Raw genomic sequence first — 60,948 nt, forward strand, 5'->3', positions numbered from 1 at the left:
TTTCAAGTGAAGGTAATACCAAACCTTAAACTCCTCAAGAGATGACAGGTTACCACGTAGCTCCTCAGGCAGACCACTCAGGTTGCAAGAGTGTACGATGCCAAGTAGCTTAAAAGTCTGAAGAGTAATCTGCGAAATTGGGTTGTTGACATCATCAATTTCTAGTGTCCGAAGAGTCGAGAAGTAATCAGGAGCAGTTTCTAATCTGGGACAGCTGAGAATTTGCAACTCTTCAAGGCAAGGAAAAACCACAACTTCTGGTGGAACTGCTGCTTCATCCCAACGTCCAAGATTCTCCATGTCAAAAAGATGAAATATTTTGAGTTTTGGAAACAAACTTTTCTCTATATATTCATTCCCATAGAATTCAGTCCCTATACTTTTCAGGTTGTGTAATCCAGAAATCTCGAGAACCTTGAGATTGGGCAAATGTCCGAACATTGGGATTCTTCTACATCTGCTACAATTTCTCAGAGAAACCCTCACCAAGTTTTCAACAAAAGTAAGATCTGGAAAACGTTCTCCCATAAAGCTTTCTACTGTCAAGTATTGGAGGTTCCTGTGTGGTTGAAGTCCTTCTAAAACAGCAATGTCATGGTTATCATTAACTTCTCTTTCATCACTCCACACTAGTTTCAATTTGTACACCTTTTCCCTTTTCCCCAACTCTGCCTTCATGGCCTCCTCCTTATTTCTTACTAATTCAAGATTGTAAAGCTTTAACTTACCTCTGAGATTTCTCAAGTATCCAAGCTCTTCTATATGAGAACCGCTCTCTGTGCCCACAACAAAAAAAGGCAAGGATTGAAGATCAACCAACCTGCCTAAATAGGAAGGCATGTGCCTAATTGTTGGTCTTTTAACATCCACATAGAAATGTCTCAAGCTAATCAGTTTTCTGAATTTCTTGGGGGCTTCTCCATGAAAAAAACCAAGTCTCAGTGTCTGTAATTTGTAAAGCTTAACAATAGAATTTGGAAGCTCCTTTGTCATATTATTTGAAACATCTAGATACCTTAGATGCTTTAATCTTCCGATTGAATTTGGCAGGTTATGAATTTCACATCGGGACATATCCAGAATTTGCAAGCGTTTGAAATTTATGATCTTGTGGCGAAAAACATCTCTATCCAAAAATAAAGAACGCAGCTTCTGCATGCTCTTTCTAGGAGGCAAATTTACGCTTTGCTCACAGCCAATCAAGGATAATTGACGAATTTGAGGAACATCATCAACTAAACCAATATGATCCGAACTCAATGCTTCACATTTTGAAACAGAACATGCAAGATCATGTAGAAGATGATGCATCTTACAGTGCGTAATTTTACCATTCTCATCTTTAACAATATCTTGAAATAAGGAACGAGCAAGCAAGATGTTGAAGTACTTTTCTCCTATATCTTCCATGGTTTCAGTGCGTACTTGATCAGATGGTTGAATGAACCCTTCTGCCATCCAAAATTGGATTAACTGTTCCTTTTCAAAGTTAAATCCCCTCGGAAAATTTGAAAAATAGGCAAAGCATTGTTTCAACGACGCGTTTGGCAGATGATCCACACTTAACCTCAAAATAGAGAGAACGTCATTTTCAGTTTGCAGAGGATTCATAATAAGAGTTTCCAATGTTGACATCAACCAAGTCTCTCTTCTTGTCTTAAATTGTACAGCCCCTCCCAAGACGTTTGCAACTAATGGAATGCCTCCAAACTGCTCTGCAAGCACATTCTTAATAATTTCCAATTCTGGAGTCAATGGTAGTCCATTCGCAGATGCTCTTTCCTTGAATATTGACCAGCATTCATCATCCGATAACTTCTCTAAATGATATATGGGAAATGTCTTCATGATTTTTCCAGCTTCCTCGCTCCTAGTCGTCATAAGAACTTTGTTCCCAACACTATTAGTAATTTTCAGCAAATGACTCTTCAAATTATTCCATAGCTTAACATCTTCATTCCACACATCATCCAGCACAAGAAAATACTTTTTCCCTTCCAACTCTTTTTGTAGCCTTCTAAGTATAGCATCCATACTATCCAACCCACTTGGAAAATTTGTCAGAGATTCCAAAATTGCTCTTAAAATCTTCTTGTCATCAAAAGTTGCAGTCACAGACACCCATATAGTTTCATCAAACTGTGCCTTCACAAGCTCATGGTTGAAGACTGCCTTTGCCACAGTTGTCTTTCCTAGACCACCCATGCCCAGAATAGGAATTACAGAGATCGTCTCGTGATTGGTACCGTCAACTAAAATGTTCACTATTTTTGCTATATCCCCCCCTCTCCCTATAACTTCAAACTCATCAAGAAACGAGTCTGTCTCTGGAATTTGGCCATTATCAAGAGGATCCCCCCATTTTCCACCCCCAAACTTGACAATCCCCACAGCACTCGCATCCGCTTTAATTTCATTCAAAATTTGGGTGATAGTTCTAATTTTGCGGGCCATTTTCAAACGAAAAATCACAGGGTTGGAGATTGAAAAGAAATCGCGTACCCTATTCTTGGAATGTCCAATGACGTCCAATTGGCGTCTGAGATTCTCGTAGGAGAGCTCGTCGAGTACAATTTCGGCTTCGAGGGCTAAATCCTGAAGCCTAGCAACCCAAATCTTGACCGATTCTCGATCGGATTTCGTTCGATCGACATCGCGAAGAATGGCTTCGGCGAGGAGCAGAGAGCTGCGGAACTTGGAGAGCTCGGGCTTGAAACCCCACGCCAGACTAAGTTGCTCGGCGGCGAGCTGCAATGTCTTCTTGATGATCTCCTGCACTGCAAATGTCCATAGGAAATCGGCCATTTTCGTCCTTCTTCGGCGCTCGGTAGAGGAAAAACTCTACTGGATTTTGCTGTTGGAGATGGGATCTTTCTGCGAAGCTGAGTTTTCTCCATCGTGCATGGATGATTGAAGACGACGCGGAAAATTTGAAGTTCTCAGTCAACTTCTTGAAGGTCAACCATCAATGGAGGTTGACGAGAAGAAACCAACATAACGAAGTCTTTACATAAGACACATATTTTAGTGAGGAATCTAAAAATTTTTTAAAAATTAATCCTAGCATAATTTAGAAGACAAGATTCTTTAGTTGGGATAAATTATCTTATAAATAATCTTTTTTTACGTAAAATTGATTTATACAACCATGAAGAATTAGATAATAAGTGATAAGTAGATTCGAACTTACCTCTATAAAAAATAAGTAATGTCTTCACCAGTTTAACTATATTCAAATCGACTCATTTTCTTAATTATTCGTCGTAGTTTTATGAGAAATTTTATTCAAAGTTTGTTTAAAAATTATGATGTTATTTATTCAAAAAAAATGGACTCAAAAATTAAAAGAGATATTTTATTAAAAGGGAAAAAGCTTCTTTATCTTAGTAAAGTAGATGGGGTTTTTTTTAATGATGCTAAATTAGAAATTTATTTACTAAATATTTCTTTTCTGAAATTTATTTCAATAATAATGCTTGAAAAATTGTCCGTCGTTTCTTCTCTATGTCACTTCACTGTTTCCAACTTGCATGTCAAAGAGACAGACGTGTACCAAATTTAAAAAATATTGCAACTTTTGTGGAGCGGCTATATTGGTCTTATGTGGGAATGGAGGATCGAACTCACATATGTCAATTACCGCTGAGCTATGCTCGCTTTAGCAAGCATTATGATTAGTATGAGTTTCAAAATAGGTATATTTTGCAAATAGGTTTCTAATTTAATATTATTAAAAAAAAGAAATAAAATGTCCTAGATAGGTGTTCATCCAATTTATTGATAGTTTATATCCTAAAAAGTGGAACTCTTCGTTAATTCATAAAATGAACGTCTTTTTAGATTATGATTATCATTCGTCGTAAGGAATTTTTCTTTTAAATAATAAATCTTGGGTGCCACGCATGAGTTAAGGAGATTTTGGAAAAAGAAATTAGTTACAAGTGTCTCTTGAACAAACGACCTGCAATACGTGGCCAACATGTAAGGATAGTTATGCATCTCGTTTCTTCCAGAGACAACCTGCGCTGCCATATGATCAAATTATTTTCAATCATTATTCTTGAAAATAGGTGGGTAGAAAATATATTTTTAGGGAAAATTTTAAAGAAATATTATTAAAAAAAACGTCCTCCATCAGAGAATTAATAATAAATTATAGAAGTAAAACAATGCTTTTGTAGTATTATAACTGTACATTGCTCGATAAAGTAGTAAAGATTCATAATGATTACATTTATAAATATTGTACTTAGTAGCGTGTGAAAAAGTCAAATAACATTTTTTTAAAGAGAAGTCAGCCAAGGATTAAAAGACATCTATTACCCTTTCTTAAAATTGAATATTTAATCATCTAAGTCCTACCCTCATTTTTTAATTGAAAATAAAATCTTTTAAGTGTAGAAAGCTAATGATTAAAAAATTTAGTTAACTAATATTAAAATTTGGAGCATAAAATCTAAAAGGCCAATTATTTCTTTTAAATAACTTAATACTTCGTAAAAGATATTTCATCATATTCTTCTGATTTATTGTCTGTCATGTCGATACTTAGTACGACTACGTTGCATTACGAGATTCTATGTTGTATATTTGAAAGAGGTTGACCTCCTTACTATTTTCATATTACAATCATCTTCTCATTCAGTCCTTTTTCTGCTTCAGTATCATACTAAAAATAATGTAGAGTCTACCATTAAATAATTATTCATAAAATTAAAATCATAATAGGAATAAAAGAAGCAGGTACTCTGGTAGTACTTAAAATTTTCCCACGTCTTAGGCCCAATATTATGTCATTTACTAGTCCAAGACCTAAGCCTAAAATACGAACATTGAAGGGGGCATTTGGGACTCGGGTTCGGCCTTACAAGCTTGAATTTAGGTCACCTAAAAGGTTTAATTACAGAGGATTTAGATAATATAAGTTTAGAAAAACTATATTCGGGGTGTAAGTTTAGGTAGCATGGGTTCGTGAAATATTTAATTATAATAAACGAATTGTTGTGTTTTATATGTATAAAAAAATATTTTAATTACTTACTTTTTATTTGAATATAATTAATTTTTTATTATTTAATTAAAACTAAAATTATTTTTGAAATATCTTTTTGTTATTTTAATATAATTAATTTAAAATAAAACAACTGAATTAAAAATAAGATATATACCATAGATTTATGTTATTTTAATGACATTTTATTAATTCCAATCTAGCGTTTCCACTAATAACTTGGAATAAATTAAATACATGCATTAAACTACGAAAATTTCTTAGTTTACGAGAATGAAAACACTTTTCACTAAATATACAATGAGATTTCATTTGAAAAAAAAATGTTTCATACTAATCGATTCAGGATTCGCAGCTATTCAGAGGCACAAGGCTCTTGAACCTAAAATACTTTATTTAATAGGACTAATTTAAATTAAATATGAGAATAAAATAAATCATCTATTTTTGTTACTTTGAATTGGACTAATATAAAAATATGAAATATAATTTTCACTTTAATATGCTAATTTAAAATTTAATAATTTTCAACTATTTGGGTTTTGATTCATACTTAAACTCATGCCGAGTGGGCTTTAGCAAGTCAAACTAGTCCATTCCTTACTTCAAAGTTCAAATACCTTAAAAAATAATTGGGCCTAGGCCCAACAAGCTTCAAGCCTAGATAGTGTGGCCCAAACCAAACCCCACCTAAGTTAGACTTAAATTAGCATAAGGGGTTTAGTGTAACAGAGGCTTCCATGATTAGGATTAGAAACTAAGACAATTGGAAAAAACATTTCCTCCCTCTTTTATTTCTTGTCGATTTCTTTCAACGACACATGTATACTCAATAGAAATTGTTGATTTCAGAGTTTTTTCTTAACTACAAGTAGAGTTCTTTTTCTCTGTCTCGTTACAGAAAATTGTAACTGGACAAAATTTTTTGTCATGTTGTTAAAGAGTTAAACTATGATTTTTTCATGTTGTCTAGAGCTCAAACACACAATGGGTTAGTCCAATAACGAGTGGGTTGAATTTCAGTTAATTCAATTTTCCTCCTAATATTATTTTGAGACGTTCTTTCTCCATCAAAACACACTCGTTCTTCTCATTACATCTTTTTAAGATATGACATTTGTCGAGAAGCATGTGTTTGTTTGAAGCATGATGGGTATATCCCTAGATTATTAAAGCAACTTGTATGAAGGAGACGACGAACCAAAACTTTATTCATGAGTTAATAAATAATTTATCGATCATATCATAAATGAAACCCTCGTTTGTGTAAAGTAAATGACTGGTCATACTATTTATCGTTAATTTCGATCTCAAGTAATGGAACTCTACTCTCAAGATAGATGAGATGATGGACTTTGATTTTAATAAAACTATGGATAATTGTTCATTAAAAAAAATCAATAGGATTTGAGGGGCAATAAGTAATTATAGAGGGAAAAAAAAAACCATTATTGGAAGAGAGGACATAACTCTTAAGGATTCAAGTGTGTGGTCTTTTCAAAGGATAGCTATGTCATCAAGCCCAATAGGTGCTTGAAAAATACCTATTGAGCTTTCTAGTAGGTTGAAAAATACACAATTAAGCCACCAAAATTCTTATTTCACCAATTACCACTCTAAAGTTTTAAAAATAAAATTTAAATTCTATAATATTAATCATGAGCCCCAAGGGCCGGTAGGCTGATCGGTAAGAACATGAGGTTCTGTGGTATCTCTACCATAAGAGTTTGTGTTCGAATTTTTGTGAGTTGAATACCAAAAATCTTTTATGTCTCTTGAATTCGAGTCTTGGAGCGAGTGCAAGTGCCCTGGTTACATGGGTAAAAATCATCTTGAGACTATGATAGTTGTTATACGTCAAACTTATAATTGATAGCAATTATGCTCCAAAACTCATACCATCATTATTGCAAATTAACTCTATCAATAATTCTTTTAAATCTCGTCCTATCATCAGTAGAGTTTAGTTGCAATAACTTCGTAAATTTAAAAGAGAACTACTCAAAATAAAAGCTCAATTAAGTTATTATAACAACCTTAATTCACAATATTTTTTTTACAATTTTTTTCCAAAATAAAAACATTAGCATTGATAGAAAAAAAATTATATGGAACCCCACATAAAGAGTACCCAATATGCATACATTGAAAATCCCAAAAAGATTGACACACCTTTATTAACACTAAAATATTATTAAAAAAACACTAAAATAATAATAAATAACAAATAATAACCCCCACATTTCTATACTTTAAAAAGACATTGCTTTGCTTTCAAAAAAAGGACTTTTTTTTCCTTCTTTTCTCTTTTTCATTTTAAAATTCCATTCATAGGACTTTTGGTACAATTAATAAAGAAAAGTTGTTATTATTTTTTTTTTTTTAAGTTTAAAGAAAAGAGAGAGAGAAGTTCACATCCAAAAACATCTCTGTCAGGTGGTGTCTTGTTTGGTGAGATTTGTCAAAGTTTTCATGGTTAAAAAATTATAATTATTATATAAAAAAATAGGACTTTATATAATAAAGGAAATAAATAAATAAATAGCAATGTTTTTGTCCCCTGGTGGGGGACCTTCCACGCCTCACAGCCACATGTGATTCGACAGAACCATAAGGTTTAACTAAATCAATAAATCATGCTAGTCTATATATATATATATAAATGTGATCCATTATGCTATTTATTTATATATATTGCAATTATTGTTCGAAGTTTTCACATGCATTTTACCCTTTTTCATTTATTTATTGTCTTTGTTTTTGCATGGTGTAGATACGGATTATATGAAGTTGATTTTAATTGAACAAAATTTAACGATATCAATAGCTACAAGCTGAAAAATATGCATTTTATATGAATCAAATTTGTACGTCGCATGACTTGTTGTTTGGCAAGTCAAACTACACCAAACCTGAAATGTTAATCCGATCCTTTTTTGAATCTATTTGATTTTTTTTAGTACAACATGTGAGGGTGGGAATCGAATTTACGACCTCTTGATTGAAGATATAGGTCAATTATTGTTGAGATATGCTCGTTTTGGCTGAATCTATTTAATTAGATGTTAATGTAAATTAACCATAGCTATGTAGCCCAACGTTTCCCTCGTGGGCACGTTCTTCTCATAGTCGATCTGGCTCAATCGAAGTCAATGACTCATATAGAATACGGGGTGGGCCTAGCGTAGTAGAATGAAGGCTACGCACCGATGCTCTTTTATTTCAATTTTGAATTTTGTATATCTAGCAAAAAGATATACAATAGTATCTTTGTATTATATTCGGCAAGGAGCTCACTCGATTCGCAAAAAAGTCTTGACTCGTAATTCACTTCTGACTACATATTTTTTATAGTCCAACTGTAGTGACGTTAATTGTGGTTATATCCATATATAAGTAGCTTTACATTTAATGTGGATAGCTATCACTCATATATAGAAAGGTCAAACTTTGAGAAGGGTACTTCTCTTGGTTATATTTTGATCCAAAAAACCTTGACTCTGATGAAAACACTTCCCTTTCTACTTTGATCCAAAAAAACCTTGACTCTAATGAAAACACTTCCCTTTCTGATCTCAAGGTAGTTAGTAGTTGACACATGCATGCAACGACCAAACAACTTAGCCAAGAGTCATGCACCTAAACACCTTCATTGCCACGAGAATTAGTGATTTTGAAAAAGAAATTTACGTATTTTCAAAATCATCATCCAAGTGATTCTTTAAAAATCAATTTAAAGTGATTTTAAATTTTCCAAAAAATCGAATTTTTAACTTTAAAATATAATCAATGAAAAAGGAAGTACTTTTGACAATGACAAAAATGATTATGACCCTACTAAAATCACTCTCAAACGCATTCAAGTTTATAGTCTTTATCTCATGAATAAGATCCAGAGAAAGTTTTCTCATAAAAAAAAAATGGTTATTATTGTTATTGTATTTTTTTTAAATAAAAAACAAATAGTTTTTTTTTAAGGAATAAAAAACAAATAGTCATTTATGGTAGACCATTCAAATCCACTAAAGTCCATGGATTCCTATTTTTAACTTAAACATCGAAGTTTATTAGACTAAATACCACGCTAGTTAGGGATGGCAACGGGGCAGGACGGGGTCGGGGGCCATCCTCATCCCCTTCCTGTTGGGGATTTTTTCCCCTCCCCGCCTCTATCCTTGAAATTTTGGGGGCGGGGACAGGGCGGGGAACCCGTCTCGGTTATAAATATGTTTTTTTAATTTTTTAATTTAATTTTTAATTTTTTTAATTAATTGTGTTATTATTAGTATAAAAAGTCGTTAAATGGGGTATTAGTTTGAGTTTTTTTTAAATTAAAAAGTATTTATAAAATTAATATATATTAATATTATTATATAAAAAATAGAAAAAGTAATAAAAAATTAAACGGGTCGGGGACGGGGACGGGGCGGGGGACCGATCCCCATCCCCGTCGGGAACCCGATTGGGATCTCCGGTTTGACCCCGTCCCCGGTCAAACCGGAGAATCTCCAACCCGATCGGGTCAAGTACGTACCCGCTGGTATTTTTTCCATCCCTAATGCTAGTATAGTATTCAAAACTTTTAATCATATTTTATGGTCGAAAAATCATCACTAGATCTAAATCATTTACATTTACATCTATAGACAATTAAAATTGTTAATACTAATAGTTGATTAAAATTTAAATTATATTTTAAGGACTTTAATGACTAAAATACATATTTAAAAGTTCAGACACAAAAAATATAACAAATTTGAAGGACAATAAACCATATTTAAATCTAAATTATAAATACTATTTTGATGGATGTTGGACTTTGATTAATTTATTTTAATTCCTGAACTTTTAAAATATTCATTTTGTTACCTATGTTTTCAATTTTTTTTTTTGTTTATTTTAGTTCTTATTCTTTCAAAACAATATTTTTAAGAGGTGGTCAATTTGTACCCTATTTGCACAATTTCACCATAAACTTTATACATAATAAAAACCATTTTTATACAATATTATAGCTACATCATGTTAAAATTAGAATGGAAAGAAATTAGATAAAAATGAAAATAAAATGATTAAAATAATCACTTTTTAAAAATACAGTGATTAAAATAGACATTTGGAGAGTACATAAATTAAAATGAATTAAATTAAAGTTAAAAATAAAAACATTTAAAAATATAGAGACCAAAATAAACGTTGGACCAAAATAATATTTAAACTCAAATTATTTTATTTATTTTAGTACAACCCAAATTATTATATCATAATTATGTCTAATATAACTCTAAACTTCAATGAATCATTATATTTTTTTTTGCCAAAACAAATATAAGATAATTGATATATATTTCCAATAAAGAGAGTGTGAGCCACTCGACATGCTGTACTAAAAAAACAAGTACCACCCGGTAAAGTTGACAAATTTATTCATTCTTTGCATTTCCATACCAAACTTATAATTCAAACAAATAAACAAATATAAACATTTTTGTACAGTGAGAGTAGTTGGATCATCGTACGGACCGAGAAACAGACACGTACGGCCGTACATTTCCAGAGACAAGTGTTGCTCCTTCGAGAAGACGATCCCACGGGCGTTGTCTAGACTCGGATGTAGAGGATCAATCCCAGCAGCAATGGGGTTCGTAAAGTACAGTGGCCATGGTTTATGAAGAAGGGTTTCTGCCCACATGGGGATACAGCGTAAGCCGTTGCAGGCGCAGGTCTCTCTCACTGTTTTGCACGGACCGCAACTCCCTTTTTTCAAAACCCCACCACAAAAGTTGGACTTTTTTCCCCTTTATTCCCCATTTTTCATTTCCCCTTTTCGAAAAATATGATTTCGTTTCGGTTTTTCTCTCCTCTCCTTGCTCCATAGCTAACTAACTGCCTCCTATTTTCACACCTCCATTCGGTTCTTTCTTGGCTCTCCCACTCTTTTGGAAAAATGGAGCATCGGGATCAGAGTAAGCAAGCAGCCCCTCCCCTGTTTTGTTGGGTTCTTGATGGTTTTTTCTCCCTCTTTGTGTTTCTTGTTTCCTGGGTCTCTTGATTTGGTGGTTCTTGGTTGTTTTCTCTTCTGGGTTTTGGAATTGGGCATTTGGGGTTTTGTGGGTTTTTGGGGAAATTTTTGTTGGGGTTGGTTGGTTTGTGATTGAGTGGTGTTTTTGTTGTTGGGTTTTGTAGGGCAAGAGAGCCATGGAGTCCATATTTGCAGTAAATGTGGATGGGCCTTCCCAAACCCTCATCCAAGTGCCAAACACAGGCGTGCTCACAAGAGGGTTTGTGGAAAAATTGAAGGATTTAAGCCGGTTGAAGCTGAGGCTAACGACGCCCATTTGCCCCTTTCAGATGATGATGGTGATCACAAAAATTCCTGTAAGAAGTCTCTTCTTTATACTGTTTTCTTTCCTTGTCCTCTGTCTGTTTGTATAGGTTTGTACAAGTTAGGTTTCAGTTCTTTTTTGGTCCTAAACTTTCTGTTTATTGTAGTTTGGTGCCTAAACTTTGGCTGAATAACAGTTCTAGTTCTTACTGTCAACTTTTTGACAAATTATTTACGAGAAACCTGATCTTGACTCGATATCCGACAAATATCTGAAGCCATATGTAAGTAGGTTAAGTGTTGGGTTTTCAAACAGAGTAAGTTTCCGTTAATTTCGTTGTAGCACTGTAAGAGAACCTTTGAAAGTTTAGGGACCAAAGTTTTGATTGAAATCTAAAAGTTATGCTGCATTTTGGTTTCTCTTTGGAGTCGTGATTTTCTCTCTTTCTGTGTCTTTTTGGTTTGCTTTTGTCTCTTCTTTCTTTTTCTGTTGGAAATGAGGGGCCTGTGATAATGAATACTTCTGTGCCTTAAGATGTTTTTAATTATGTCAGTAAATGCTGCATAGGTCCTAAAGTCTTGGAAGGGAGTTGCAATGATAAGGGTGTTGATGGAATGAGGAAAAAACCAAAGGAATCCGAAGACGAAGTGTTTTCAGATGCTGTTGCAGAGTTTTCTGAGGGTGTAGGGCCGAACAAATCCGTGGGAGATGCTTCAAATTTGGTAAGCACCTCGAAGATGGTAGCGGAGGATGAAATGAATAGCTCCCAAACTTTGAAAGACAGAGAAATCCTTGGTAAGTTTAATGTTGGGGAAGACCTGTCTTTTGTTCTTTTTCCGTTGTCTGATCAAATAATTAGTTATTTATACTCAGTGAGTTTGACAATTTTGATTGCTTGATAATCTTTTTTAGGTTCCTGTTATCTCAATTATGGAAAAATTTGGAAAACGGCATTATATTTTGAGGACTGCCATTCCCATTATAGGATTGAAAATCTCAGCTCTTGTGAAATATTTAAAGAGGGAAATAGCCTAAATTAGGAAGGAATAATTCAAAACAAAAAAAATGAATCACTTAAAGAGGGCTAATAAGTTTCTTATAGTGTAACCGGAGCAAAATGAGACCTCTTTCTTTGACATAAAATTTAATGTCATTTTACTGATTTGTGTTTAAGAAATCTGGGCTGTCTTCGTTTTCTTTTAATTTAACAATTTATGTTTGTATAATACTCAGATCGTGTTCCATTGTCAAGTTCTTTGACTGAAAACCGAATAGCGGAAAGTTCCATTGCTGCAGAAACTATCGATCAGTCAGGAAGTGAGCAGGAAAGCAAAAATAGTCAAGAATTTGTGAATCTTGAGACTGATTTTGGAACTCCTTCGTCAAGCTCTTCAACTGGAAACCGAAAAGTGGAAAATTCGTTTGTTGCGGAAACTGCTATAGATCAGTCAGGAAATGAGCAGGACAGCAAAATTAATCCAGAATATGGGAATCTTGAGACTGATTTTGGAACTCCAACATCAAGCTCTTCGGCTGGAAACCGAAAAGTGGAAAGCTCAGTTGTTGCAGAAAATACTGTAAATCAGTCTGGAACTGAACAGGAAACCAAAATTAATCGAGAATTTGTGAATTTTGAGACCAACTTTAGAAATGGGGATTCAATGATTCTGCTCCATGATCATATGAATGCTACTGCTACAGGTGACTTGTACCCGATTGAACCTGAAATGGTAATAGCCGCTCCTGTTGAAAATGTACCTCAGTGCTCCTTGCCATCTCCTGATAGAAGTTATGATGAAAAGAAAAATGAGGGCTTCGGCTTATGTAATAACTTAGCAGAAATCGCAGCATCATCTGGAAAAGTTGATAATAACAAATTCGAGCCACTGCCAAAGACCGAAGAAACTGTTGACATACCTACAGAGCCTACTGCACATAATGAAATTCTTCCATCAATGGCTGATGTTGACAGTTCCATCCATACTGCAACACCCCCAAGTGTTGTTTCTGATGTTAAACCCTTTGCCTCAACTCAAGTCACATCATCTAATACTGGAAAAGAAACAGAGTCTTGTAGTTCTTTCAATTTACTAGAGACCAATAAAATAAAAGAAGGGAATGACAATGTGCATCCACCTTCTGTGTTGAGTGAGGTAAATGTTGTAGACCGTCCCAAGGCTTTAGTTAAAGATTCAGAGGACCCTAAAGAAGTTAAATTAACCAATTGTGTTATACAGGAGGACCCTCGTGAAGGAGTCAGTAGTCTGGGAGACAATTTTAAGTATCCTAATACCAAGGAGAGTTATCCTACTTTGCAGGCAGAGCCATTTGACCAAGCCTCTGAAGGAGCTTCTTTTGACATGAAAAGAGTGGAAAATAGGCAAAAACAAGAAAGTGGAGGCTCCGAAGTGTTGGTTGATGTGGAAGGTGCTCGTTCTAAGAACAGCGGTTGGGAAGTCGAAGAAGTTCTCATTCAAGAAGTGGATCCAACTCAGATTAAAGAAGGTATATTGAGCGAAAATGAAAAGCAAGATAAGAGTCAAACCTTAAGTGATGCTGCAATATTGCGGATAGACAGTATTCCTATTCCTTTAGCCTCCCTTTCTCCAGAAGTTGAAACGGTGGCGCCTTCCAAGAATTCCCTCAATAGTTTTTCAGAAAATGTTGCTGAAATTTTGTTTGATGAAAACTCCGTGGCTGCACCAACAGGTAATCAGAAGAGTCTGGATCAGAATGAAGTCGGTACTGGAGCCGTTATTTTAGCCGATGATGACAACAAGGCAGGAGCATGTGGAAGACATTTGGAGGAGTCGGTGCAAGTTCGTCTTTCAGCCAATGTGCATGAAAACGACGATAGCGGTGTTGGTAATAAGGATAAATTTGATAATCCAGATGTAGCTGGAGTTGAGAACAACGAAGACCCTCCAGAGGAGAAGTTTTCAATGGGGGTTGATTACGCACCTGAATCAATTACTAACAGCAGGGAGAAAAAATGCATTGCTGTTGAAGAAGATACAGCTGATGGATCTCCTAGGAAGTTATCTGGGACTGGAAGTGCTGTGCTTGTGCCGTGCATTAGTGAAGCGAATGCTGATGATCGGTCATGTTGTGTCGGGGATTTCGACTCAGTTCAAAACACTTCTGACATCCAAGCCAAAGAAAAAGCAAATTTGCTTTTGGTAAGTAAGGAATCTGTTATGGGAAGATCTGACGCTTCTCAGGATGGAGATGCAGTCAGAATTACTTCTGAACCTTGGCAAGATGATGGTGTGAAAACCGACGTAAAACCGCAGCTTACATCATCCCTTCTCGATGCTTCAGTCGATGCAAGTAGCCGAACTGACAGTCTTGAAGGCCACTGGGGATCTGTCTCAGGTATTCGTTCTTATACTATGTATAACTGGCCCTTGAGTTTTTCATTAATAAATGTGTTTCCGCTTTAAATTCTGTTGGTTCAATGGTGAGCTTATGCTATCCCATAACATGTATTTATGAGTTATAGAACTTATAACTGATACTTTTTTTTTTCTACATCAGAAACTTTCTTGATAATTAATGTATTTTCTTGATCATGAGGAACAGTGCTCTCAACTCAGTCAGATTTACCAGCTGTTGTTGATTCTGAAGTAACGCCTCGTGCACGAGCTGAAGCAGAGGAAACTGACTTGAAGAAGGCAGATGCTATGACCGAGAGACAACATTCTGACAGATCTGATTTGTTTGAGCCACCATCGTTTATGACATTGGTTGAACCTAATGGTGGAGGAATGCAAAACTCAGCCTCATCCGAAATCCAGACTGCCCAAAACCGACAGCAGCCGAATTCTGCATCTCTGCAACCTGGCTGGTTTCCATCTTATACTCATGTTGCAAACGACTCACCGGGAAGGAAGAAGAACGAAGCGATTATTGCCAAGGTGACAAACTGGAGCGCTGGGAAGCCGCACACTGCCCTGAAGAACCTTCTGGATGACGCTGCACTCGAAAACAAGCAGAAATCATCACCAACCAGAAAAGAAAATCTAGCTTCAATGATTCAGAAGGATGAAAAAGCGACGAAAAATGGCCCTGTCGACACAATGGTCGACTCCGTTACACGCCCAAGATCGCCTTCCGCACAATTGGGAAACAAAGAGATTGCAAATGAGTGGAACTCCCCTGCAAGATATCCATCAGACATCAGGAGAGAAAGGAGGAAAGGGAAGCCATATTGGGCTCAATTTGTATGCTGTTCCTCAGTTCATTAGAGTAGACTGTTTGAGATGAGATGTTGTACAACTTACTTGAATGTTATCTGTATGATTAGATTACACTACATTACTTGCACTGTCTCTGCCTGCCATTGTTGTCTGCTCAGTTTTTAGGATGCTTTGCTTTTTGGTGGAAAATGTTGGCTTTTCCCAAGAATCATGTTTATTTTGTATGTTTGGTTAATAAAAATTTGATGGAATGGACGTTCTTTGGGGATGTGATTTTTTTTTTCCTAATAAAGGCAGTTTCTTAGAACCTAAATATATATAAGCTGGATTCTTGTCATGCACGTCGCTTAACTCGATGAAAAAAGTGTTTCGGAGTGGCTCGCATTAGGATAATAATCCAATCTTAGATAAGTATGCCAAGTAGATAATATAACTCAGTGGATAAAACACACCTTACTATTTCAAAATTGAAATAACATTATCCCAATGATTTATTCATTACCTTACTATTTCAAAATTGAAATAACATTATCCCAATGATTTATTCATTTCCTAGAGTAAATGACTTACGACTCCAAACAATCCCCCTACCCAATAAACACAATAAACATAAACATGACAAAATTGGATAAAAACATCTATAAACTAATAATATACAAACAATACTTCTATGGCGACGGGATAACAAACTTGTTATCCATCATTAAATTTTTATTAGTAGAAGAGAGAAACGCAGAGAGAGTGAAAAATTTTGTGGTGGGCAGAATTTGCAAGAAGAAAAACTAAACATCTCATGATCAAACTTACTAAATACCCTAAAGAATAAGTCATCTTTAGCCCTTGAGATGGTGGGAGTTTGGAGAGAAGAGGGAGAGAGAGAGGGAGGGTGAAAATCATACATAATGGAGTTGAACAAATCTTCAAGACCTGATAAATAGAAAGTTCACAACCTATTAATTAAATTAAATAATATCAACAAGAGAGCCTTATAAAGAAAATTGCAATTTCGGACTGACTTTGAAAACACAAACACAAATGCCTAAACTCCCTTCCATATAATTTACTAGGAGAATCATCAAAAATACTTGTGGTCTAAGCTCAATACAAAAAAACAAATTGAAGAACCAAAAATCCTAACAGAATGACTTTCCCAAATGTCTATAGGCTGTCAAAGGATTCCTCTAAATTACATTGCCATCAAACCTCTCTTTTCCCCCCTTGTGTGACTTGAAGCTCAAATGACCTGGTTGACCCTTACCAAGCTGCGATGCCGACCGAGAATGTCCCCGAAAAAAAGAATTTTATCAGTGTTCCCTTATTCTTCAAATGTAGAGAATGTGGGATATTGGCTTCTCAACTTGGAAAACTAACGGAAAGACCAGAAAAGAAGTCAATAAGACCAGAGATACATAACCCTCAGTGAGTTATCCCACAGCAAGACGGATGAGTTTTTTAACTATAAGCCTCAAGAAAGCCCTGTCTATTCTCAGGATTGCACAGCCAACCTCTGGAGATGCTCAAAGAAAACTTGAAGGCTAACGTCGTCGGTGAATATGACATCTGACCCGGCTGCCATTTCTTGAGTATTGTTGTATGTGGCTGATGGATTCAACTTTGCCAATAAGAATCTAGCCTGCTCAGAAAAGACAAATAAAATAATTATGTCAACATACGACTTCGGATGGATGATTGGTGAGAATAATTTGGTTCATTCAACTCCACAATCATATATGTTGATCAAATAAACCAAACATCTACCTTCAGAACAGATTGGAAAACCCATTGCAGACATTGACTGATCAACATTACTTTATTTTTGGTTTTTCATTTTCTACAGAATAAGTGATATTGGTAACATTGAGTTTCTTTCTTTTATGCTTCATACATCTCATTGATATCTTAGCGAGTTCATGATTATAAGATAAAGGAGGTTAGACCTCTTACTTTTAAGATTGTGGCCAAGATTCCAGGAAAAAATTTACATGTTAAAACATTAAGAAGGAAAGGGTAGCCAAGTTTATTTAAAAAAATAAAGACAAAATGAAAGACGGAAAACCTGGCCTTGAATTTTTCATACGTTTCCAAGTATGAAACATTCAAAGCATAATTAATTGGTCTAACCATCTAAAATTAAGTGAGGACTGCACACGCTATAAGGAAGAGACAAAACATACAAATAGATCCTGTGTGATACTAGAAAAATGAGCTAGGAGCCAGCCTATAATAGTAATGACAGCGGAAGCACAAATAACTTTTATAGCATTTGAATACTTTTTGTGTAACGATCTTTGCGTGAATATAAACCAAAGCTGTAGATTATAAAAATAACCTGGGAACCATGCTGATCACAGACAACCAAACGAGGTACTGGAAAACGCTCATTAATAACAATTTGGGCATCATCGTGAGGACCTTGCAACAACTGTGCAAATGCCTGTAGAAAGAATGTTAGATTGATTAAATGGAAGACATAGTTGATATATTCATTCTAAATTGTCAAATGACCAAAGTTCAAGAAACACAATCTTCATTTTCAAACTTATTCTAAAAAGAAAAAACATTCGCAAGTAAATATAAAATGGTCATGAATAATGGAAGGCTTCTAAAATGTGTATAATAACATCAATTTTTTGTTATATCCATAAGTTTCCAACCCACTTGCACATATCTCAACTAATCTCACATGACATTTAGTTGTCAAGAAAATTTGTAAGATTTTAAATTTAGGTGGGTGGCGTGTTTAAACCTATTATCTCTATGCCGTCTACTTTTTCATTATAAAATCAAAATTTCCAAAAGTTAAACTTGTAAGATTTCAACTTTCAACAGTAGTAGTAGAGGCACTGAATTCAAGCAAGCACAAACTTGGTGTTCTGGCTGATTCTGGTATCCCATATTACGCCACTGAGCTATTGTCATCCCATGAAATATGACAACACTGAAATAAGAATCTAGCAGGAGAATGCGATCAGCTGCAATGGAAGCAACATCCAACAAGGCTGGTGCAGGTAGTGAATTGAATGAATATGATATTAGTGATGGTTGAATCATCACTGCAGCATTTGTAATGTTCTCCCTATTTAACAACATACGAAAATATGCAGTTTCATCTGGACTGTTGTTGAAAACCTGCACATCAGATCAGATCGCAAGGATCCAACCAAAATAACGAAAATAATTTTTACATCGTATCGTATTGACACGTATAACCTCAAGAATGAGATCATAAAAGATATAAATACCTGTACAAACTGTGAACGCCGCAAATTAAACATAAACTGAGGATACAAAGAAAAGCAAGGATTTAGGGTAAAGGAAGATGGATCATCTTTCCGATAATCACCAAACTTAGAACAGAGGCGAATCAAGGATCGATCCAACCACCGAATAGCATCAAATCCTTCCTGATAAGAGCAAAGTTCAACATCGGGTAAGTTATAGGGTTATAACTTTGGAGATACAAGTGGAACATTTTAAATGACCAATTGAACTAGCAAGCCACAAAACGTTGACTATCTTGGACTAACTGCAATAGAAGTGAATAGAAACAAATTTTCAGAAATTCCTTCCAAGGGTTGGTCCACCTCTCTGGTAATATTTTATCTTCCTAATCTCTTTTTATTATTTTTTTTTTAAGAAACAATTTCATTGATGGATGAAATTACAAAGAGAGGCGCAAACCCACCAAAAAAACCAAAGAAGTTACAGAAAACATCTCCAATTGGTTAATAAAGAGTTCATACTGTGTAAGAATGAAAATAGAGGAACCATCATGGGATGACCCATGTGGTCAATGAGAGCTAATGAAAATAGCGAAGGACTTAGAGGAAATGAGTTCAAACCATGGTGGCACCTACCTAGGATTTAATATCCTATGAGTTTCTTTGTCAACCAAATGTAGTAGGGTCAGACGGTTGGTCCGTGAATAGTCGAGGAGCGCGCAAGCTGACCCAAACACACGGATATAAAAAAAATAATATAAAATAGAGGGATGATTTACACCAAGACATAGCATGAAAAGTGATATTATCAAAAAGAGTGATGAAAGGCAGATCTTTGTCTAGGAATAGTCGATGGTTCCTTTCGTTCCAAAAAATCCAAAGAAAAGCTCGAATGAAGTGCTTCCACATAGTCCCTTTAGCTTTCTTGAATGAGAAGTACTTAAAAATGTTTTGAACAAGAGCTCCAAATAGAGGCAACAAAAGAAATATTTTCCCAAAGGTAATAAGGCCCCTTGTATTCTTCTTGAAAATTTTCTTCTATTCTTCTCTAACGAAACCTTTCACAAAATAGCTCTTGTGGCATAAGTGATAACACTCCAGCTTTCCTTTTAAAAATAGGCCCAGAAAGTAAGGTGTTCAAGTCGTCTATAACCAAGGAATACATAGTCCAACTAATGCCGAAAAAAGTTTAAAAGCCTCCAGAACAATCATCCCCGAAAGGAACAAGAAAAGAATAAATGCTGGCTCCAACGGATTTTGCAAACAACACAGCACTGGGGAAAGGGCGTTATGAGGATTCCTTGCCTGAAATATTATCTATGAGGTCAAACATCAAAGTAGAGCAGTCCATACTCCATAGGAAGACTTTGACCTTCTCTGGATATTTATCCTTCCAAAAGGCCTCAGTCATCTCTTTAGGGAGAGTAAGTAGTACAACTTTCTTGAAAAGGAATTAGTAAGTAAAAACCCCGAGGAACTAAGTTTATTCTTGTGATCTTTTTCATTAAAATGAAAATAATTCTTACAAAAAAAATCCCTCCATAAGGACCTAGTTACCTTAGATTTTACATGCGTGCAAATTCAAACGAGAAGCAATTTCATGGTCCAAGACAGATTTTCAGTTCCTTCTATTCATAACTAGCACCTGAACGCATGCAAAGATCACAAGTTCTGAAACCAGAAATGCAATCTTCTCGAGTTCAATATCTCTAATGATCTCTCAACACAGTAAATTCAATATTGTTTTCTTTGTGTGCCATAGATTAAACAAATTAAGCAGGTTGATTACTGAAAAGAAGGGCAGAAGTTTGCTTGAAGAAATGTTCAACTATATAATGAACATTACCTCCATCTCCATTTTCAAGGAAGTTAATCTTGCAACAACAACTGCAGCAGCCTCTTGATCAAACCCTTGCACCAATTCCTGAAATCAATGCCTCGAAGATTAAATTCTAATCGTTCATCCAGATAGAGAAAGAGAACCAACACAGAGAATTCATGTGTATTGACTTTCCATCGTTCATCAAGATGTAGAAAGAGAACCACGAGTGTGAGTGTGTGCAAATGCCAAGTGAGTTAAACAATTGCAAACTATAAACAAGAGCATACCAACCATAATACAACCACTACAACCAACTTTATTTTGTAACCATTTTCCATAAATTGAAATAATGATTTTCATTTGTACACAACAATGCCAATTTTTTTTAATAAGATACGAACTTTTCATTGATGAAAGATACGAACTTTTCATTAATGAACTTCCCACAATAATGCCAATTAAGGGTAACCATTTAATATTATAAGTAGAACCACACCAATCATAACACCCAGACTCTCTTTTTTTTTTTTTGTGAAAGAAACAATTTTATGAAATTACAAAAGTCCAAAAAGAGTTGCATGAAGCACTTCCAATTGGCTATTAGGGAAGTGTGGCTATAGTTGCTAAACAGGGGGGAGCAATATCATTTCCGCCAATATTTATCTATACTCTTAAAAAAGGAATTTGATAACCAAAATCTTTCCACCAATATTTATCTATGAACTTCCAACAAATTGAACTGGTACATTTAAAATATACAATAATTAGGGTTTAACAAACAAAAATAGTAACATTCTACAAGTCCACCAACTACCTATCACACTTTCTGACTATCCATAAATTATAAACTTCACTGCTTATCTTCAGGATATAATCTCGCCCAATTTTTCAATTTAATATCACTGATATAATTGAGTGCATACAAAGCCAAAATTGAAGATCAAATCAATTACTTCTGTTTTTCCAGGTAATTTCCATAAACCATTTTTCCTAGTAATTTAGTTTGAGCTTCATTCAGAAATGTATATTCACTTAAACAAGTACTGATGAAAATCCCTCATGAAATCTAGCATGAAAATGAAAGGAGTTCTCTGTTTCTTGTATGGAAACACTCAAAATAAAATACAGTAACTACTCCCTATTTTTTTTTGTTGACTTTTAGTTTTCTCCAATGTAATGTTAGTTGTTATTGATAAACAAGTCGTTAATCCCCATTCAAAATACTAGAAATAGAGTAACATTTAAAAGCATAAAAGCTTTGGAAAAATGTACAATAAGAAACCTCAGAGCTAACAGCAGTGTCTATCCATCTTCTAGTAACAGTTGTAACCCGAAGCATTGACTGACCTTCAGGATCTTGATAACTGCAATCATAACAATAAATCATCGCAACTATATGATACATGATATGGCATCTGCTGCAATACCAGATGATAATAAATCATCACAATTGATAGCTTACCTAGTAAGAAACTGCAGATACAACTGTGGATTTGCAGTTCCTTGAGTACTTGATCTATCACTTGATGCAAGATCAAAAAACACTGTCAAACAAGTGCTTTTGTCAAGGCCACACATTTTCCACAAGGTTGTATTGCCCTCCCCAATAATGGTATCAGAAACAGCAGGACCTTTCTGAAAATATACACCACAAACAATCAGTTCCACGAGGCAATCATGTAAACGAAAAATTTAAGATCCATGAGCAAAAGCCAACAACAGTGCATGAGAGCATGCAACCTTCTCCAAAGATGTGCAAGGTCCAATTATCCCCTGAATTTTGATATCCTTTGAACAATTGATCTCGAGGGTGCCACTGAAATGTAAAAGTAGGTATCAAGTTACATGAAATGTTATACTTTCTAGGCTCCAATGGAAACAGAAACTAATTTATACCAAAATTAGATGCATGGTCTCCTAACGCATTTCATACTTGTCCAAAGTAGGTACAGAAAGATGTAGACATACTAGAAGCAACGGCCAAAAAGAAAAAGAGAAAAGAAAAAGAAAAAAAAAGGAATTGTAATAGGTAGCAAATAGTTTTACCATATTTGCAAATATAGCCTAAGAAATAAGATTTTGCAAATATGGCAATTTTCTAAAGCGGGAGTCTATCATTGATAGACTAGCGTCTACGAGTGATACTAACATCTACCGGTGATATCTGATATCACCAATAAACGTCTATTAATGATAGACTGAAGACATCTATCATGTGCAGAAAAATTGTGGCATATTTACAAATTATTTTAGCTTGTGCTAGATTTGCTATTAATTAAGGCCAAATTGCTATATGTGCAGCTGCTTTAAAAAAATTATACTACTAACATGGCTTTTTATATTATCCCATCTTACCCATGTCCATAAGTCCTTCACCACTGCTATGGGAGTATACATTATTTCCATAGTCATCTAAATTTGGATCATACCATGTAGTTCTTCAATGGCCCACTTTTAATAACTTAAAGTATTCAAGCCTTCAATATACCCCACCAATCTTTTTTATCCTTTTGGGAGGAAACAGAAAGTTGTTAAAGATTCAAAATAAGCACAAAGGATATTAGGAAAATAAATCCTACGGTCAATTAAGCGGGTGGCTCCCACCTTCCAAATCTGGCCCTTTTCTCAGTGAAAATTGCTCATAACACCATGATTTCCAAGAACGCCATTGGAAGGACCATGAAAAAGGAGAGGTAGTAAATTGGGGTATTTGCTACCACAGCTCAAATTTAGGTCAACCTGCTGCTTTTTAACATTGCCGATTTTTTTAGGTTTCCAAGCAGAACTAGGCTTCAACATGAGAATGTTGTTCTTGCTGCTGATCCTTGCTAGCATTTGTAAGAAAATTCCTTGACGACTCAAAAGGAACACGCAGACTTCATAATTTTCATACTAAGTTACAGTTAACTCACCCTCACTTCTTCCTTGGCCCGTCCATATTTTTCTAAAGATTTGAAACTATTTACTCTCCTTGTATAAAAAACTCTCCAACTATCCAACTTACTAGTCAAAGAAAGCAAGAGCTAGCTACAAAAGATATCTAGATTTATCATTTATGGCTTGCCTCCTTCGTTTTTACCATATCAGGTCAAACCAAGGTAGTTGACAATAACAAAAATACGAACATCATGACTTAAAATAACATGCAGAAGCTAAAATATGGATTAAGTGAAATAGAAGAAAAGAAGCACAATATATTTATAATTATGCACTCACTTAAAACAAAGACCAAGAGAGTGTTCCCCTTCTTCAAACACACGCTTGAAAGAGTCCTTAAATACAGAATGTCCAAAACTTTCAGCTAAAACAACAAGGCCGCCGGTTTTTTCTACTGCAACTTTCATTTCCGCAACACCAACCTAGATATTTAAAAATTCCAATGAATGAAGCATGATTATTGACAGGTACAGAAAAATACATAATTTTAAGATTATTACAACAAAGTGATTGCATTATGATTATCAAATCGACCTACTGTAGTATAATTGAATCCTGATGTTCAAATATAACTTCAATTCAAATCCAATAATAATCATACTAAATTAGGTTTATTTTAAACCAGTATAAAGTAATTGAATCCTGATGTTCAAATCTGACGTGGATTGATTCAATTAACCTTCAATTACTTTTTACCGGTATGGAACAGTAGGCACCAATATTTCGTAAGACAAACTTAGGTAACCAAAATGAGATAGACAGTGACCTCATCAACAATCAAGTATGTCAAATTTGAACATCAGGAAATCCACTACATCTGAATATCATTATGTTAGAAGTATTTAGCGGATAAACAGTATATCAATATTCCTTCTGGTGCTTAGAAGCTGGAAATACTTCCCATGAGGTGCTGCATGAATAAAGATCTTTTTAAGCAAATACGTTCAAGTTTATGATGCATTAAGTCCGAGATAATATAGAAGTCACTAAATCATAATCCTCATTTCATTCTTTTTCAATGGTATACCATGCACAAAGAAAGATGTCAGATATTATACCTAGAAAAGGTCTGCTTAAAGGTTTAACTTAAGTTTAAACAACAAATCACACAACTGTAGAACATTCTCATAGTCATAACTAACAATACAGAAACAAATTATCATGCAGAATAAGTAGGGGGGAAAAGGACTATTCCTTGGGTCCTTTGCCACCTTAATTCAAAGTACCATATATACAACCACCCGCCCATATAACCACTTGAACCTCCTAAGACAATGATAGGAATGGCCCTTAAGATAATAAAGGGATATTATTAAAGTATTGAGGGTACCTTAGTAATTAGATAGGAAAGTTGTTAGGGAGTGTTGTTATAAATAGAATGGGGGTGTAAGAATGAAGGTATCCAATTGAGTGAGTATGTTTGGGCTTGAGTGATATCTCAAGAGGGGAGGGTCCAAGTACCTCTAATACTTGGTGGCTATTGTAGTTCGCAATTGTAGTTCGTTTATCTTTTATCTTTCAATATATTCCAGGTTCTAACAGACAGATCATTGTAACTTAAATATGCTAATTCAGGATGCAAATCATGAGTACTATGAAAACTTGTTAGCCGTAACACTTATATGATTCAAGGAACGCCTTGAGAAGTCACCAAAAGAAAAAAGAAAAATAGTTTGATTTCATATTGTTGGATCTCATCCACTTGATAGACTTTATCTTTTATATATATTTTTTTCCTTTTTCAAGGAAGGCCTGGAGGAAATACTAAACATTATTATTTGGACTGTACAAATACTTGGTCATGACAAAATCAACCCGTGCATCTGTAGTATGCAGAAATGCTCAAAGAAAAACACATTATGAAGAAAATGGAACAAACAAAAACAAGCATGAAAACAATATTACTGTGTATTATTTGACCATAAGGAGCTCAAAAAAGGGTATAAAATTACCACAATCGATTCAATCTAAATTTTCAGCTATGGGTATGGAAACAAAATTAGAAGTAAATAATTCTGATATTATATTAATATTTCTTTTCTAGAATTATAGAAAACAACATAATATTACTTTTTTCTTTTAAATTGCTGAATTTATATTTTTAGAAGGAAACACAGATTCTATTTGAGGCAGATAAAGTTTATAGCAACCTGATCAAGTGCTGAAGCAAACAGATCCAAGACATGGCCCTGGCTGACCAGCTGTTTTGCAAGATTTTCATAGAATTTGACTGCTTTTTTAAAGTAAGGAGCTGCATCCTTATCAAGGTCTTTATGTGAACGCACTGGATCTGATAGTTCTTTGGACACAATCTGTAAATGTTAAATTTAATCAGTTTATCAAACAAACATCAGCAATTATAAGTACAAAAGGAATGAGAACAACGTTAATATTATTCCAAATTTTAGACCCACAATACTGCAGTTATCAAAGTTTTGCATATAAGACAAAATACAAGTAGAATGACCAAGTATTTCCAATACCAAGAAAAAGCCAGAAGCAAGTTAGAATAAAATAACAAAACTATGTCTTATTCAAGTTAACTGAAGCTACGTCTAAAAGAACAGGTGAGAAAAAATATAAAAAGAGAAGACAGAACGAAAAATAAGGTGGATGCGATGATGATATCTGCCACTCTTTCGATGCAAGTTCTATATGCTCTTACACCTAAATTCACACTTTAGCAATCCACCTTAGTTGAGTGATGCCAAACAGGCTGAAATTGCACTGTTAGAGTCAATGCACAATAACACGGTTTTTAAAATGCCAAGTGGTAGTTGAAAAATATGCAGCATCTGGACCCAACTTCCAAGCTTATTTACAAATACTTTTGTCAGACATGTATTGATACAGGCAGGCAACAGCTATATTAAGGTACGATTCCAATGACTTGTAAGACAAAATAACCACTAACTATCCCATGAACTTTGATCAATATTATCAAGCAATTGATTATACTAACACTAGTTTCACATGGTACTAGAAAAGCAGTGGAGAGAGAAGAAGGAAACATAAGGATCCAGGCTCTGTTTTTTTTTTTTTTTGTTCATGAGAAACAAATCCATTGATATCATGAAATTGCAAAAGAGGGGAACCCCCGAAGATCCTGGCTCAATTTGGCAATAAAAATATTGGCCAGGCCCACTGATTGTTAAGGAAAATAAGATCGAAGTCCATATTATTCTGTACTAATAAATTGATTTTTTAAGTTCAACAACACTTGGGGTGAGGCTTTGATCCTCAGGTTGGCACTAATAAATTGATTTGAACCAATGCAGATAACAAGTTTAAGGAAAAGGAAAAAGACACAAGTCAACGCCTTAGGATGACCAAAATGACCCAGAGATTGTCTGCTACCATAAGAAATGACAAATTCACAATCAAATACAACCAAAAAAATCAGTAATAAAGCAACATGAATTACCACAATGTAATTCTAAACGTCTGTATAATATTCTAACAACCAAAAAACAAGTAACTTGCAAAAATGATCCTAAGCATTGGATTGGATGTGATCTAGCACAATTGACAAATAATAACATATAATTCAGAACAATGAACGCCGGGAATGGACTCTCTTTTTCCCCTTACCGTGCCAGGCCCCTCTGTGCATGGACCACCAACCAAAGCAATAATTCGAGCACCTGTCCCGGGCAAACAAGCGCCAAGCAAGCTAGCAGCAACACTTAACGCCACTCCCGTGCACCGAGATGCCCGATTACCGGGAGAAACAGGCCATTGATCCGTTTGAAGTTCGTCCAACAACTACAATTCGTAACAAATACAACCGAGTTCAAGAATTTCCCCAACCCAAAAAATTGAACAGAAACAAAGAAACAACGGGAGTGTACCGAATTGAGGGTATATTCGCAATCAGAAGCAGGCAGCAAAAAACGTGTAACACCTGAATTAGGGAATCCATTGGGGACCCCCTTTTGATACGCCCCAGTGGGTCTCCGCCCTCCCATCGAGAGCCCCAATTGCTCCAAAACCTGCTCCTTAGAAACCTCCTTGGTACCCCGGAAAACATACACCTTGGACATGTCGGAGAATCCCAATTCATGAACCTGAACCTGAGTCCCAAAGGAAAGAAATCCAACAAGAGCATTATCAGGCAACAACCCGATCGCCCTCTTAAGCGCGGATTTGACAAACCCCAATTCCTCCTCAATCATGCACGTGTCGAGCAGGAAAAGAAAAACCGGGGAGGGATTCGCCTGCTGGGACGAATCAAGGCCGGGATTGGGGTTAACGGATTGCGGAAGAGCATATTGAACAGTGGTGTACTGCGGGTAAAGCTCCCCAGGCAGATTGGTCTCGGAGATCATGGCGTAATACGGCGGGAAATGGCAGCGCTGGTAGCAGAAGGGGCAGATCCAAATCTTGGCAGTGAAGTCGACACGGGAGAAGGGGTTGAGGACGGCGGAGCAGGACTTGCAGCGCAGCGGCGCGTAGGGGAGCGTGGGGATCTCCGGGTGAGCGCGGATCGGAGCGATCGAAGCCGCGAGTGGGACAACGCACTTGCTGGACTCAACCTTGGTGCGAGGCCACACATTCCAGGTCATGCGGACTCCATCAATGCCCTCGGGATCTGCTGCGTTCGCCATTTCAGACATTGTTGTTGTTTGGGGTGGATTGTGGAGGATAATTGAATTGGGGAATTTCGAATTGGAGAAGTGTTTCCCGCGAAGGAAGAAATTGGGTGTTTGGAGAGAGAGAGTAGAGAGAGAAACAAGCGAAGCGAGGCGACCCCCTGAGAAATTGCAGAGAATGGGGTCACCGCAGGAGGAGAAGAAGAGAGAAGAAGAAGGAGAAGGAGAGGATGGGAATTGGAAGAGAAGAGAGAGAGAGAGAAGAATTTGCTAAAATTTTCCACCAAAAACAGCATTTATTTTTTTATTTTTTTATTAAAAAAACAGTATTTATTAGAAATTACCATTTATTTCTTTTCCCACAATGTACACAACCAAAACCTACCCTCTTGGTAACGTTCAATTTCTCTTTTCTTTTGTTTCCAGGAAAAAATAATAATTGGGCTTTTTTTATTTTACTATTTAAAATTTTAAAGTAAAAGAAAATTAATCTTTTAAGCTAAATATTCAAAATTTTATGGTTATACTTTTAACACTAGTTTTCGATGAATGCGTTTTCTTATTTAATTTGGGTACAAAGTTTTCAAGGTCCAACTATAATGGCACGTTTATAAAAGTCAGACATTAATATAGAATAGTTTTCTACTTGGGACTTGCATTTGAATAACAAACATTGAAAACGAAGATTTTGTCAACATTTTGGTGAAGAATTTGTATTTAGAAATGAGTTTAAGATTGAAGTGGTACTAGAAAGAGCCATACCAAGAAAACTTCAAGGACGTGTAGGTTATGCAGTAGTATAGCTATGGATTCAATACTGTAATAAGAATGATATGATGGTTGTCGTTCAAAATCGTCTTTACGAGGCCTATCGACACTCTATAAGGTTAAGTTCAAGCCCTGCCATGTCAACAATGAGATGATACATGGATCATTCTATCATCTCATAAAAGATATTCAAATTAACATATTTAATATTATACTTTCTAATCGTGCAGTTAAGACTTATCCATAATACATTTAAAATATGTGTTGGCGCAAGTATGAATTTTTTTCAAAAGTTTCCAAAATTAGACGGGGGAGAGAGTTCCACCCTAAATTGGAGAGAGAGAGGACTGGACCTGTACACCACTGCTGTAAATATGGTTGAATATTAACTAGTTCATAAAGTTCATAAGTTTTTTAAAAGATTGTATTCTAAAAGTTGCAACTATCGTGTTTGGGATTTGGATGAATCATGCAAAATGTATGAAATCCAACCAATTATATCAGTTATATATATATATATATATATATATATATATATATATATATATATATATATATATTTTAATACATGTAAGGATGTGGGATGAAACTCACAACTTCTTAGTTTGAAATATATATCAATTACCGATGAGCTAGGTTCGTTTCAGCAAGTATATCAGTTATAATTGATTAGTTAGTATAAAGTAAATCAATGTATATCAGTTATAAATCGTATTTGAATAACATATATTAGAGGTATATTAATAAGGTATATAAGTAATTGTGAATAAAGTAAACCAGTGGTATATCAAAACATAGTTTATCAATGATATATCGGCACACCCATATTTGGAGTATATCAGTGTCGGGTTGAGGCTAAAGTATACTTTTTTTTCCTAATTTTGCATGGGTTGGACCACAAAATTTTGCTACTTTTGCAAATTCTTGTTGTTAATTTTGCAAATTGTTTCCTTTTTTTTTTTTTGCAGGATTGCAGCTGCCCTGAAGTTAAATATTTTTTCTTTTAAATGGTTGCATGTGATATTTGTATGGACTCTTAGAAGAAAATGCATGTTTATCACATGACATTCAAGCAAAGTCTTTGTTGCTAAAAAGTACCCTTTGTGTTCTAGGGAGCTTTATAGTTTTATTTCAAACTATTTTAAAAAATAAAATTTACAATTTTGAGTCTAACAAACAAAAAGATTTTAAAAATTAATATGTTATTTTATATGGGTATGTTAATAACATTTTCTCTCCATTGAACTTGTATTTGGGCCAACACAAACTTAACTCAACCGACTAAGAAGTCAGAAGTTCAAAACAAAAAAACTTAGTGCATGAAATTTAACTTCACCTATTTTGTTGTTTTCAAGAAATAGTCATGGGATAAGTTTTTTCATGGATAATCAACCCTAGGTTGTTAGGGCAGCACACGCAGTCGTAACAATGTAAGAATAGAAAATATTTCGAGTATCTTCTCCTCAAAGATTTTATAAAGAATAATCAAAATACTGTTACAACAATGCTTAAAAGAAAGGCAGGTCAGAAGAAATATGGTTTGTTGTTGTAAAAATAAAGGCAAAATAATTGTAAATGGTTCAGGTAAACTGACATAAACTTGATCACATTTATAAGGATGCTTCTCTTCCTATGTAAGACAACCAACGAGAACAGCACACGTGTATTTGTTACTCTGAATGGAAATTACAGACTAGAAATCACATACAAGGAGAGGGAACTTTCTTTCTATTGTATAATCCCACATCTTTGGAAATGTATGTACAGTGCAGCTTCATGTGTTCAGCAGTCGTGTTTCACAGATCTATAGATATCACCACGGGTGCATCTCCCTTTTCGACGACAAATGTTTTTGACATCTTTTTTGACGCATCCACAGTCTGTATATTGTATGTTCCTTGAAAACCTCGGAATTTGAATTCACTTTTCTCGTCAATCTGCCCACTCGCATGCGAAAGCCATTCATGTTTCAGGGCGATGTATCGTTTGCCAGCTTCGTTGATCTCTCCTTCTGCATTCACTAAATGAGAATTGTCCCGGCTCATAAAGAGCTCCCAGAATCCCCATAACATTACCCCTTCTACTGCAGGATGAGCAAAAGCTTCTCGAAGCATAACTTCCAAGTCATCCGCTCTAATGTATTCGTTTATGGATGACACGTCAAGTTCTGTGAACCAGATTGGAAGGCCTAAAATGCCCATTTTATCTAAACCGGAACTAACAATTGGTCCCACTGGACTGTCAATATGCCCTTGGATCCCAACTCCTTCCACTGGAGCTCCTTGCTCTTGCAGTTCAAGAATTTGCTCTATGTACCTTTCTGGACAAGATTTGGCGTCGCATCCATCCTCGACGTGATAGTCATTCACGAATAGGAGAGCTGATGGATCGAGTTTGTTAGCGGTCTTGAACATGTTAGCTCGAATATCTTTTCCGAGATGATCTTGATAGAATGATCCATGCAACATCTCATTGTTGACATCGTAGTGCATGAACTTCCCCTTGTAGCGTGTCAATAGGTCCGTAACGCGATTTTGAACGGCAACCATCATATCATTATTGTTCAAAGATTGAATCCATTGTTGTACTGTACCTTGCACGTCCCAGAAGATGCAGTGACCACGAGTCTCTATGTTGTGGCTCTTGCACAAATCCAACAACTCATCAGCATCCTTATAGTTGAAGTTTCCTTGTTGTGGCTCTGTCCAATACCACTTGAGCTCGTTTCCAAACACAGCCCAATTGAAATTCTTCACCAAGAAGTTCACAAAATCTTCATTGTCAATGTTTGTTCTACTGATGCAAGTCCCAAAAGGAAAACTGTTCTTCATTTGTCTAACTTTTATAAATGTGCCACTAGAGCTGGATCCTGAAAATTTGAGGGTGATATCGCGCCTGCGAATCTACAGTTCTCCAATTAAAAAAGGAAAACACAATCAGCCATCGATTGCTTGATGCTATTTCAACATAATAAGTGTTGCATAACCAGAAAAATTAATGAAACATGAAGAACCAAGGAATGTTGAAAACTATTGTTACACTTTAATATAATATAATATCACCGAAAGAATACAATAATTCATGTAAAAAAGGTTATAAATGCCAGATTTCATTCTCAAGGTACAATACAACTAAGAATTTGTAATTGCTTCCTCTATATGATTGACTATGTATAATGGTATCACAGATTCACATCTAAAATTTACCTTATCTGTCTGTGTCTTCAAATATCTTAACCTTGCATGGCGATCGACAGGAAAAATTTGAAGTCCAGCAACCATTAAGTCAACGTTTGGAGCAGGACCTTGTATATAAACCATAATCTTTGCTGATTGTTTCTCAATCCTAAAGGAACTCCCAATTTCATGCCATCGATCATCACTAATCTTGACTTGCCCGCCATTGACCCATTGGCTATCAACTCCGAGTGCAACATTGACATTTTGTGCACCAGTTGCCCCAGAGCCAACCTTTACCCAAGCAGACACTTGGTATGTTAGAAAGAGTTTCACCTTATCAGTGATCATCTGAGCAGGACCCATCCAAGTCTGTGTGCGATTCGTCACAAGGATGTACCGGCCGCTTAGAGGTTCAGAAGGGCCAAGGGAATCTCTAGCCATAGGAGGAACGACACGCGGCGACCCTGTTCCAACATTTAACGTACAATTTCCAAGGGGAAACCATCCATTGGTGCCATTACTCAGATTGCTATTCTCAATTATGTTGACTCCATAGGCTGGATTCTGCACGACATAAATAAAGAACAATAAGTGAATAAGAGAATTCATGTAATGATATAGGTCTTCAAAACTCCTAAACTGATTTGCAATTTCTAGTTCAACCAACCTCAACAACTGGTGGAGGTGAAGGAGGAACCTTTTGTGAATGCTTTACAACAAGACTGTTGATGAGAATATCAACTCCAGAAGGTGGACCTTCAATATAGATGACAACCTTTGATGGGGAAGCATTTAAAAGAAACTTCCCCTGTAATTTTACCCAATCCTTATCTGTTGCCTGCACACTTCACCAAACCAATCGCTTCTAAGTTTCTTCATAAATCATAGAAGTTTCTTTCTATCAAGGTGGAAACAAAATAAAAGGAGAAACTAACTTGGCAATTCCAATATATTGTTCACGGAGATTTGGTGTTTGCGCCCATAAAGTAGCCCGTACATCAGTAGTGGTGATATTGTTGCCATATACTCGAACAACAGCAGCAACATCATAAGCAAGCTTTCTCTGCACTCTTCCTGTGATCTCCTGCTGAATCCCGTTCCAGCTCTGTGCGCGCTCGGTTGCGGAGGCAAAAAACTTCCCAGACTGTGGGAGAACTTTTCCATTTCCCATTGAATCGTGCAGAGCAATCTTGCATCCTCTTCCAGACCAGTTTTTTACGTCATCCTCAAAACTTGGGTTTAGAATTATATTCTCATCGTCAGCATTGGCACTTCTGGCCTTCTCAGATAAACAGTGATAAAGAGAGTTAAAATCAACCTAAGACTCAAATTTTAGCTAAAAGAAAACCAGGTAACTTTTCGAATGACAACAATCCATATAAGTACAGACATTTAAGAAAGGGCAGACAAAGGGCTTTCTAAATATAATTTTCTCTTAGGACGAGGTTAGCAAAAAGAAGTATAAGTACCTCCAATTGATTTGGAACAGCACAGGTAATCTCCACTGACTGTATGAGTAAATCAATGCCCGGAGAAGGTCCTTCCAGATAGAATACGACACGGTCTGGCATGGGCGACAAGGAGAATGTACCTTCCAACGTCTCCCACTTATCTTTCAACACAGAAGTTCTGCATGCACTTTTATCTATTAGTTTTCCAAATCCAGTTATTTTATTCTCAAAGAAAAATAATGGGACAACAAAGTTAGTTACCTCCCAATGAACAAAAAGCTCGTAGCATAATCTTTGTATTCTAGCTTTAAGGTTGCTAGGACATCAGCAGATCCTTGAAGAGGTCCTGATACTCCAACACTTGCAGAAACTGAATAAGTAATACCTGGAGAAATTTTATTGGTGATTTCCTGCTCCAATCCCTGCCAGCATTCATTTCGATTAGTAACAACAGCATACTTAGCACATGAATTGACGGATGCCTCTTCTCGGTAATTTGACTCGGCCGGAGCTACGTGGCCATCACAGCTATTAGGGTGCCAAAATTGCAGTCCCATTGAGAAGTCATGGTTCAGTAAGATATTAGTAGCCTGTCATAAAAGTATGTGAATTATACAGGGGATCAAGAAATCGTCAAAATAAATAAACTATAATAGAAATCAGAGTTCAGATTTCATAAACCCCTTTTATCATAAAGAACAATCGTAAAAATGATGACTACAAATCCGTACCCCTAAAACATCACTGTCATTGTTCTTCTGCATGGTCTCCATGGTCACGACAGGGCTCTAGCCGAATCAAATGCAAATGTATAACCAATTTTATCAGATAAGAAGGAGTCAGTAATTAGTTAAAGAAAAATATAATTTCTTGAAGATGGAAGGCGGGGTGGAACCTGAGAAAGCTTGTCACTGTGGGGATTCTGATGATTGATGTTGTCGGGTGATCGGCTTGTGAAGCAGCAGACACATGCCCCCCTCATTTATAGGAAATGTAACCAGAATTATGAGTAGATTCTAAGGAAAGTATCTTCTCATTAACGATAAAGAAATTAACAATATGCTGCAATTAGCTTCCGTAAAGACAGTTCAAAAGGGTTGTTAAATTTTGCTTTGTGTTGCATATTCGACCAATGCTATTCTGTTGTGTTGTAAACATCCCCGCCTGCCCCGCCACTAAAAAACGCCATTATCACTTCCGCCGATGAACAAGAACGACAACAAAAAGACAATTCGCTCTCCGTTTGGGGATTTTCTTCCTATTTGACATGATAGTGAAACAATTGCACATCCTCAAAATTCCCCACATCCATGTATCTGTTCATATTCCAAGATCCATAATCAAGTGCTACTCTTTTCAATCGGCATTTCAAAGTAAAGACCCAAAAAATAAGAAGAGAAAAAGAAACAAAACTTACCCGGTTTCGAGTACGAAAGGAAGAGGACCAGGTAATCCCAGCAGAAACTTCACCGCCGAGTAAGAAACTCTGCCGGCGGCCGTCGCCATCTGCTGGGTTCGCCGCTGATCGTCGCCGTCGCCGTCCACTACGGAGGGAGAGGGAGAAATCGCTGGCTTCCCTCTACGGTGAGAGAGAGAGCTGTTAAAATAAATAAATAAATCCATTTGGCTCCAATTTCCTTTATGATGCTTTTAATCTTCGGTCCTGGTAGTTTAAATATATAAAATAAAGGGTAGAGAAAAATAGCTTAAAATGTATTTTAACATAAACTGTATTTTAATTAATATTATACCATTTCAACCAACAAGGGCGGCTCTGGTAGTTTCTGGAAAAATGTCATTTTTGTATCCTCAATTTTTCTTTTTAGAAGTGGTCGTTTTCTAAAACATTATTTATTCTAGCCCTTTTGACAGAAATGCCCTTTTGTATCCTCAAAGTCCATTCTCACCTTTATTTGGGTAAGGTTTATTAAAAAAAAAAAAAGATTATTGGAACTAAAACTTCACAACCCCTATACTTTTTTCTCCTTTATATTAAAATTTAACAAAGAGAGAAAATTGAAAGAGAAAGCTTTGATTTTATCACAAAAATTAAATCCAAATCTTTTTGAGAGATGTTGACTATAATTCAAAAGAAACCAATACACACACACACATATATGTTGACTACAAATTACAAATAGAATTTATCAAATTTTCAGTAAATTTCAACCAACTTGCAATTTTTTTAAATGATAAATATCATATTTAAATTATAAATATTTATCCAACAAAACCTGTAAAAAAATATCACTTAAATGTAAATGTAGTTTAAGAAAAACCCATCACATTCCAATCCCTTTCTTTTATTTTTCTCTCTTTTTTTTAATACAATCTTAATATTTTTATTTAAACTGAGTTTTGAATAACAATATTATCTTTCTCTTAAAAAAAAATGATTGTTTCATTTATCTAGACTAGAGGCAGTAAAAAAATTCGATAATCTAAAAAAAATGATCAACTAAATCTAACCTATACGATTTTGGTTTGGTTCAAGTAAATGAAAACTCTATTACTCTATGGATTAGATCCAAAGATTTACCTAAAATATGTTTTGGTTGAACTGAACCGACCGAACCTATTTTTAATTGTAAGACTAATTCTTTTATTCATTATAAAAATTATATATAATTTTATTTCATTCAATAATAATTTATGGATTTTTTTATTGTACAACCATCTTTAAAAACAACTTTTTAAGAATTTTTTTGGGTGTACATTTACAAATAAAAATCAACTTGCGTGATTTAATATTAAACAACGTATAAATAAATGTTTAAGATATTATCATTTTTTGTCAAAAAAAAAAAAGATATTATCATTTAATTCTTTTTTTTTGGGTTATAAAATCTAGCTAAATAAAATATTTTATGGTTGGGTTGGGTTGAGTTTATTATTTAAATATTGTTTGGGTTGAATAAATTTACGATTCATAGGAAAAGTAACAAAATATGTCTATTAGTCTGAAAAAAACATAAAAGTATATTTATTTTTAACTTATTCATATTAAAACATCTTATATATGTATATAATTTTATTTGTAACTTAATCATTTTAAAATAATTGAGACAGTGTATTTTGTTTTTTAGTTTATTCCAATCAAAATATTATGTAATATACATGTGAAACTTTGTTCTAATTTATTGTGAACGGTTTGATTGAATTGAAATTTTAGAATGCATGATAGTCGATGAATAAAAGAAAATAAATAAAATAAACAAATTGAGAAAATAGAATGCATGAATTGTAGGATCGAATGATAACACGGGGATGAATATGGTTGCTTACCACTTTTTCAAAATTAAAAATAAATTCAAAGTAATAAACAAGAAAAAGAAATATTGAACAAAAAATTTAAGTAAACCTATACATGCAATATAGCAAAATTAAAAGTAGATAAATACTGAATTTAAAAGAGAGAAGAGAAGAGAGTGGTGATACCGAGACTTTTTATGGTGGTTTGGAATTTTCTACTCCACTGCAATGGCCCTCTTCGGTGTACACACACCTTAATACAAAACCCAATTTGAAAATAAATAAGGTAAGAACATAAGTGGATTACACAAAATTTAGTAATTGATAAAAAGCCAGAATCTCTACAAAAAAAAAAAAGAAGAGGTTATGTGTAGGATTTTGCAAAAGTTGAGAGGAGAATTTGAAGATAAAAAATTTTGCTTGGTGTATAGAATGGTAAAATTTGGTGGCTTTAAATAGAGTTTTGATGATGAATTTTGGCCATTGGATTTAGGGCAACAAATGATGAATAATGTAGATTGAGAGGTGAGGTAAGGAAATGAAATAAAAACATAATCATGGTGATTAAAAGAAATCAGTGGAGATTGATAAATTATTGAGATTTGGAATGATTGAGGAGATTGAGAGTGATTGAGGAGATCGAGAGCAATTGAGGAAATGGATTTGTAGAGATTGAAAGCGTCACATCTTCTCATTTGTTCGATTGTTGGATACCACGTCAGTATAACTATATCCTCTCGATGCCACCTGTCAACTTCTGAGTGGTTCACTTATCCATGTCACCCACCACAGATTTTTCCACTTGTCCACATCAGTTGCCACGTAGGATATTTCTCCTGATTTGTTTTGACCCTAACTTATTTGTTTAAACTCCGATTTGAGTGATTTGATAGACATTAGTTTTGTCTTTTTGAACTCTACGCTATGGACACTTTGAAACATTCAAATTGTTAGTTTATACTTGATATGTGATCGTCAAAATATTTGATTTGATTGAAGCTATAAAACTAACATAAATTACGAAATAGCTAATTAACAATAAAAAATAAATGAAAAAAAAACTCAAATCTAGGTTACACATTCTTGCACTCCAAACACGGGCCACCCAATTTCATCCCCACATTCTTACATTCGAGTCATCACGATACTTCCAAATCTACTTCGAAGCTTAACAAAAGCTACAAATGCCAAACTTACCCCCCAAACGCTCCTAAATGGTTGCATGTGATATTTGTGTTGACATTCAAGCAGAGTCCTTGTTGCTAAAAAGTACCTACGGAGCTTTACATGTTTATTTTAAACGAGTTTAGAAAATAAAGTTGAATGAATTCACAATTTTGAGTCAACAATTAAAAGATTTTCAAAATTCATATTTTATTTTATTTAGGTATGTTAATAACATTTTCTTTGTAACTGCCAAACGATAAGAATTTGAATTTGAATTCAAACATTGTGTAATAGATTGAAAAGTAAACTAGTATGTAGATAAATAATTTTTCGCTGATAAAAATTGGTTATATCCTGACCTCGATATATCAGTGATATACCTAATGAATTATATTGCTGATATATTATATTTAGTATGCTTTATATACTTCAAGATATCAATGATATACTCTCTATCTAGTCTGTCAATTATATATAATTGATTTATCTAATAAAATTTATGAACTCCAAAAATTGTCAAATAAGCTTCCTAAACTTTTAATTTTATGTGTAAAGGGTTCGTGAACTTTAAAAGTGTAGTTCTTGAACTTAATTTTGTTGCTTAATAAATTTTTGATATATATGATATTTTAAAAAATCAACGAAGGTAAAAAATTGGAAGTTTAGAGACATTATACATTTGTTTAGTTTATGAATCTATTAAACACAAACTAGAAAGTTCAAGAATTTTTTTTTTTTTGCATTTTTTAAAATTCAATGTCTTATTAGAAACAAAACTTGGAGTTTAATAGAATTTAAAATAAAAAATAAAATTAAAGCTTAAATGTAAATATCGTAGATATTATCAAAGTTGAAACTCTTAAGGTTAAATTACAAGTTTAATGAGATGGTATCTATATCCAATTTATTTTTATAATATAAAAAATGTCGATCAGGTCTCCCAATTTTGTAATAGTGTGCTTAATATATTCTAAACCTTAAAAGTGTATAATAAGCCACAAATTTTTAATTATTTATGAGGTCCCTAAATCTTAAGAAAGTGTTAGACAAGTCAAAAGTCTAGTAACCACGTACCTGAAAGTTCAATGATCGCCAACATGAAATTGAGGGTTCAAATACTCAGCCCGCATCTGTTGTATTTAAAAAAAAATTAAAAACTCCATGATCGGTAGTCCCATGTTGCGATTGAGAGAGCATACATGTGTTTAGTCCATCTATAAAAATTATACTCGAATCAAAATGTTGGAGGTTAGAATTGTCGAATTTTTATTATATATTTTTTTTTTGAGCCAAATGAACGAAAAATCGAAAGCCCAATGAGATTTAGCCCAACATTTGTACTTAAAAGTTAGGGTTATTTCATTGAAGCCCCCACAAATTTTGGTTCTAGAACCATCCTGAATTCGCCAGATCGTAGAACTCTCTAGACTCTCTTATCGCTATACGCTACTATAAAATCCAATCCCCACCGGAGCAGAACTGAGTATCGATCGGAATTGACATTTCTCATCGTTCGAATTCTGTTTCGTTCGTATTCTTGCTCGAATCTCTGACCCCTCTTCCCTCTTCCACTCGTTGGATTCACCGCCGATTCCTCCCGCCATGGATGACGATTTTGAGCTCCCATCTGCAAGCAATGTGGACGACGAAATGGGCATTCCGGGGGACGAAGCGGAGAGCGCGGTCCTGAAGGTTGGCGAAGAGAAGGAGATTGGAAAGAACGGGCTGAAGAAGAAACTTGTCAAAGAAGGTGAAGGATGGGAGACTCCCGACACTGGGGATGAAGTCGAAGGTAAACTCTCGATCGGTTGATCTAGTTGAGGCCAGCGCTTGAACTTATGGGGATTGTTGTGTCTAATGTAACGAATTCGGGCCCTGGTCTCTGTTTTTTGCAGTGCATTATACGGGAACCCTTCTTGATGGGACTCAGTTCGATTCTAGCCGTGACCGAGGAACGCCTTTCAAGTTCAAGCTCGGCGAAGGTAATTTCTAAGCTAGGATTACTGTAAAAGCACCATTTTTTACTCGAACATATGAAGAAATCTGATAACCGTAACTGCATCAAAATTTCTTTTTACTTTACATTTCTGGATTAGATTATCAGTAGGGGACTGTGCTTAGTTTAACTCGGAAACAGAGATTGACCCAAATTATAGGATGATCGTTGGTAATTTACGTGGACCAGAGGAATATTTCCTGGAATTAAACTTATCTCTTGTAATCCATGGTTATTTCTTACTGTTCTTGAATTTGGTCTTTAATGAAGTGGCCACTTAGCTCACGTCAGTTGTTTATTTCACCAGGGCAAGTGATTAAGGGATGGGATGAAGGTATCAAAACCATGAAAAAGGGTGAAAATGCAGTTTTTACGATACCCCCTGAATTGGCCTATGGAGAGTCCGGCTCTCCTCCAACCATTCCACCAAACGCGACACTTCAATTTGATGTTGAGCTACTTTCATGGCACAGCGTCAAAGATATCTGTCAAGATGGAGGAATCTTAAAAAAGATCCTTGTTAAAGGAGACGGCTGGGACAAACCGAAGGATATAGACGAAGTTTTGGGTGTGTAATCCATTTCAACTTTTTTTCCCCCTATATGTAATGGTTTAACTTCTAAAAAATATCAATCTAACCGTATGATCTATGATCTTTCCAGTTATCTATGAGGCTCGTCTTGAAGATGGTACATTGATCTCAAAGTCTGATGGGGTCGAATTTAATGTCGAAAAGGGTAGGTTTTCATTGCCCCCGAAACCTTGTTGTCTTAAATTTGAAGGGTGCCTCTGAAGTGTCTTACTCTGGTTGTAGGATACTTGTGTCCTGCCTTGGCAACATCTGTGAAGACAATGAAGAAGGGAGAGAAAGTACTGTTGACTGTGAGGCCACGATGTGAGCAAAATCTACGCACTCTACTTTTTAGTTCTTATGCCTTGAACTGAACTTTAGTGGATATGCTAATTGTTACTTACTGTCATCCCTTGGCAGATGCATTTGGAGAGTCTGGCAGGCCTGCAGCTGGAGAGGAAGGTGCTGTGCCTCCTAACGCCACTCTTAAGATAACCCTTGAGTTGGTTTCTTGGAAGGCTGTCATTGACATTACTAAGGATAAGAAGGTCCTGAAGAAGACCCTGAAGGAGGGAGAAGGATATGAGCAGCCAAATGATGGAGCAGTGGTTCAAGGTGACATAATCATTCTCTGTTGTTTGATAAATGTTAAATGATTTGGATTGTAATGCAAGTATCTAACTATATTGCGTCTTGTTCTTCATGCCAGTTAAACTCACTGGTAAACTGGCCGATGGGACAATTTTTACTAAGAAGGGTGATGATGAGAAGCCTTTTGAGTTCAAAGTCGACGAAGGTAAATTGGTCTCGGTGATGCTCTTATAATACTGAAGGATCCAGGTTGTACTGTGTCTGTTAACTGATTCGTAATTTGGAATGTGGAACAGAACAAGTCATTGAAGGTCTCGATTTAGCTTTGAAAAAGATGAAGAAAGGTGAAGTCGCCTTGGTGACCATCCATCCACAATATGCTTTTGGGTCTTCCGACTCATCTCAAGATCTAGCCGTGGTTCCTGCAAACTCAACTGTATATTACGAAGTTGAGCTGGTTTCATTCGTCAAAGTATGTCTGCAATATTCATCTGTCTCAATATTTCCATAAGAAAACATTCCATCGAACCAATACTAAGGCTTCTTGTTATTGCAGGAAAAGGAGTCTTGGGACCTCAACACACCAGAGAAAATTGAAGCAGCAGGGAAAAAGAAGGAAGAAGGAAATGCTTTGTTCAAAGCTGGAAAATATGACAGAGCGTCAAGGAGATATGAAAAGGTATTACAAGGAGAAGCAAACGCTTTGGTGTTGTTATAGACTCCGATGACCGAAAATTATGGCTAACTTTGTTCATCTTCCAACTTTGTGATAGGCTGTTGGCTACATTGAATATGATACTTCTTTCAGCGATGAGGAGAAGCTACAGAGCAAGGCACTAAAAGTTTCATGCAACCTCAACAATGCTGCGTGCAAATTGAAAGTTAAAGACTACAAGCAAGCAGAGAAGCTCTGTACTAAGGTCTGCCCCGCGGTACTTTTAATCTTAAAATTAGACAAGAAAAGAGGACCCATTTTCTTTCTTAGCCAGTTATCCTAACATAAACTCTAATATCTGGATGAACAGGTGTTGGAACTCGACAGTAGGAATGTGAAAGCTCTCTACAGAAGGGCTCAAGCATACATTCAACTTGTCGATCTAGATCTTGCCGAGCAGGATATCAAGAAAGCCCTCGAGATTGATCCAGATAACAGGTAACAAACGAACCTCGACAAGCTTATAAGCCTTTAAATTCAATGGTAGCTGCTGATAGACATGCTGGATTGCCTTGTAAATTCTCAGGGAAGTGAAAATGGAATACAGACAGCTGAAGGCGAAGGTGAAAGAGTACAACAAGAAAGATGCACAGTTTTACGGCAACATTTTTGCAAAAATGAACAAGTTGGAGCAGGCCAAGTCTGCTGTAAGTTGACCAAAGAGCTGATGTTTTCTATATTAAACTAGTTGCTAAACAAAATCTCCCTCCCCAAAAGATTGCCAGAGAGAGAACTTTAAAATCTTCAATTCTGACACTCCCCTCCCCTTTGTGATGGTTGCTGGATTGCAGAACTCATCTGGAAATCAGGAGGCAGTGCCAATGACTATTGATGGCAAAGCTTGATGATGGCCAATACCAATAGTTTGAAACTTAGCATAATGAAATGTTGTGTGTCATCTTTGGAGATTTAGTTTGGATCGGCTGTGTTCTTCTATGCTTGGTTTTTGTTTTCGTTGAACTTCAAGTTCCTGGATTCCTTATGCCACTTTCTAGCTGAAACTAAATGAGGTGCTAGTTGTTGTGGATTGAGTAAAATCCTATTTCAAGTTTTATACCTCGTATTATCACATGCTTTAGGTTTGAATCTCCAGTTCCACACGGGTAAATCTTACGTCTCAAAGAAAAATAATATATTTGTCATAGTGTTTATTTGGTTGGGACTATGATGAATAAATGATGGAAGCTAGATCAAAACTATGCCCAGAAAACTGCTTATCAGCCATTTTCCAAGTGGATTTTGCATGTTTTTACATTGTGCTATAGTTTGTTTGTAGTTCTGGGAAAAAAATTATAAAAAAATTGCATAAAATTATTTAAATTAACGAACAAATCTTTCAGCAGTAGCGGAAAAAAAGAAAACAAACAAGTAGATGAGATCTTCAATAATTTTAAATTTCTAGTGTTATTTTGTACCTTGATGAGTTTGTTCACAAAATTAAATTAAAAGCATATTATAACGGTTAAGCGAAGAAATAAGTTCGACGGCTTTGGCTCCTAAAGACTAACCTTTGATTTTGTAAGCTTTGGATCAGTGATTTAGAGAGATACCCTCGACCAACCTTTTAAAAGTTGAATTGACTAATCGCTTTGAATGAGCTGTTTTTCTGATATTGAAACTTTTTAGATTAAGAGAACTTGAAATTTTGAAAGTTAGAACTAAATAGATATACATCATATGCTATTAAGGTAGGGATGTATGTTATTTAGTACATTGTTCTCTCGAATGTACTTTGATACTTAATTATAATTCAAGTTTGGAGGGCTTAACCTTGCATAAGACCGCCCTCTTCCTCGTGAGAAAGAGTAAAAAGAGTATATGAATGTGAGGGTAGAGACAGGCGACATGTCGTAGATTTTGAGGCGATGTTCTAAATATATCACGTTTTGGGTGGCTATATAATTTTAAAAACCTAATTTTAATATGACATTTGGATCAAACTTCACATGTCATTTTTACCATTATCATATTTAATGTTAGGACATTTTATTTTACGAACTACATATTTTAATGCGATGTTCGAATCAAACTTGACAGGTCATTTCTACCAGTATCATATTTAATAGTAGGACATTATATTTTGCGAACTACATTGGTCGATTATATTAAGGTCTAAAATTGAAGTTTTAAATATCGATGTTGATGGAACTTTATGAAAAAATTAAAAAAACAATTCACAACAAATATTTTTAAATAAATAAAAATTGTTAATATTAATATTAATTCACATTAGTGATACTTTTATTGACTTTTTTTTATAATATTATAAAAATGTCCATTCACCTTTCATATTAATGTCGAATCCATAAATATTCAAAAGTATTGACACGTCAATGTATAAATATTTGGGAAAGATACAATTTAGAGAGTTTTTTTTCAGAACTTATATTAAATACGATTTCTGAAGTTTAACTAAACTTTCAATTAAAATTTTAGAAAATTGTGGTGATTGAAATAGAACTCGACCTACGATGACCAAATTGAAATTAAACATGAACAAATGAACTAAATTGATAATTTAACAAAATATTTAAATGGATAGTTCCAAGAAAGACAAATGAAGTGGGCCAAATGGATTCATAATGAGTCGGGTCGACCCGAATCCAAGAAAAGGATCCAGATCCAAACCCGCAAAATTCAAAAAAAATGTTTCAGAACGGGCTTATAATAAAAAGACCACATTTCTGTGCTTTTCCCACATTTCAAATTCCCTCCCTCTCTCCCTCTCTCCCTCTCTCCCTCTCTCCCTCTCTTCTAACGGCTAACTTTCTCTCTCTCCCTTCTCTCTCGCTCCCTTGTCTCTTCTCTCTTCTTCCAATCTCTGAAAACCGCTCTCTCTCTGCGGAATTCCGTTTTGATTTTGCTGCCATCTTCGTTTCTTGCCATGAAGCACTTTATGCAGCCAAGAAACGCTATCTTGAGGGAAGCGCATGCGGCCGCCGGCGACCACCCGCCGTCTTCGCCGAGCCCTAGTGCCGGAATCAAGGGCAGACCCCCTCGGAAGCCCAAGTCGTGTAAGGAGAATGCTCCGCCTTCAGATCCGAACTCGATGGCTTCAGATTCCAAACCCTCGCCCGCGGCTGCCGCCAAGTTGAAGAGCCCGCTCCCCCCGAGGCCTCCCTCTTCCAATCCACTCAAGCGTAAGCTCAGCATGGAAGCGGTTCCTGAGAATTCAATCCCGGGGCTTTTTGATTCGGGTGTCAAGGTACATTTCGTGGCGCTGTCCTGCGTGTTTGAGTTCATTTCTGTCGAAATTTGGTGGTTTGTCTACTTGGTTGTGTTAGCGAGAGATTTGGTTGGAGAAAAGACAATCTGAATTTCAGTGAAGTTGTGTTAGTAGATTGACTACACTACTATACTTCTAGTCATTTTAGCTGAGCAGGTAGACCATTATTCTATGCGGTTAACTAAGCAAGATAATGGAAAGACTCTGTTGTTTTGGGTTTTGGAGAAAATTGAAATGAAGGTGCCAGACATGCATAATCTTACTTAAAACCTGAGTGTTGAACTTTGGTTACTAACACTTTGGCAGTAGAACTTTTGCAAAGCATAATTTATATTTGCAATTTTCAGGTGGTAGTGCGCATGAGGCCACCGTGCAAGGACAGGGATGAAGGAGATAATATAGTACAGAAAGTTACTGGTGATTCTTTGTCAATTAATGGACAGACGTTTACTTTTGATGCTGTTGCTGACACAGAGGCAACGCAGGCATGATCTTTAGCAAACTCTGTTGTAGCTCTTTGATGGATGATATGGGGTGAATGATTAACTTTGATTTATTCTGTTTGCAGCTTGATATTTTCCAGCTTGTAGGAGAGCCTCTTGTTGAAAATTGTATGGCAGGTTTCAACAGTTCTGTGTTTGCTTATGGGCAAGTATGTCTCCATATCCACGCCCACCCTTCTGTTTCCTGCATGTTTATGATGTTTATGTTACATCCTAAATGGCCTATGTACTAATTGAACCAGACCGGAAGTGGAAAGACATATACCATGTGGGGTCCGGCTAATGCTTTGTCAGATGACAATGTATTAAGTGAACAAAAAGGCTTAACTCCACGTGTTTTTGAACGACTCTTTGCTCGTATAAATGAGGTGGGTTTAAAAGTTTTAGTTCTTAGACTCTTGAAGGTAATTGTTCATAATCTCACATAAATTTATTTGAATTAAATTGCAGGAACAAGTGAAACATGCTGACAAGTTACTCAAGTATCAGTGTTACTGTTCTTTTCTGGAGGTTGGTCAACAGATATCATCTACAATATGATCTACAAATTTAATCATTTATTCTCTCTAATTCACTGGAAAATCTTTATTGTAGATTTACAATGAGCAAATAACTGATTTATTGGATCCAAATCAGAGAAATCTCCAGGTTATTAATATTGCTTTTTGATTTCTCTCTCTCTCTCTCTCTCTCTAAATTAATAACTTGTAAAAATTGTTCTACTTCCTGTAATATGATATGATAAGCTTATTCTGTCTTCTGTTGAATTCATCTCACAGATTAGAGAAGATGTAAAATCTGGTGTTTATGTTGAAAACCTGACAGAGGAGTGTGTATCCACAATGGCAGACGTTACTCAGCTATTGATGAAGGTTTATTATTTTCCTCTTCCTGCTAAATATGTGCACCTAAGTGCACCACTTCTGCTGCATCCTGAACCAAGCATTGTATATATTATCTTTTCGTCGTGGTTAATGATAACTTTTTCTGTATCAATTTTAAGAAAGTGCAATTATTACAATTGAAACTCTTTGATTTTACCATGATATATTCCACCCAAAAGCTCTTTATGTGATTGTATTAGGCTTTACACAACCCGGGCTTAGCAACTAACAAGATATAATGCTAATTATTCTTCTTGACTGTAGATCACTGTAACTTGACCTCCTTATACCTTGGATTTGGAATTGGTTTGCTTTTTTCCTCTTTCTATGTGGCATCCACATTGTAACTAAAATTGAATGTACATGACAGCTAAAGTAGAGGGAGCATGTGTACAGAGATCTATGATATAAGTATTCTATTTCTATTTTAAAGTTTAGGGGTCCAGTAGTTGCAATTGTCCAAAATGTCTGGATATAATTTGTATTCTACCCTTGAATATTGGAATTTTGTAGATTGGTGGAATTGAATTGAGTATGCTGCCAGCTGCAGTGGAAGATCATATATTCAAAATTAAGCATCAAGTTTTTGACCTTGTTAATTGACAGTAGTTCCTATTCCCGAAGCATGAAAAAGTGAAACCTTAATAAAGATCAAATAGTCTGACTTTTTATTCTTTGATTTTGGAGAGACAGAAAACTAGCACTCTTGGGGTAACTGTTATGCAATAAATGACATTTAGTTTTTGGTTCAATACCTTGGTGAATTGTTGTAGAGATCCTGTGTGCTGTACTTTTAGAGATACTGTGTCATATACTTCCTAAAGCATAAAAAACTGAGGTTTGATATAGATCAAAGAGTTTGACTTTGTATTCTAGATTTTGGAGAGACAGTGAACTAGCACTGTTCGATTATCCCAATGCAACCTGAAGCATCTCAAGGATCAATAACCTAGCCATATGTTAATGAACTGAGGAAAAGAATACACTAGGAATTCAGTTCTGCTTCTATTAAATAGCAATAAAACAAATCTGGACATTTAAAAGACTTGTCATCAATTTTGTAGTGTTCTTGTGAAAATTTGGCATTAATAATTAATGGTCACCATTGTCCTACATTCAGTTAATCTTTTAGAATTATTTTGATACAGTTTTAAACATCATTTTTAATAACGTCAGAATAATTATGCAGGGTTTATTAAATAGGAGGACTGGTGCAACAAGTATTAATTCTGAGAGTTCTCGGTCGCATACTGTTTTTACCTGCGTTGTGGAATCTCGATCTAAGGTAATGCTTCAAGAATGTTGCTAATATCTTTTAATGAAATAATGAATCATATAAGACAAGGTCTGTAACATGAAAAGTAAACTGCTGTCGTGATTAATCACTAGATCGACAGCTGTGGGCACTGTCCGAAAAGCCATCGAACATGTAAATTGGATTATAGATTGCCCAGTTTGTTCTGTTTGGAAATTCATGAATATCAGTTTCTATATTCAAGGACAGGTACTTGTGAAATTAAGGCTGACAATCATTTTCTTCCGCAGAGAATGGCAGATGGTTTAAGTAGCTTTAAAACGAGTAGAATAAATCTTGTTGACTTAGCTGGTTCCGAGAGGCAGAAGCTAACAGGTGCTGCTGGGGAGCGCTTGAAGGAGGCAGGAAATATCAACAGATCACTCTCACAACTGGGGTATAAACATTGAAAACTAGTTGGACATATTTCAGATCTCATTTAAGCAGTGATCTAAGGATATTTTTGCTTTTTAATGTTAATTAATTAGCTAAATATTTATACAGAATTCTGGTTGGTACTGCTGCATGTTTTATTGTTTTCATCTTCAGTAAATTTACAGATTTGACAACATGTATAGATTAAATGGAGTACTACACTCAAGTTTTTTATTCTACATGTTTTAGCTAGATAAAGGATTTTATTTTTTCAGAGATCCAAACATTCATCATAATTTCGTAAATTGGGCTATTTTTTTGTTTTGATTTGTCTGCATGTCACTATGGATGTGCCTTCAGGGTCATTTTTCCTCATTTTATTGAGACAATGATTGTGGCACAGGAATCTGATTAATATTCTTGCTGAGATTTCTCAAACTGGAAAACAAAGGCACATCCCGTACAGAGACTCCAGGCTCACTTTCTTGTTGCAAGAATCACTAGGGGGAAATGCAAAATTAGCGATGGTTTGCGCCATTTCTCCAACACAAAGGTTAATATAATATTGCAGAGATCTCTTACCTAGAAGATACTCACTTTTTTCTTCTTGAAATGAGATTTATGTTGGTTGTTTTTGCAGCTGTAGGAGTGAAAGCTTTAGTACCTTGAGGTTTGCCCAGCGTGCCAAAGCTATAAAAAACAAAGCTATTGTTAATGAAGTTATGCAAGATGATGTGAATCACTTGCGTGAAGTGATACGGCAGCTCAGGGTACACTTTTTGTTCTTAGTATTTACCAATTTTTCATGAAATGCTTCTACTTCTTGAGTTGTGAATATGACTACACTGAGATGTTTAACAGGATGAACTACACCGACTAAAGTCAAATGGAAATACTTCAAATGACATAAATGGAGGTCACTCTGCAGCATGGATCCGTAGAAGTTTAAATCTACTCAAGTCTAGCATCAGTCGTCCTATCACATTACCTCGTGTGGATGATGATGGTGATGAAGAAATGGAAATTGATGAGGAAGCTGTCGAGAAGCTTTGTGATCAACTGGACAAACAAAATACTGGTTCTGAGGCTAGTGAAGCAAGGGAAGCTGAACCTGTCAAATCAGGTTCATCAATTGCCTTAGAAGAAAATGAGTTAACTAAGTTTCAGCCGTTTGCATCTAGAAGTGAACGCCGAAAGGAGATTTCTGATGATATAGATGTGAATATGGAGGAGGAAACATTTGTTCAAGATGAGGTCATGATTGTTGGTTCAATAGAAGAGCCTGTTTACGATACTCCAGTACGTTCTAGTGCCAGTGTGGCAGACATTCATAACCTCAAAGCACAAAATCAAATGGAAACAAACTCACTTGACCAAATTTTCTTAAGTGAACCCTCTGAGAATAATATTATGAGCTCTTCAATAGAGAGAGTAAAAAGTTCAGAACTAAAGACTTCAGGAGATGGCCCCTTGCGTACATCCTCTGAACCTCTCAGTGGATTTCAGGCGAACCAGTCCGAATTAGCACTCAACAATTCATCAAATGGAATTCTTAGTTGTGTTTCTCCTCCAAGCCTCAGCATAGTTCCTTGTGATGTGTCGCCAGTTCTCAAATCTCCTACTCCAAGCGTTTCACCTAGAATCAGCGATAGCAGGAAAAGCTTGAGGACTTCAACGATGTTGTCTGCTTCACAGAAAGATCTTCAGGCTGAGACTAAGCCCGGTTTAGATCACCTGCAAAAATCATTAGAGAAGTCCTTGAAAGCGAGCTCCCATATTAATGCATTGTCACTGTCTACTCAGAGTAAGAATACTGCTGTAACAACAGAACAGTTGGCTGCAAGCATCCGCAATGGGCTTGAGATTATTGATAATTGTCGCCAGAGTTCAGCATTGAGAAGGTCCTCCTTCAGATTTTCATATAAACCTGCAGAAAAGGTTAATTTTCCACTAAGTAAATTTGACGTTGGTGTGCAAGCATCTTGTGGTGATGAGGCCGCTGGTGAAAACCTGGTTATGTGCAGTAGCTGCAAAATTAGAAAGCAGCTGGAAATTAGAGAGGAAAATAGCAGTTCAGATCTACAATTAGTACCTGTGGATGGTTCCGACTCTGTTGAGAAATCCAGGATACTAGTTCCTAAAGTACGTCAAGTTGAAATTCCACTTTTTCCTGGCTACTTAGTATGTATGTATCTATATCTTTCTTGTTCTTCTGCAGGCAGTAGAGAAAGTTCTTGCTGGTGCTATCAGAAGAGAAATGGCACTTGAAGAGTACTGCAACAAGCAAGCATTTGATATTAGTCAACTAAACCGTTTGGTATGTTCCTCCAGGATTTGCCTGTATCCTTCCCCCGTACCTGCTTGCCATATGTCTGGCTTGACTTTGCTTGGCCACTTTTCACAGGTACAACAGTACAAGCACGAGAGAGAATGCAATGTTGTGCTTGGGGAAGCCAGAGAGGACAAAATTCTTCGCCTCGAGAGCCTCATGGATGGTGTTTTACCAGCTGAGGAGTTCATGGAGGAGGAACTAGTGTCCCTCACACATGAGCATAAGGTCTGTGTTTCTATCTAGAGATATTTCCACCCGAAAACATTTCCTTTCTAACTTTGGTATGTACAGGTTTTAAAGGAAAAATACGAGAATCACCCAGAAGTCCTACAGACACGAATCGAGATGAAAAAGGTTCAAGATGAATTGCAAAGTTATAGGAATTTTTACGATTTGGGTGAGAGAGAAGTGCTAATGGAAGAAATTCAGGATTTAAGAAGTCAGCTACAATATTATATTGACTCACCCTCCGCATCCTTGCGAAAGCAAAACCCTCCTTTGCAATTGACTTATTCTGAACCTAGTATTGCCCCACCTCTTGGTGTAATTCCAGAGTCAACAGAAGAGAGTGCTGAGGAGAAACTTGAACAGGAGAGAGTTCGTTGGACTGAGGCAGAAAGCAAGTGGATTTCTCTTTCAGAAGAACTCAGAAGTGAACTTGAAGCGAGCAGGTTGCTAGCAGAAAAAAGAAAAAGAGAGTTTGAAGCTGAGAAAAAATGCGCTGAAGAGCTGGAGGAAGCTATGCAGATGGCCATGGCAGGGCATGCACGCTTGCTAGAACAGTATGCAGACTTGGAAGAAAAACACATGCAACTGCTTTTAAGACACAGAAAGATGCAGGATGGAATTGGGGATGTAAAAAGAGCAGCTGCTAGAGCAGGAGTTAAGGGTGCAGAATCCAAGTTCATAAATGCCCTTGCTGCTGAAATTTCAGCCCTGAAAGTCGAAAGAGAGAGAGAAAGGCGCTATCTAAGGGATGAGAACAAGGGACTTCAAGCTCAATTGAGAGACACTGCTGAAGCTGTGCAGGCTGCAGGTGAATTGCTTGTGCGGCTCAAAGAAGCAGAAGAGGGAGTTTCTGCTGCTCAGGTCAGTTTAAAAATGATTTAGATTATTTTGCATTCTTGTGATGGCTATCAGTTAGCATTCTTTTATCAAAGTGTGCCTGGTCTCATACTGAAGCTGTTGATGTTAAAAAGGAATCATATAATGGAAAAGTTACTGTTTAGAAATACAAAGGTTGTCCAACTTTGAGTTGAACGTAAAATTAGTTTAGTGATTTATTTTTTCAAGTATGCCAGGCTTCGTTCTAAAGACTCTGTGATGCTATAAAAGAAATATTTAATTCAAAATTTAGTTAATACTGTTCATATTGGAGTTATTAACCAAGGTTGTCCTAACTTTTAGTTGGACATAGAATTATTTTGGCTATGTTGATAACGATTTCACTTTTAATTTTCTGTTTTAATAAAGTTATTTAATATGTTTTTCACCTTTTTTAAAACACATTTCAATTCTTATCCAAATTTAAAAGCCTAAAACAAATTTGTAAAAGCTTTTTTTTTCCCTCAAAACTTGGGACTTATATTTTGAAAACATTTTAAAAAAGAAAATAACAAAAATAAGAACTGAATATGTGGAAGTAGTATTTATAAGCTTAATTTTTTGGAAACAGAAAACCAAAATGATTATCAAACGATTGATAAATTATTATCAAATGGGACCTTAATAATTTAAATGGTTGTTAGGGGTGAAGGGTGCACAAAGATTTGAACGAACTGCACATCACTTAAAGAAACATCTTTTAACAGTCTTGATTCAAAAGCTTCTCAGATCTAGATGAAGTTAAAACGATGTTGCTTTATTTTCGTAAATTGCTGTGTCATTGATTTGTGGATGACTGCACTGTATAAATCCTGCTTGTTTTCATGCAACTGAAACTTCATACATAAATCTTGTACATTTTTCTTTGACAATATCTTCTGCATTTTTTCTGTATCTTTCAGCTTCTGTTGAACGAAAACAGGGACGGTTTAACTTTTTGAGCCTGATCTTATAGTTCCTTCTAATCACTAGATACCAACTAACACTCGTTAATTAATTTTGGTCTAACTGATTTTGATGGCATTTGCAGAAGCGAGCAATTGAAGCTGAGCAAGAAGCTGAGATGGCCTACAAACAGATCGATAAATTGAAGAAAAAACACGAAAAGGAGATTAGCACACTCAATGCTTTAGTTGGAGATTCGCGTTTACCAAAGGAAGCTATACGACCTACTTATGATGACGAAACTAGCAAAGTGAAATATGACATAGATGAATCCCACGATCAGCGCTGGAGAGAGGAATTCGAGCCATTCTACAATGGTGAAGATGGTGAGCTACCTAAACTCTCAGAACCCTCTTGGTTCTCTGGATATGATAGATGCAACATATAAAATGAAAATTTTATGGTAGTGTGCAATCATATACATGTGTCACTCGTAAATTCTTCCATTATATATAGTTGTTCAATGTAACAATGTTAGTTGGCGTTCTTGGTAGCTATTACTACTGATTATGAGGAGAACTGCACATGCTAGTTCCCTTATTGTTTACTTTGTATTCAAATTCAAATTCTCGAAGTTCATAAGAGTGGAATGAATTGTAGAAATCTTTTATCGTCTCCCTCCCCATCAAATTCTTGCCTCTTAGTTTTGAGAAATATATATGCGTGGCAATAAATATATCTTATCTCTCATGTCTCACAAGCAGACTTTAGAAACATAAATTTGTTAGGTTAGGTGGTTAGTTCTTTCCCTTTCTTTTTACCTACTTTTTCTTTTAGAAAGAAATTGTTGGAAGCATACTTCATTAGATGAGGTACCAATTATTTTCTTGAGATTGAATCTAATCCCACACCTCCACAATTGCCGAACTGACAGAAAAGAAACTATTGGGTTTTGTTGTTTTGATTTTAGCTTATATAACATCACATGATATTTTATTTTTGGAGAAGAAATCTTGAGAAAAGATTCTCATTTTTGTATTGAAACTTGAAAAATTCATTGTCATTCTGACATGTTGTCAGCTTGTTGACAGATACAAAGGCTTACTGACTGACATTGTTATTCACCATGCAATTTTCTGCTCTCCATTAGAGGTTAAAGATATTCTTCCCAGGGCAAGTTGTGGCTGCCAATGGGAACCATGAATGAATCCCAAAGTTGTGGTGTTGAAGCAAAATGGATAATGATGGACCCCAAAGTAAAGGAACAGAGATAACATAGTTTTCAGATAATGTTCCGAGTTTTGGCATAGAAATTGGAGAGCCAATAATCCATCAAAGTTCACTCAATTTGGGAATGAAAATAGCCAATAGGAGGAAAAAAATCATTTTCCATTCCCACTTTCAATTTCATTGTCATTCCATTCTTCCCTCTAGGAAAGAAGAGAAAACAAAAGTCCCGAAACTGAAGCTGTTCTCATTTATTTGTTTGGTTTTGTTGTCAAATAGATGGGAGGCAAAGTTCAGAAGGATCAGAGAAATATGTCTGTGAAACCAATCAGACAGTTAGTTCATTGGCAATTCTCTCCCCCATATCAAAGCAGACCATTTAATTTAATGCCATGGAGACCATAAAACAAGATGCTTGTGCCTTTGTCCCACCTTCTCTCTCTACAGAGGACCATTTCTCTCTCTCTCTCTAGAGGAGGACCATTTCTGCTTCACCATTGCTTGTGCCCAGAAATAGACTCTCAACATAAAAAAAACAAGTAGGCCTCTCAACCCTAGCCATCCATCCATCAATTCATCTCCCAATTGGAACTCACAAATTCATATATTTAATGCCCATTTCTCTCTCTCTCTCTCTCTCTCTCTCTCTCTCTCTCTCTCTCTCTAGGAGAGTAGGAACAAGTGACCCATCATAATTTAAAGATGGAAATGGATTTGAAAGTGACTATTGGGAGACAATACCAGCCATGTGATAGTGAGAGAGAGAGAGAAAGAGAGATGCAAGTGTTGGAGAGAGAAATCCTTCTTTTTTCTTTGAGTGGGAATGGAGAGGGGGGCTGTTTGGCCATAGTTAGAGAGGATGAAAATTTTGAGAGAGAAATAACTTTCTCTCTCCCAATCATTGGATGATGGTAGAACTACACATTTTAACTAGTCTCTTTTACATCCAACGATATAAAATCACCAGCCACGTTATTCCAACCACTCAAAGACCACTGAGGGCTGTTTGGTTAAAGCGAGGAAAACTATTCAATGTAGTTGTCAGAATATGGCTACTCCCCTCCTAACCATGGGATTGAATAGTCAAACTTCAACCGTTGATCTCTCTCTTTGGCACTCAAAGGTTTAAAATCGTGGTTTGGGAGGGCTGGGGGGCTGTTTGGCTGTCACAATTCTCGACTGCCCCACACAAGAGAGAAAGGAAAAAGAAAATAGAAGAAATGGGAAAATGTTTACGCGTATACATTTTCTCTATCTCATTGTCTGTACTGTGTTGTGAATTACATCTCAAGGACAGTTCTTGGAGTTGAAGCAATAACCATTAGCCCCCAAGAAACAAGGGGGTAAATTTTGATTCCAAAATCAGAGTGAAAAATAGGGTTCTTTAGAGGAAAGAAACAGACATAAAATAGAAAGGTGAAAAGAAGAGAGACTCTTTTTTCCCGATCATGGTTAGGTGAAACATTCATTCCAAACATACAACAATTATCAACCTTTCTTGCTTTCCTCTAGGCCCCTCTTTGCAATCATCAAACCTATAACCCCCATCTTTTTTTTTTGTTACTTCTCGAGAAAATTGCCTCAACAATATAGTTTCTTTTAAAAAATAAGGCATGAACTTTCGATCTTGTTTAGTTTCTGGCTTTGAGTATTCGAACATTCTATTTTAAAATCTAAATTGTCTATGTTAGTTTTTATTGTAAGTTAGATGTCTTTCCAGATAGATGTTTGAAGCCACAAGTAGTAGGTTAGATGTGACGTCTTGTTTGATGGAAAATTAATAGTACAAGCTAAATAGTTTGTGTTCTAAGTTTATGAATTAAAACATGGATAGGGTATCTAAAAGCTAAGTGAATCTAAAATGAAACAAATATGAAATTTTCAGGGACTAAAATGAGATTTAAACCTTTTTCAAAGGTTTCCAACCCATGCAATAATACAATAATATTATACTATTGTGTATAGTGTTTATTTCAATTTTGTTTCATCTCCACAATTTGATTCATCAAAAATCTTCTTTTTTTTCTTCTTTTTTTAGTTCAATTTGGAGAATTAGAACAGACATATTACATCCAATCACTCACCTTCATTATGTTTTGCCTGCAAATAATGTTAAGTTAGTAGAATTGCATTAGCCTTTTTGATTTCATGTCATTGTCTATATGATACTGAAAATCTATCATTAACCTAACAATATCTTGGCTGAAGTAATTAGAAGGCATCAAAATGATTTATTATTGACTTTAGTGTCACTTTTTTATTTTGTTAAAATGCCAAATCTTCCCCTGTTGACTTCTAATCCCAATTATGATTCTAATTGTTCATTAGTTGGAATCATTTTTTAACCGTTGTAATAATACCTATTTTGGATTGGAATTGAAAAAAAAAAAGTAATATTGGACGGTTGGTACTTGTCTGATCTAACTCTTTATTTATTCTTTTGGTTCTTATTTTCTTTTAATCTAGTTCTTTAACGATCGTAATTAGAAACAGTAACTTCTCTCATCTTTAAAATAACGAGACTTCGAGTCTTAATTAGTGTCTACCTGACAACTTAGAATATCAAACATTCCATGAGTACCTTGTTGTCAAATATAGAAGGATTAGACAATTGTATAGTAATACTTATCAAAGTGCACATGGACTTGAATTGAATATTGTGAACTTTAAAAGATGAGTAGAAGGAGAGACAAGGAAGAAATTTAACTGCATAGAAAAGAAAAAAGGGATGCACTTGATGAAAAGGTAATATCTTCAGATAAACAAAATTTGTCTATATGTTGGTGACTATTTATCTAATTGAAAACATCAAATATCTTATCAAATATGTGTACGTCATATATTTATTTTAGAATTAGATAATTGTCCTGTAATACTGATTGAAATGGACTTGAATTTAATCTTTTGAATTTAAAAAAATAGTAGAAGGATAGACAAATATAGAAATTTAACCGCATAGAAAAGGGAAGAGAAGTGTTAGGCAATATCTTCAAATAAAGGGAATTTGACTATACGGTGATGACTATTGAATGACTTAGAACATCAAATATCTTATCAAATATCTGATCCATACGTATACGTTAGATATTTTAAGATTAGATAATTCTCCTGTAATACTAATCGAAGTACATGTAAAACGGATCCGAACACAAGCGCCTTCCAAGAACTAAAGGTCGAAGAGAGACAAAAATAGTATTTCAAGTGAGTAGAAAAGGGAAAGGAGAAGTAAAAGGAAAGCCTTTGGTGGAAAGGTAATATCTACAAAGAAAGGGTATCCATCCAGTCTGAACCCCACCCACTATATTGCTTTCTTCTTCAACTTATCCATTTTATTAATAAATAAACAAATATTTTGGTTTTGGTTTGTGAAGTAGTTAGAGCTTTTAACTGCTGCCAACCTGGGCATTGAAAGCTTCCATTGAGCAAAAAAGAAAAAAAGAAAAGAAAAAAAGAAAGGTGTCTTTAGCTGTGATTTGGTAGATAACAAAATTCAAAGTGGCTTTGGATTCCAGTTAAGAGAAGCACTTTTAAATAATATAGTCTTATGATTTGATTATTTTGGACTTAAGGGGTAGAATTGTCCCCACACCACAGCTGGTTTCAAGTAAGAATCTATTTTGCCCACAAGTTAAGCGATTTAACTTGACATAATATCATCCAAATGGGTCCCTCCTTCCCTCTGGATCAAAGTTTTTTCCAGCTATACTTGAAAGCAACTCATTCAAAACTGTTGCTGTTTTCTGTTTGGTTGATGAGAAAGTTGAGAAAGAAAGAAAAAAACCCATTTTCAACTTCTTAATCACATCCCTACTAGTCCTTCTTCTGCTCGTGGTGTGAGAATTCGAATTTTGAACCTTTTAATCGAAAATATATACCTTAATCAGTTCAGTTATGCTCTCGCTTCTGATCTTTCTTTCCCTCGTGTTGTGAGGATTCAAACTTTTAATCTTTTAATCGAGAATATATATTTTAACCAGTTGAGTTATACTCTCTAGAAGGAGAAAGATCATAATGAGAGAGAAAGAGTTGTGTGAGTGGAACAATGATAACATTAATGATTTCTGAGTGATACACAATGTTGGATTGAATGTCAGAACTTTTGAATCTTTTTCCAACACTACTTTTACAATGGGCTATAAAAGCATAAATGTGGTTTGATGAAAAAAATTTGAGGCCACCACCAGTTGCTGCAATTAGTTCTAGCATTATACAGAGTGGAATTCTTGAAAGAACTCTCAAAAAGAATTGAGTGGCTGATACATAATTTTCAGAAAGAAACAAAAAGGAGAAAAAAAAAAGGGAGGAGAATTCTTTGCTAATTTTCTCTCCAAAAAAATGGAACTGGAATCCCTCTCTATGTACAGAAAGCCTCTCTCGCCGTGGGGGGCCGCCATGGAATTCAGCAGTTGATTATTTTGCTTCTTTTACAATTCACTTTTCATCTCATCTGCAGCCATAGAACATAAATTTTTTGGATTAAGTTTTCTTCAGATTCAGTTTAGAGATTTAATCAAACCCAATTAATGGCTTCAGATTTTGTTGCCATCTTACCATTAGCATTCTGCACCTGGTTCTGTCCATAACCCATCTGAACTACAGTGTGGAGCTCATCCTCCCAAAACTTTGAAATCTGTATATCAATTTAGAGATAATCTTTAGACTATGCAGTGCAGAGATATTGGTTCAAATGCTTTGTGAAAACAGATTCGCTATTTACTTGGATTCCATTCCCGACTTCGCTGTACCCGCTTGGAACCTGCCCGCTTAGATTTCTTTGCATCGCATCACTTGCTGAGGCAACTGAGAATTGCTTCTCTGTGCCATTAGAAATGGCACTGTGAAGAGGAGGCATATGCATAGATTGATATTCATATGTGAATGTGGGCATTGATGAATCCGAAGGGTAAACCGTATGGGGCGCCGAACCAGGACATTTGAAGATCTGAGATGTGCAGCAAATCACGCAAGATTAATTATAAATCTAGGGAGTGTTTTCACTAATTGGAGCAGTAAAATATGCTCTATTTTTCACTCACATCCTTTGGCAAAAGGGTCTCCATGTTAAAATCCATCCTTGGATTGACAGTTGACAATTTCATTGAAAGAAACTGCATCAAATCCAACCCAACTTAGAAAGCTATATAAATATATATATAAGCACAGAAATATGTCAGATCTTTTGAGCATTTGGTGATTACCTCAACTTGGCGCTGCAAGGACTGTACATAGTTTATGATTTCATCAAGCATGACTGCCTTCCCAGTTACCTGCAATGAGAACGAAACTCCAACCTTAAAACTATGTACTATCATCATCCCTATAATCTCAGAGTTACAAGCTTCAAACTAAGACTGCAGAACTGTAAATTCCAAGCACCTTATTGCAACCGGGGACGAGATCTTGAAGAAACTTCATCCGTTTGCTGATTTTCTCTCGCCGTACCTGTGATAGAAAGGAATTGTGAGTTATTAAATCAGATTGGAGCGCAAAGAGAAGTGATATACAGAGCATTTGTGTTTTAGTTCTTACTCTTTCAGCCAAACTATGGCTATCTGTAGCTTGACCCCTTCTAGCTCTGACATGGATATAATCCTTTGGAGGTTCTGGAGGCTTTGAATTATCATTGGTTTGCTTCTGATTTGCATCCCCTGAAGTTTTTGTGCCATCTTTTGCCTCTGCCTTCCCCTTAGCAGCATCCATCTCTTTCTTGGAAACTTCCTCTGGTTTGATTTTCTTCCCAGTTGATTCATGGTTCTCTCCTGCAGCCTGAATCAAGAAAAAATGCATTCCCATTTTCCACTGAGTTCGTAATAGATGCAGAATTTTGAAAAGGAAATACAATCAATCGACTCAAACTTTGTAAATATACCTTCACATCTTTTGCTTCCCCAGTGTGAACTGATTTCCTTTTTCTAGTGTTGGCTTCAGCTTTACCTTTGAAGCCCAACTCCCTGGCAGTAATCTGCTCGGAAACCGAAGATCCCTCCCGCGAATCACCAGCATTTTCGGGCGTCGAAGACCTCGAAAACCTGTTCAGCTTCTTGTTAGGCATTGAATTCCCCTTCTGCATTGGGCTTTGGTTGCCCTCCTGAACAACTCCCATTTGAGATCCAATTCCAGCAATGTTGAAGGATTTGTTACTTGAAACTCTGGAGAGCTTTCCAGATTCCACTCCACCTCCGGGCACTGATCTGTTACCCAATTCTTGAGTTTCGTTTGAACTAAATTGCCCATTCAAGCTCCCGAGATTCCTACTTCCGAAGCAAGAAAACCTCGCCGCCCTCTCGGCAAACCCTGGGTCGGCCGAGAACGGCGCCAGATTCTGATGGGGAACCAAATTGCCCCCCACTGACAAATTCCCTCTCATCTGCGACTCCATGATCGGCGACAAATTGTGCTTCGGTGGAGAATTCATAGGCGTATTGTAACAAGAAGTGTTCGTACTGTTGTTGTTGGTTCCACCAATGTAAGAATGAGGCGAAATATCTCCAGAATTGCAAATGCTCCCAAGCCGTCCGATCAATTCCCGCATCATCACGTTGTCGCCGCCGGCGTGGGAATTCACCGGAGAAGACACAATCGAGCTCAAAGTAGACTCAAATAGATCGCTCTGATCCATAGAATTTTCCCAATTCGCATTATTGAACAACCCACTCGAATTCAGCTCATTGGGTTGGATTTCCATCCCGTAAAAGTTGCATCCGTCGTTCATAAAGAATTCCCTCTCCATACCCACGAATTACCCGAACAAATTCGAGAACCCAGATGAAGAATCAAGAATTATAGCAAAAACAAGGAATCAATCAAACAAACCCCAACACCGAAACTTCCTCCACAAGAAACTTGGAAAAAAAAATTGCCTCAAAATGCAGGAAACAAAAAGGGGCAGAGGGCAGATTTTTGGTGAGTGCGATGAAGAAACAAGAATAATGAAATGATTCCTTAGTTTCTTGTGAGCTCAAAATGAAGAAAGAAAAAAAGAGGAGAGAGAGAGAGAGAGAAAAAGCAAATGCAGAAGAGAGAGAAAGAGAGAGAAAGAGAGAGAATTGGAGTGAGAAATGTGGGGAAGTGGAGGGGAAGCAACATAGATAAAGGCAAGGAAATGTCTGTTTGACTTTTTTTTTTCCTTTTTTTTTAAATAAATAAATATCCCATATATTTTTTCCCTTCTCTCTTTAAAAGTACTTTAAAAAATAAACATAAAATAATCTTAATCATTAAAAAAATGATAATTTAACGAAACTTAGTTATGTTGCCATATGAAATTTTTATTGAAATTGACATTAAAGTATGCATGAAATAGCCAACCATAACGACTAA

General features: G+C 35.8%; 7 protein-coding genes and 1 long non-coding RNA gene across 11 annotated transcripts in view; 3 read left to right on the forward strand and 5 right to left on the reverse strand.

Moving 5' to 3' along the window:
• LOC111009337 (putative disease resistance protein RGA3) overlaps nt 1-2,977 on the reverse strand; it is an 8,840-nt gene extending 5,863 nt beyond the window's left edge. For all 3 annotated transcript variants that reach the window (XR_002601215.2, XR_015790883.1, XM_022282386.2), the window contains exon 1: nt 1-2,977. This exon is cut by the window's left edge and continues 641 nt beyond it. Coding sequence is in view for 1 of the 3 variants with exons in the window: in XM_022282386.2 (XP_022138078.1) it covers nt 1-2,805 (2,805 nt within the window). In the remaining 2 variants the exon portion in view is untranslated.
• A 7,602-nt stretch (nt 2,978-10,579) lies between these two features.
• LOC111009240 (uncharacterized) lies at nt 10,580-15,804 on the forward strand. Of its 2 annotated transcripts, XM_022282261.2 has the most exons (5): nt 10,580-10,977; nt 11,198-11,389; nt 11,905-12,132; nt 12,571-14,712; nt 14,920-15,804. In XM_022282261.2, the coding sequence occupies exons 1-5, from the start codon at nt 10,959-10,961 to the stop codon at nt 15,582-15,584; spliced, it is 3,246 nt and encodes a 1,081-aa protein (XP_022137953.1). In that variant the 5' UTR covers nt 10,580-10,958; the 3' UTR covers nt 15,585-15,804. The 2 variants fall into 2 exon arrangements, with proteins under 2 accessions (XP_022137953.1, XP_022137954.1); XM_022282262.2 differs by lacking the exon at nt 10,580-10,977 and having other exon boundaries at nt 11,248-11,389; nt 11,891-12,132.
• A 663-nt stretch (nt 15,805-16,467) lies between these two features.
• LOC111009217 (protein transport protein SEC23 E) lies at nt 16,468-28,373 on the reverse strand. Its single transcript, XM_022282227.2, has 12 exons — nt 27,368-28,373; nt 27,108-27,281; nt 25,667-25,828; nt 23,796-23,938; nt 22,320-22,395; nt 22,042-22,214; nt 21,862-21,943; nt 20,604-20,681; nt 18,779-18,940; nt 18,402-18,665; nt 17,866-17,970; nt 16,468-17,169 (listed from the first exon to the last, which is right to left on the reverse strand). Exons 1-12 carry the CDS (start codon nt 28,130-28,132, stop codon nt 17,023-17,025), a joined length of 2,331 nt encoding a protein of 776 aa, XP_022137919.2. The 5' UTR covers nt 28,133-28,373; the 3' UTR covers nt 16,468-17,022.
• A 2,027-nt stretch (nt 28,374-30,400) lies between these two features.
• Nucleotides 30,401-35,140, reverse strand: LOC111009247 (endo-1,4-beta-xylanase 1). The gene is made up of 9 exons (XM_022282270.2): nt 34,924-35,140; nt 34,402-34,822; nt 34,238-34,294; nt 33,768-34,096; nt 33,525-33,684; nt 32,991-33,334; nt 32,723-32,900; nt 32,083-32,619; nt 30,401-31,779 (listed from the first exon to the last, which is right to left on the reverse strand). Exons 2-9 carry the CDS (start codon nt 34,486-34,488, stop codon nt 30,673-30,675), a joined length of 2,799 nt encoding a protein of 932 aa, XP_022137962.1. The 5' UTR covers nt 34,489-34,822; nt 34,924-35,140; the 3' UTR covers nt 30,401-30,672.
• Nucleotides 35,141-39,309: 4,169 nt separating this feature from the next.
• LOC111009228 (70 kDa peptidyl-prolyl isomerase) lies at nt 39,310-42,852 on the forward strand. The gene is made up of 13 exons (XM_022282243.2): nt 39,310-39,717; nt 39,821-39,907; nt 40,229-40,489; nt 40,584-40,658; nt 40,736-40,816; nt 40,913-41,107; nt 41,202-41,288; nt 41,380-41,555; nt 41,640-41,762; nt 41,857-42,003; nt 42,109-42,236; nt 42,325-42,445; nt 42,590-42,852. Exons 1-13 carry the CDS (start codon nt 39,528-39,530, stop codon nt 42,641-42,643), a joined length of 1,725 nt encoding a protein of 574 aa, XP_022137935.1. The 5' UTR covers nt 39,310-39,527; the 3' UTR covers nt 42,644-42,852.
• A 1,642-nt stretch (nt 42,853-44,494) lies between these two features.
• On the forward strand, nt 44,495-53,076 carry LOC111009274 (kinesin-like protein KIN-12B). Its single transcript, XM_022282315.2, has 16 exons — nt 44,495-45,003; nt 45,372-45,509; nt 45,593-45,676; nt 45,770-45,895; nt 45,978-46,037; nt 46,122-46,175; nt 46,307-46,399; nt 47,601-47,696; nt 47,957-48,102; nt 48,484-48,633; nt 48,721-48,850; nt 48,942-50,222; nt 50,299-50,397; nt 50,485-50,637; nt 50,704-51,501; nt 52,547-53,076. Exons 1-16 carry the CDS (start codon nt 44,683-44,685, stop codon nt 52,847-52,849), a joined length of 4,032 nt encoding a protein of 1,343 aa, XP_022138007.1. The 5' UTR covers nt 44,495-44,682; the 3' UTR covers nt 52,850-53,076.
• LOC148211193 (uncharacterized) lies at nt 49,956-50,578 on the reverse strand. Its single transcript, XR_015790791.1, has 3 exons — nt 50,438-50,578; nt 50,173-50,354; nt 49,956-50,090 (listed from the first exon to the last, which is right to left on the reverse strand). It is a non-coding gene; the product is annotated as an uncharacterized LOC148211193 (long non-coding RNA).
• A 4,630-nt stretch (nt 53,077-57,706) lies between the features above and the next one.
• Nucleotides 57,707-60,689, reverse strand: LOC111009470 (transcription factor bHLH62). Its single transcript, XM_022282556.2, has 8 exons — nt 59,498-60,689; nt 59,158-59,394; nt 59,005-59,070; nt 58,827-58,895; nt 58,665-58,736; nt 58,346-58,570; nt 58,180-58,258; nt 57,707-58,075 (listed from the first exon to the last, which is right to left on the reverse strand). The coding sequence occupies exons 1-8, from the start codon at nt 60,356-60,358 to the stop codon at nt 58,053-58,055; spliced, it is 1,632 nt and encodes a 543-aa protein (XP_022138248.1). The 5' UTR covers nt 60,359-60,689; the 3' UTR covers nt 57,707-58,052.
• Nucleotides 60,690-60,948: the final 259 nt, after the last annotated feature.

Source organism: Momordica charantia (assembly GCF_013281855.1).
Source record: "Momordica charantia cultivar OHB3-1 chromosome 5 unlocalized genomic scaffold, Mcharantia_2.0 BLBB01000005.1, whole genome shotgun sequence".
In the NCBI taxonomy this organism is placed as follows: Eukaryota; Viridiplantae; Streptophyta; class Magnoliopsida; order Cucurbitales; family Cucurbitaceae; genus Momordica; species Momordica charantia.

What these genes read in the sequence shown, in the direction of transcription:
- LOC111009274 (XM_022282315.2), top strand. Translation starts at nt 44,683, where the DNA reads ATGAAGCACTTTATGCAGCCAAGAAACGCTATCTTGAGGGAAGCGCAT. An exon ending in TCTTTGCTCGTATAAATGAG is followed by an intron (nt 45,896 to 45,977) that starts GTGGGTTTAAAA and finishes ATTAAATTGCAG; the next exon opens with GAACAAGTGAAACATGCTGA. An exon ending in AGATCACTCTCACAACTGGG is followed by an intron (nt 48,103 to 48,483) that starts GTATAAACATTG and finishes ATTGTGGCACAG; the next exon opens with GAATCTGATTAATATTCTTG.
- LOC111009217 (XM_022282227.2), bottom strand. Translation starts at nt 28,132, where the DNA reads ATGTCTGAAATGGCGAACGCAGCAGATCCCGAGGGCATTGATGGAGTC. An exon ending in TTGCTTCAGCACTTGATCAG is followed by an intron (nt 23,939 to 25,666) that starts GTTGCTATAAAC and finishes TTAAATATCTAG; the next exon opens with GTTGGTGTTGCGGAAATGAA. An exon ending in CCTTGAAAATGGAGATGGAG is followed by an intron (nt 18,941 to 20,603) that starts GTAATGTTCATT and finishes TGCTCTTATCAG; the next exon opens with GAAGGATTTGATGCTATTCG.
- LOC111009228 (XM_022282243.2), top strand. Translation starts at nt 39,528, where the DNA reads ATGGATGACGATTTTGAGCTCCCATCTGCAAGCAATGTGGACGACGAA. An exon ending in CAAGTTCAAGCTCGGCGAAG is followed by an intron (nt 39,908 to 40,228) that starts GTAATTTCTAAG and finishes TTATTTCACCAG; the next exon opens with GGCAAGTGATTAAGGGATGG. An exon ending in CGAATTTAATGTCGAAAAGG is followed by an intron (nt 40,659 to 40,735) that starts GTAGGTTTTCAT and finishes CTCTGGTTGTAG; the next exon opens with GATACTTGTGTCCTGCCTTG.
- LOC111009247 (XM_022282270.2), bottom strand. Translation starts at nt 34,488, where the DNA reads ATGAGGGGGGCATGTGTCTGCTGCTTCACAAGCCGATCACCCGACAAC. An exon ending in ACAGTGACAAGCTTTCTCAG is followed by an intron (nt 34,295 to 34,401) that starts GTTCCACCCCGC and finishes TGATTCGGCTAG; the next exon opens with AGCCCTGTCGTGACCATGGA. An exon ending in CACCTCCACCAGTTGTTGAG is followed by an intron (nt 32,620 to 32,722) that starts GTTGGTTGAACT and finishes TATGTCGTGCAG; the next exon opens with AATCCAGCCTATGGAGTCAA.
- LOC111009240 (XM_022282261.2), top strand. An exon ending in GAAAGACAGAGAAATCCTTG is followed by an intron (nt 12,133 to 12,570) that starts GTAAGTTTAATG and finishes TATAATACTCAG; the next exon opens with ATCGTGTTCCATTGTCAAGT. An exon ending in CCACTGGGGATCTGTCTCAG is followed by an intron (nt 14,713 to 14,919) that starts GTATTCGTTCTT and finishes CATGAGGAACAG; the next exon opens with TGCTCTCAACTCAGTCAGAT.
- LOC111009470 (XM_022282556.2), bottom strand. Translation starts at nt 60,358, where the DNA reads ATGGAGAGGGAATTCTTTATGAACGACGGATGCAACTTTTACGGGATG. An exon ending in GCCATAGTTTGGCTGAAAGA is followed by an intron (nt 59,071 to 59,157) that starts GTAAGAACTAAA and finishes TTTCTATCACAG; the next exon opens with GTACGGCGAGAGAAAATCAG. An exon ending in AAGTCGGGAATGGAATCCAA is followed by an intron (nt 58,259 to 58,345) that starts GTAAATAGCGAA and finishes ATTGATATACAG; the next exon opens with ATTTCAAAGTTTTGGGAGGA.